Source organism: Manis javanica, chromosome 3 (assembly GCF_040802235.1).
Source record: "Manis javanica isolate MJ-LG chromosome 3, MJ_LKY, whole genome shotgun sequence".
In the NCBI taxonomy this organism is placed as follows: Eukaryota; Metazoa; Chordata; class Mammalia; order Pholidota; family Manidae; genus Manis; species Manis javanica.
The window spans coordinates 41982623-42040913 of record NC_133158.1 but is presented as its reverse complement, the minus strand read 5'-3'; the positions used below and the strand labels follow the sequence as shown (position 1 = coordinate 42040913).

Here is a 58291-nt window from a genome sequence, read left to right as displayed (position 1 = left end):
CTGTGGGTTTGTTCTTGTGCCAGTACCAAATTGTCTTGATTACTGCGGCTTTGTAGTAGAACTTGAAGTCAGGGAGCATAATTCCCCCTGCTTTATTCTTCCTTCTCAGGATTGCTTTGGCTATTCGGGGTGTTCTGTGTTTCCATATGAATTTTAGAACTATTTGTTCCAGTTCGTTGAAGAATGTTATCAGTATTTTGATAGGGATTGCATTGAATCTTTAGATCGCTTTAGGCAAAATGGCCATTTTGACAATATTAATTCTTCCTACCCAAGAGCATGGGATGAATTTCCATTTATTAGTGTCCTCTTTAATTTCTCTTAAGAGTGTCTTGTAATTTTCAGGGTATAGGTCTTTCACTTCCTTGGTTAGGTTTATTCCTAGGTATTTTATTCTTTTTGATGCAATTGTGAACAGAATTGTTTTCCTGATCTCTTTCTGCTAGTTCATCATTAGTGTATAGGAGTGCAACAGATTTCTGTGTGTTAATTTTGTATCCTGCAACTTTGCTGAATTTCAGTATTAGTTCTAGTAGTTTGGGAGTGGAATCTTTAGGGTTTTTTATGTACAATATGATGTCATCTGCAAATAGTGACAGTTTGAGTTCTTCCTTACCAATCTGGATGTCTTTTATTTCTTCGTTTTGTCTAATTGCTGTGGCTAGGACCTCCAGTACTGTGTTGAATAAAAGTAGGTAGAATGGGCATCCTTGTCTTGTTCCAGATCTTAGAGGAAAAGCTTTCAGCTTCTCGCTGTTAAGTATGATGTTGGCTGTGGGTTTGTCATAAATGGCCTTTTTATGTTGAGGTACTTGCCCTGTGTACCCATTTTGTTGAGGGTTTTTAATCATGAATGTATACTGAATTTTGTCAAATGCTTTTTCAGCATCTATGGAGATGATCATGTGGTTTTTGTCCTTATTTTGTTGATGCGGTGGATGATGTTGATGGATTTTCAAATGTTGTACCATCCTTGCATCCCTGAGATGAATTCCACTTGATCATGGTGTATGATCCTCTTAATGTGTTTTTGAATTTGGTTTGCTAATATTTTGTTGAGTATTTTTTCATCTATGTTCATCAGGGATATCGGTATGAAGTTTTCTTTTTTTGTGGTGTCTTTGCCTGGTTTTGGTATTAGAGTGATGCCAGCTTCATAGAGTGAGTCACAGTGGGGTTTTCATATGTATTTTTTATTAGGTTGAAATAGTTTCCTTCTATAACAAGCTCATTGAGTGTTTTAGCATGAAAGTATGTTGAATTTTGTCAAATGCTTTTTCTTCATTAATTGACATAATCATATGGAGTTTTTTCCTTCATTCTGTTAATATGATAGATTACAGTAATCAATTTTCATACTTTGAACCATCTCCCATTCAAGAAATAAATCCTACTTGGTCACATTGTATAATCCTTTTAGTATATGCTGCTGAATTCAGTGTGCTAGTATTCAGTTGAGAATTTTTGCATCTGTTTCCATAAGGGATATTGGTCTGTAGTTTTCTTGTACTGTCTCTGTCTGGCTTTTGTACCAGGGTAATGCTGGCCTCACATAATTAGTTAGGAAGTGTTCCTTCCTCTTCAATTGTAAAAGCTTGAGAAGGATTAACATTAGTTCTTCTTTATGAATGATATTAGTACTTTTTAAATGTTTGGTAAACTTCACCAGGAAAGCCATCAGGTCCAGGGCTTTTAGTTACTTATTCAGTCTCCTTACTAGTTATAGGTCTATTCAGATTTTCTACATCTCTATGATTTAGTCTTAGTAGGTTTTGTGTTCCTGGAATTTGACCATTTCATCTAAGCTATCCAATTTGTTGGTGCATAATTGTCCTCAGTAGTATCTTATAAATCCTGTTTACTTCTGCAGAATCAGTAGTAAAGTCCCCACTTTCATTTCTGATTTTAGTAATTTGAGTCTTCTCTCTTCTTCTTGGTCTACCCAGCTAAATGTTTGCCAATTTTGTTGATCTTTTTTTAAGAATCAACTTGTGGTGTTAGTTTTCTCCACTGTTTTTTCCTAGTCTCTATTTCATTTACATCTGCTCTCATCTTTATTATTTTCTTCCTCGTGTAGCTTTGTGTTTAGCTCATTCTCCTTTTTCTAGTTCCTAAGTTGGAAAGTTAGATTGTTGATTTGAGATCTTTCTTGTTTTTCAATGTAAGCATTTATAGCTATAAATTCCCCCCTTAGCACTGCTTTCATTTCATCCTGTATGGCATGTTTTTGTTTTCATTCATCTCTAATTATTTTCTAATTTTCATTGTATTCCTCCTTGAGCCATTGATTCTTTAAGAGTGTATTGTGAATATTTACAGTTTTATGAATTTTCCAGTTTTCCTTGTGTTGTTAAGTTCTAATTTTATCCCATTGTAGTCAGAGAAGACTCCTTGGAGGATATCTACATTTTTATATCTATCAAGATTTAATTTGTGGCCTAAGATATGGTCTATCAGGGAAAATGGTCCTGTGTGCACTTGAGAAAGTGTATGCTGTGTATCTTGGGTGGAAGCACTGTATCCGTCAATTGGCTCTAGTTTGTTGGACTGTTGTGTTGTTGACATCTTTCCTTACTTATCCACTGTCTGGTTGTTCTATCCATGATGCAAAGGTGGGTACTAAAGTCTCCAGGTATTGTAGAGGTATCTCTTTCTCCCTTTCAGTTCTGTCAGTTTTTGCTTCACATATTTTGATGGTGTATCATTAAGTGTGTAAATGCTTATAATTGTATTTTTGTGTTTGGCTGATTTTTTGTCATGAAATGTTTAAATGCCCTTCTCATTTTCTCTTGTGTATATTCTAAGCTATTTTCTTTGGGGTTGCCATGGGGATTACATTTAACAGCTTAAAGTCATAACACTCTAATTTGAATTTATACCAGCTTAACTTCAAGAACATACCACAACTCTGCTCATCTTCAGCTGTCACCATCACTGATGTCACAGTCACATCTTATACATTGTGAGCATTGCCGGTTCTTTCTTCTTCCAACTCATACCTGCTTTTGTATCCATCTAGTGAATTTGCCATTTCAGTTGCAATTTTAAGCTCCAGAATTTCTTTTGGGTTTGTATCTCTGTCTCTTTATTGATATTTCCATGTTGTTCACACATCACTTTTTTGTATTTTCTCCACATCTCCCTGTATTTCTTTGAGCATCTTTAATATGGTTGTTTTAAAGTCTTTGTCTAATAGATCTGCCATCAGATCTCTTTTCAGGAATGGTTTCTGTTGATTAATTTTTTTCCTTTGGGCCACAGTTTCTGTTTCTTTGTATGCCTCATGGTCTTTTGGTTGAATACCGGACATTTGACTCTAACAATGTCATGACTGAAAATCAGATTCTCCCACCTTTCCTGGGGTTTGCTGAGTTTGTTAATTTCTTTACTGGTCTTGAGCTTTTGATCACCGTGGACCATCTATGCACTGAGGATCAGCCTAAGGCACAAACTTAATATCTTATGTCTTTTCTAGCCTTTCCTTGAACATCCTTCCCCATATATGTAGTTGTTCCTGAATGTCCTAGTCTTGAATGTCTGGCTCCTGAAATGGGAAAAATATCAGAAAAGATAGAGGGGAGAAGAAAGGGTTCAAGCCCTTTAAATCCCCTGGAGCCACTGCAACTGGAGGAGGGGCTGCGGCAAAGGTGGGGGGGCAACAAAGGCTGCCGTCTCCCCTCCGCACCTGATAAAACCAGTCAGCAACCAGAGCACAGGTTCCCAGTATTTGGAGGACACAGTCCATTGTGCCCACCCTGGCTCAAGCTGCCCCAGGAACAGGCGCCCAGCAGCCCGCCAGGTGGCTGGGGTGGGGGTCAGATAAGTGCTGCTGTGCAAAGAGCTGGAAGTGACCAGAATTAACCACAGCTCACCCTCCGGGCCTCCCCGGGAAGTCGCAAGCCTCCGGTAGGCTCCAGAGCTCCCACATGGTGATACCAGGCAGAGCCGGCGAGTGCCTGTGGTGTCCCAGCGGGGAGACGCAGTCCCAGTGCTTCCTCCCGTTCCATCCCCCCAGAAGCCTCCCACATAATCCTGAGCATCTCTCACAAGAGGGCGACTGCACAATGCTCAGACATCAGACAAAGAAAACAGGGTCTTATCTCAAGAGGGCAGCAATCTGGCACACGGGAAAGGCAGAACTTTGGAGGCGGGCACAGCAGTCCAAGCCCCGTCTCTGCCCCTGCTGTCACCATGGGCAGGTCACTGAGCCTCAGGGCCCTGCCCAGGTGGTGTGGTGACAAGGGCTCTTGTGGGAAGTCAGCAAGATGGCCTGAAAACACCTGCCACGACCAGCAGGCCAGCAACACTCAGGAAATAGCACTTTTCTTCCATCTCCATGGAAACAGCCTTCAAAGTCCTCCCCCAAATCTGACAACCTTAGAGGAAAAGCCATTTCTAAATCCAAAGAGTTACGCTCACAACTGGGAGGCTCCTGTGGTGAGAACCAGGCTGTGGAGGGACAGGGGTGCCTGCACCTGGCAGAGGGACAAGCCAATCTGCCTGGCAGGAAGCAAGGCTGATGAGCTAAACAGGAGTTCCAAAACCTGAAACTCTAACTCCAGATCTCTCATTCATTGATTCACTCATTCCCTCACGTTAAGCCAGAACACTTACACTCAGAGAGACGTGCATAGCACCTTCGAGCATGCCACACAAGAAGAGTCGCAGCAGGACACAGGCAGTGACCCAAAGCTGGAAACCACACAGACTGTGAGGCAAGGCCTGTTCACGAGACTGTGGCTGAGCCTTGCCGTGATGCAAGAGGAAAAGCCAGACCCAAAAAAGAATATTCTACATGATTACATGTGGATCAGGTTCAAAAGGAGGCAAAAATAATATATGGTGTCAGAAATTAGGGTTATGGTTCCCAGGAGAGGAGAGAGCAAGCACCAGAAGCCTCCCGGGAGAGGGGCTTCTATGCACCGCTGGGGTCCCACTGCCCGTTTGGGAGCACACCACAGCAACAGTCAGGGCACTGTGGGGCACCCACACAAATGGCATGTGCTGCATTCTTGCAACCTGTGCACACAGATAGTCTCCCCAAGAGACTGGGAAACTTACATTTCAGGTTAAAGAATCAAAACAGGAAGAGCAGATGAGCAGGATCTGACCAACGCAGACTGTTCTGAATGAGAAGCCAGGAGCCTGAGCTTGGCACTTCCCGACAGACACCTGCTGAGGCGTCGAGAGCGAGCCCGGTGCCCGCAGCCTCAGCAGGGCCTGGGGGGTCTGAAGGTGCCCGGCTGGCTCTGCAGCTGGAGGGGGCCTGCAGTCAGCCCACGCCAGTGTGAGAAGTACCAACGACTCGGGCTGCAAGTCACACAGGCAGCAGGTGCCAGCCGGGCTTCGAGGAACACACTCCCCCATTTCAGGCAGCTGCTGAGTTAAAGTAAACGACACTCTGAGCTCTGGATCACTGCCCTCCCCCACCCCTTCGAAGGTTACCAGGCTTCACCTGGGCACCCCCACCAGCCCTGCTCCCCAGCCTGCATGCTCAGTAAAAGGTCAGATAACAAGGCAAGGGGAGGATGGAGGATGGTGTCCAAAAGGGGTCAGCCGCTGGGTGTTCAGGGCACCTGTGACCATTTGCTATCATCGTCCTTCCGTTCTCTCATAGGAGATTAAGAGCTGGCTTAGAAGAAGTGTAGTGACCATAGTTTGCTTTCCTGATCAGCCCATATCCTCAGAGCCCAGTATTATTTCCTCAGTGATGTAATATACTGTTCTATGTAATAATCCTACATGGAGCAAGAACCACAGTGTATGTATTTATTCTGTACCTAATAAGCAAGCATTTATTAAGGGCTTAGTATGTGCCAAGCACAGCTCTAAGCAAGACACAGATGAATACGTGTCAATTCTGTGTCATTTGCACAGTGCTAGGAAGTGGGCCTGCTAATGTCCTCACATACAGATGAGACGGGGCAGAGGTGAACTGTGGACTTGCTCACGGTCACACTAAGTCATCTAGCCTCTGTTCTGGAATGAAGGTGGCTCCCCCAAAGTCCTATGCTGAGGCCTAACCCTGAGGTGACAGTGTTAGGAGACAGGGCCTTTGGGAGGGGATGAGGTTATGTTATGAGTGGGGAGTCTCACACGGGGACCTTATGAACCAGACTGCAAAGATCCCCTCCTCCTGCCCCACATGAGGACCCACAGCAGGAGGCACCATCTGTGCCCCAGCGAAGGGAGCCTGGGATCTGCCGGCACCAGGATCTTGGCTTTGCAGATGCCAGAACTGAGAGAAATGAATGGTGTTTATAAGCCCCCAGTCTGCTGTCGGAACAGACTGAGACACCTTCCCACACCTCTATATTTTCTCATTTTCCCACAATGAATATGCATGTCTAATCAAGTCTCACTTCAAAATAGCCATTTAAAGAGCGCAGAGAGAACACCCTGTTGGCAAGGATGTGCAGTGAATGGGACCGTCATGCATAGTAGTGGCACCCCGCTGGGAAACAGGCAGTTTCTAATAAAATTACAGATACACTGATGGCCCAGCAATCCTACCCCTCAGCACTTACCCAAAACACACGAAAGCGTGTATCCACAAAAAGGCCTGTACAGAAATGCCCACAGCAGTTTTTCAAAATAGCCAAAAACTGAAGGCGAACCAAATGTCCATGAAAAGTCATGCTAGCATAGTCACACACAGCAATGAACACGTCCCAGGAGTTGTGCACGGCTAGCGCAGATGCACCTCAAACGCAGTGTCACATGCAGAGCCAAAGAAGCCAGCCAGACACAGGAGACAGCCAACCTGATTCAGCCCACACGAAGTTCTGGAAGAGGCGAACTACCCCACGGCAAGAGAAACCTAAGGGTTGCCGCCAGGGGCCCCAGGATGGAGGGCAGTCAAATTTTTTTATGTAGTGTCCCCTTGTCATATAAATACAATTTAGTTTGAAAATATATTACAAAATTCATGGGCATTGTGGTTCCTGGAGGGGAAGACCTGGAGCAACCACAGCAGACAGGCTTCTGGTCCTCTCTCCTCCTCGCTGTCAAATGTGCTGACCCTGCTGATTTCCCTCCTCCCACCGCAAGACAGCTGGCAGTGCCATGATGGCTCACGGTGTGGTGGTTCCCGTTTGCGTGGAAACAATCTAGATCTTCGCACCTCTGGGTCCCCAAGGCCCCTTACTGTGTGTTGCCCCATCACCACTTGGGTGCTGTGCACCCATCAGGCTGCCGTGAATGCTGGCTTCCAGGTAACCGACCCCTGGTTGATGGGGCCTGGAAATGCTAACGTAAGCAACAACCCATTTGTTGGTCCTGCAGACTTACTGCTGAGAATGCCCTGGAGTCGTCTTCTAGCCCTGTCCCCTCTTGGGCTCCTCACTGCAACCCCTGCCTTCCCAGAGCTCTGTGCAGCCTGGCCAGGGACAGGGAGGGAGGGGTAGGAGGGGCAGGAGGGGCCCGGGAGGGGCCAATTCCCGCAGTGGGAGCCGACCACACCACCTTGATCAGAGGCAAGAAACCACAGAGGTCCTTGGTGCGGATCAAGGGTCTCAAAGCCCTTAGTAGAGATCCATGCAGCCCCTCCCCGGCCCCTGACAAGCAGCGTGGACCCTGCAAGGGGAGGGGTGACCATCTTGGAGACAGCCATGGGCACTCAGGACAAAGGACGCCCGCCACCACCCCACGTCCTCTGGGTGCTTTCCTTGAGGAATGGAACAGCAGTTAAAGTGTGGAAGGGCGAGCAGAAGCTAGGTGCACACACGTTATGAAAGAGACACTATGAGAGAGAGGTACAGAGGATCAGAGAGTGCCCTGGAAGGGAAAGATGGGGCAGCCATTCCCAGGCACCAGTGGGACTTAGGAAATTCTGAGGAAGGCATTCAAAGTGTGGGGCCAGCCCCCGCAGAGGGTGTATTCCCTAAACCCGTCCACCTGGAAGGCTTGGGATCCTGCAGCCCGGTTCGGCGTGGTGCATGGCACTGAGCACCAGGAGCCTGTGGGAGCCGGGGACAAGCACCCCCCTCTGGTGCTGGATGATGGTCTGTCAGTGCCCACCAATGGCACCTGTGCACAAACCCGTCCCCCCAGAATGCCTACATGAGGGTGGACAAGCAGCCGTGGGTCCCCTCCTGCTCTGCCCTCTCCTAGCCTGTCGGCCGCTCCCCGCCCCCCCACTGCCCGTTCATTCCCGCAAACACACAAAGGGGCCACTATCTCCCGCACTGAAAGTGCTCCCACTGACGTCCTCTCTTTGCCCCAGGACCTGTGCTAGGCACCCCCACTGCCCCAAGACGCCAGGTGCCCTGTCTCCTCCACACTGAGCCTGCCCTTGCTTGGTGGTGGTGACACGTGTCTCGTACAGGTTTGTCTGGCATCATTTCCTGGGGTCCCCATGTGGGTGGGATGGCAATGTGGGGTGCCCCTGCAGTGGCTCCCATAGCTTTCAGCAGGCCCCCCATCTTGTCCAAGCACGTATTCCCTGTTCCCACAAGATGCTCCAGGCTCAGCTTGTTTTGTCAACCTGTTAAGTGAGAAATAGCATTTGACATTTTAATTTGCATTTCTCTGGTTTGAAGTTTTTCATGCTTGAAAGTCTCTTTTATTTTTTTGTGTGAATTATTTGTTCACATCTTTTCCCTGCTTTTCCACCTGATTTTTGGCCCTTTGTCTCTCATTTCCTTAAGAGCATTTTAAGTCCTGGCTATCACAAAGCGATAGACGAAGAGACAGCTCTTTGTGGGAAATGCTAATATTTTCCTCCAGTTTGTCAGTTTTTACTGTTTATGGCCTTTCTGTCATGCAAACAGTTTTTGTTTGTATGTAGTCAAATTTATCAATCATTTTATTGCCTCTGGATTTGAGTCATAGGAAGACTTTCTCTAACAAGTCAGCAAGGAACCCACAGGCACATTCTTCTGGTACTTGTGTGGTTTTACTTTTTACTTTCTAATCTATTTAGATTTCATTCTTATGTAGAGTGAAATATGGATCTAATTTTATTTCTTTCCAAATGGCAACCTAGTTGTCCCCACACCTTTTTTTTTTTTTTAATTCCTCTCTATCCAGGGCTTTGAGACTCCACCTAGTCATACACGAGGCTTCCACCTGTACTGGTGGGGACCCTGGACTCCCTCTTCTGTTCCCCTGGCCTGTACGCTACGGGCTTCTGCCATAGTGTTGGTACTAGGGGCTCAGCGCCGTGTGTTAATGCTAGTAGGGTTAGCCCCCCTTGTAGTATTTCTGTTGTCCTGGCTATTTTTGTATGTTTGATTTTCCATATGAACTTCAGTGTCAACTTGCCTAACTCCATAAAGTAGCTAGTATTTTTATCGGGATTACTTTAGATTTATGTAGTCAGGGAGAACTGACATATCTATAAAGTTGAGTCACCTACCCAAGAGCAGAGATGGGTTGCCACTTGTTCAAGTTTGCCTTAGTGTCATTCAAGACTGTTCTAAATTTTTCATTATAAAGGTCTGCACATCCCTTAATTTTATTCCCAATCAAGCTTCTTTGTTGATATCGTAAAGGGAATTCTTCTGCTTTCTTTTATTGTTTATATATGAAGGCTGCTGACTTATTTAATGTTAACTTTGCATCCAGCTACTTTCATGTACAGTGTGTGATCACTGGTGCTCCTTGGGTTTTTCGAACACTCCGCCAAGAGGTTGTCTAACAAGAGTTCACCACTGACACACCTCCTGGTCCTCTTGAGCAGCTGCCGCCACTGAAACCCCCAGCATGGGGTGAGAGACCAGAGGGGGCAGTGGCCAGTCTTACCTTGGCTTGGATCTTAGCAGAAATCCCTCTAGCATCTCAGAATGTGAGCCCGGCTTTAGGTCTACGGCATGCGTTCATGTAAGAATAGATCCCTCAGGTGCGGCATGACAATGTGAATGTAAACCCCACTGAACTGTACACTTACAATGGCTCACATGGCAGGTTGTATGTGTACTTTACCACAGATTTTTAAAAATAGCCCTCAACTCCTACTTTATTGAGTGTTTTTATCATGGGTATTGAATTTTGTAAAAGATGGGTATCTATGTATATAACTGAATTTCTCCTCAGATGTGCTATTATACTAAGAGATGTTCTAATATTGAACACACTTTACATCTTTAGAATAAGTCCCATTCAGTCATGGTGTATTGTTTTCACAATGTGGCGCTGGATTCCAGCTGCTGTAACAGTAATTTTGCACTGATACTCATGAGTGATATTGGGGTACAGTTTTTTCCCTTTACGCTGCCTTCTTCTGGCTCAATTATCCACCTGTGTACTCGCCTCAGAGAAGGAATCAGCAAGCACCCTTTCCTTACATGCACTAGAACTGCCTGGCCTTTGAAGTTTGGTAGAAAACCCCTGTGCACTTCTGGGTCTGGGATTTTTCTGAGGTGGTTCCTTAGGAACATTCCCTATCAGGTATGTGGCCCTACTTTTAACACCTGGTTATCCCCGTTTACCACACACAGTGAACAACAGCTTTCAGCCGGCGCCTGACGAACAGTCTCTTGCTTCCTCTCCTCTGTGGTAGTGGCTTTACGAATCTTTTGAATACTTAATTTTGTTAAGGTTCAAAGCTAGTTTCACAGCCAGGGCTCCCCGCACAGTCACAGGGACTGTGGCTGCACAGGGCCTTGGAGCCAGACCAGGCCCAGCAAGTCTAACTGGGCACGGGGCCAGCACGCAGGGACCCTGGGATCTCTGCTCCTGGTGTCAGGTTCAGAAAGCTGGGGAACTGAGGCAAATAACCACCTGATCTTAGATCAAGAACAGTGCCTGCTTTGTTTTTGAAAAAAGCCACTTGTGCCAAAAAGTATGAAGCAGCACATTTGCAATGGTCCTAAAACCACTTCATTTCCTTTCATTAGACTATTTTGTAGAAGAATGGGTGCTCTGAGCTGGCCGCTCACGACAGACGTGTCACATCCCTCTGATGTCTCCAGCCAGTGGTCTGTGCGCCACAACCTCAAGAACGCTGACCCGGTGCCAGGCCCCTGGCACCGCTGGATCACGGGCTCTTACCCCATCATCATCCCTGCTCTTCCTGGCCACGCAAGGACACGTGGATGACGCTCCTGCCCACCCTCACGCGCAGGGGCCACTCACAGGCTCTTCTGCCTCCAGGCACCTTCCCTCTGCCATCAAGTCAGCAAAAAAACCAAAGAGCCATGAAAACAGCTTTATTACTTCAGTTCTTTGGATTCTTTGTCATGGAATTGGAAACAGCAAACAATACCAGATGTAGGGCCTGCGATTTTCTGCTTCACAAACTGGCAAATCCCACAGTCAATCCTGCAGCACCACTGTGTTTTCAGTCCACAGGCTAAAGGCCGGGGTCCAGGAGGGAAGGCCACTGGGAGCTTCAGACACGGATCTTGGGCTTTCCCCACATGCACTTAGCTTCCGCCTCCCATCACCACACCGAGGCAGGGGTGCCTGTGCGTCCTCAGCCCCACCCAAACAGACGAGTTAAAGGTACATGGAGTGGAGACCTTTCCGATGCCCAGAGATCATAAACAAAAAGATGGATAGATCTGACTACAAAAAAATCCATACTGAAAAGAAAGTAACATTCAAAAAGCCCAAAGTAAAACTGGGAAAAAATCTGCAATTCATAACAGATGACAGGCTAGAAAGATCAGTCTCTGCTTCCCCCAAAACAGAGGGGTGACCGGGCAACGATTACTCACAGACAGTTCAGATGCCCTTCCTCCCCGCTCCCAGGCTGTGTGAATGCCAGTGCAGCAAAGACCTCTGCCTCCGACCCACAAAGGCGGCTCAGCCTGGAGCAGCCCTCCCACCACAAGGGAAAGCTGGCAGCACAGGTCAGCATCCCCAAAAAGGGACACACATCCTCAAGGACTTGCCCAGCCGTGACCCCGACTGCAGCACAGGTGGGTGTGGCCAGCTCCTGAGCTGAGAGGAGACTGAGCAAGCTTCAGGCAGGGACCCCGAGAGGGGAGGGCCCCGGAGTCTCAGTCATCAACCTCCACGTGTGGGTGAAACCCGACACCAGAGCGTGGCACCTCCAGACCAGGAACCACTCGTGCCCTCTCCAGCCAGCATAGAGACTTGGCTGAATGAATGGCTGCTGCCCAGGACGCCCGTAAGGAGGGCTGCACCTTGGGCGTGTGGCTACACAGATGATAAATCAGTCCACAGAAACAGACCCAGAAGTGACAAAGATGATGGAATTAGCAAAAAGGAAACAACTTTTTCAAATATGTTCCATTTGTTCAAAGATATTTTTTAATGAGTATGATTAGAAGAGAATGGGAAGACACTTTCTCAAAGCAAAACTGAACTGATATAGGTGAAAATTACAGTATCTGATGTGGGAAGTACCCAGCCTTGCATCAGCAGCAGCTTAGACACCACAGAAGCAAAGATGAGGGACTCGAAGATACAGAAACAGAATCTACCCAAAATGAAGCAAAAACAGGAAAAAGCCTGAAGAAGAGGAGCAGAGCGTCCACATCAAACCAGCAGAAGAACATGTCACGGCCAAAGGCAGGGAGGGAGGAGGGAAGAAAAACTTTGAAGAAGTAATAGCTGGAAATTTCCAAATTTGATCTAAGAGGGCCAACAAGCCCTAAGGGGGACACACACACACACACCCTCAAAGAATATCATAATCAAGTTACAGAAAACCAATGAAGAAGGGGAAAAAAAGCAGCCAGGAAAATATAACACATTTTCTTTTTCAGCAGAAATAAAAGAATGTGTATCAGTCAAGAGATAGAAACCACACAGTCTGAAGAGAAAAAAGTCTAACATAAAGAATTATTAAAGAGCAACAGAGGACTATCACCAAGGTGTAAACAGACTCCAGAGCAGAGGAAAGGTGAGGTCAGGGGCAGCCGCCCTCTCCAGGACAGGGGCAGAGGGTCCCAGAGCAGCAGACCTGGAGGGGCGCTGGCTCTCTGGGCCTCAGCGAAAACCACAGATCCCAGCAGGGCTGGGGCCTGGACCTCGTTTGAAGGTGTGCACCTGTGACGTGCACGCTGTGATGCTCACCGGGCTCCCGGAGGGCCTGGGCTGGCGAGCAGAGAGCCTCCTGCCACAGACCACAGGACTCCCGGCAGCCACTTGTTGGCTGCCCCCGTCCTCTGCTTCACCTGTGCTCAGCATTCCACTGCCTGGTGGGGGCTCAGTGGCAGCCACGCACCACAGGAGCCTGGACAGAGAACACTCTGGAACCCAGACAGCAGCCCCACCCCCCTGCTGGCTCCCTGGCTCTTTCTGCTGACCAAGCTTGACACCGTGTCAGTCGGCAAAGGAGAGATATATGGAGGGTCCTACTTCAGGGTCGTAAAGCCCAACAAAGATTGATGTAGAGACATGTCGGGAGCCAGCACAGAAGACAGACTGTTGGCAAAGCTACACAGGCCAGGAGACAAAGCAAGAACGCCTCTAAAGAAATGAAATTTTTCTGTCACCCAAGAACCATATCTAGTGAAAATATCTTTCAACAATAAAGGCCACAAAAGCAGTTCAATGGAGGAGAAAAAGCCTTTCCAACGAGTGGGGTTAGGCCAGATGGGTGTCCACAGACAAAAAGGACAGATCCTCACACCTTATAAAAGACTAGCTCATAATGGATCATGGACTTCAATGCAACACTGTGAGACGTTTAGAAAAATCAGAGAAGAAAATCTTTAGGATCTAAAGCTAGGTGAAGAGCTCTTAGACTTGACACCAAAAGTGCCATTCAAAGGAAAAGCTGACAAATGGATCCTGTTGCCATTAAAAACATTTGCTTTGCAGAAGACCCTGTATTAGAGGGTGAGAGACAAATCACAAATGGGCAGAAATTCCGGAGTCCATGCACATGGCAAAGAACCCAGATAAAGAACTCTCAAAATTCAACAGGAAAAACAGTCCAATTACAAACAACCAAAGACACGAACAGACACTCCAGTGGAGGGGACATACATACAGGTGACCAACGAGCACATGGCAAGATGCTCAACATCACCGGCCACCAGGGAAGTGAAAGTCTAAACTATAATGAGGTAACACCACACACCCAGCAGACAGCTGAAATTAATCAACAGTGACAACACCAAATGCTGGTGAGGATGCTGAGAATGTGGGTCAACCATATATTGCTAGAGGGAACACAAGCAGTGCGGCCACTTGGTGAAAATGTGGCCCTTTCTTAGAAAACTACACATGTGCTGAGCTCACACACCTCAACAAACAAAAAGCAAATAATCCAATTAAAAAATGGGCAGAGGATCTGAACAGACACTTCTCCAAAGAAGAAATCCAGATGGCCAACAGGCACATGAAAAGATGCTCCACATCGCTAATCATCAGAGAAATGCAAATTAAAACCACAATGAGATATCATCTCACACCAGTAAGGACCGCCATCATCGAAAAGACAAACAACAACAAATGTTGGCGAGGTTGTGGAAAAAGGGGAACCCTCCTACACTGCTGGTGTGAATGCAAACTAGTTCAACCATTGTGGAAAGCAGTATGGAGGTTCCTCAGAATGCTCAGAATAGAAATACCATTTGACCCAGGAATTCCACTCCTAGGAATTTACCCTAAGAATGCAGCACTCCAGTTCGAAAAAGACAGATGCACCCCTTTATCGCTGCACTATTTACAATAGCCAAGATATGGAAGCAACCTAAATGTCCATCAGTAGACGAATGGATAAAGAAGATGTGGTATATATAAACAGTGGAGTATTATTCAGCCATAAGAAAAAAACAGATCCTACCATTTGCAACAACATGGATGGAGCTAGAGGGTATTATGCTCAGTGAAATAAGCCAGGTGGAGAAGGACAAGTACCAAATGATTTCACTCATATGTGGAGTATAAGAACAAAGGAAAACTGAAGGAACAAAACAGTAGCAGAATCACAGAACCCAAGAATGGACTAATAGTTACCAAAGGGAAAGGGACTGGGGACAATGGGTGGGAAGGGAGGGATAAGGGCGGGGGAAAAAGAAAGAGGGCATTACGATTAGCATGTATAGTGCGTGAGGTGCATGGGGAGGGCTGTGCAACACAGAGAAGACAAGTAGTGACTTTACAGCATCTTACTACGCAGATGGACAGTGACTGTGAAGGGGTGTGGGGGGGGACTTGATGAAGGGGGGAACCTAGTAAACATAATGTTCTTTCTGTAATTGTAGATTACTACTAAAATAAAATAAAATAAAATAATAAAATAAAATAGAAAGTCTAAAGAAATAATTTGGGATATATGATGAGGCTTAGTTCCAAGACTCACCTTTGCAAGTGCTATTTATAATGCAAAAGAAGTTGAAAACAACCCCTATGTCCAACAATAGGAGATCAGTTAAATAAATTCTGGAACTTACATAAAAATAAAATAAAATAAAATAAAATTACACATGTGCTTTCTATAAGTCCTCAGTTGCACTCTTGGGGCTTTATCCCTGTGAAATGAAAATTTATGTTCAAAAGAAACCTATACTCAGATATTTACTGCAGCTTTACGGATTACAGCCAAAACCTGGAAGCAACTCAGATGCACACACCACAGGCGCCAGGGCAACAAACTGCAGAGCAGCTGTGGCGGTGGAACACTAGTCTGCCCTGAAAAGGACAAACTCTTGATAAAGCCAACAACTTGCACAGATCAGAGGACTGTGCTGGCGAAGCCAGCTTCCAAAGCTTACATACTGTCTGGTCCCACATAGGTCGCTTTCTGAAATGAGAAAATGACAGAGACAGAGGACATGGTGGTTGCCAGAGGTTGGGCAGGGGAGGAGGGAGGCCGAGGGGGCACTGTGGCTGCAGGGGGGCAGCACGAAGGACCCCCTATGGTGGGAACATCTGTCCTGTACCTTGACCATGGTGGTCACACGAATCCATACACGTGAAAACACAGCACAGAACCGGAGTCACACACCAGTGAGTACACAAGGACATAGCTCCTACCTGTTAGTTTCCTGGCTGTAACATTGTACTGGGTGAAGAAATACGGGACTTCTTGGTATTATTCTAACAACCATGTGTTAATGCACAATAATCTCAAAAGGGTTTTTAAAGTCAAGATGAAATACTTTTAGGGGGGAAAAAAACCCTGAGGGGATCATGACCAGGTGGCCTGCAGCACAAGGAGGGTTAAAGTTCAGAAGAAAAATGGTATGTACTACACACAAATTTGGATCTACACAAAGGCTTGAACAGGACTGGAAATGGTAATGTGTGGGAAAACACAAATGTTTTTCTCAATTTTAATCTCTTTAGAAGCCACAGGATTCTAAAACACTGCTGTCCACCAGAACTTCCTGGAGCAACAGAAATATTCTCCATCTGTGCAGCCCAATATGCTAGACACTGGCCACATTTGGCTGTTAAGCACTGGAAATTTGGGTAATGTGACTGAGAAACTGAATTTTAAATTTTTGTAATTCTTTCAACTTAAACAGGTGCAAGTGAATAGCACCTGCCGCATGGAACAGGGTGGGTATAAAGCAAAAGTGATTACCATGTACTGTAGGTTTGAAACATAAATAGAACTAAATGTGTGACTGCCCAAGACCACCCCAGGTTCGGGGACTTGCTGGGACTCAAGGGGCCATCACACTGTCCTACCCATGGCTGGGAGTCACTACAGCGCAAGGACACACTGACAGGCAGCACAGGGAAAAGGTGCCAGAGCCGGAGCCGGGGCACAGGCCTGGCTTTGGAGCCATCCCCCACAGACACAGGACGCGCTTAGTTCCAGCACCGAGCGCTGACAAGTGTGGCGTGTTGCAGCCAGAGCAGCTCATCAGACAGGCGCCCAGGGTTCTCCCCGCGAGCTAATCACGTGGACCTCTACCTGGCACGGACGAGAACGCGACGCCCAGAAGGAGGGCAGTGGCTGCACAAGCCACACTGCACGTGCGGTTTCAGCACTGGGGCCACCTCCATGCGGTGGCATTTCTGTCGGTCTAGGCAGCTGCCTGCCAGTTCAGCGGCCAGATGGGCCACTCTAGCCAGCAGGCCCTTCTAAGGCTGGCAGCCTCAGGCTCCCCTCACACCAGCACAACTCCAACAGCATGAACAAAGGAACAGAAGGGCACAAAGGAGGGGGATAGAGGGCAGGTCAGCTCGTGCGCGGTACGGGAGGCCTGTGACATCAAAGGCAGTGATGAGTTAAAGTCGTGAAATCAAAAAAAAGAAAAAAGACACTATTGAATAAGTAGAATATTAAAAACCTATCAATTCACCCAAAGCAAGTTGGGAAAGAGGGGAGAAGGATTAAGTATCATGGGACAAAGTGAGAACGGATGACAAGGTGACAGCTGAGCCACAGGACGGAGGGCGACACTACACGCAAGCGGCCCTGACACACCAGTGTGAGTACCATTTGTCTCGTGTGGCTGCGGAGCACAAAACGCAGAGAATCGAATTAGAGAAGTGCGAGGGTCTAATTTACACGCCAGATTCCTAAACTCAGGATTAAAAACAGAATGCAAAACGGTTCAAGAATAACTTTTATATGGACTTTCTGCTGAAATACTCTTTGCAGTATTGGGTTAAATGAACTACATTCTCAAAATTAATTCACGTTTTAAAAACTTCAAACTGACTACTGGAAATTGTTGAATTACATTATGTGGCTCAGGTTCTATTTCTATTGAAATCCAAAATCTGGGGGATAAAAAAGATGCCTTGTCTACAACAACCCACTTTAAATATAAATATAGATATGTTAAAGGGATGAAAAAAATGCCATGCTGGCACTAATCAAAAGGAAGTTGGAGGGGCTAATTAACATCAGATAATCTATTTCAAACCAAAGGAAAAAGAGACAGTTCATGATGAAGAGGTCCCTCACCAAGACCGCACTTCCAAATCCACAAATCAAAGAAAGCCCAAGAGAAATAAATTAGAAAGAAAAGCTCATGTCAACACATCTGGGATTTGGGTCACGGTGATGCAGGGCCATCCACCACGCTGTTTGCTCGGGAAAGCAGCTCTTCCAAGACAGCTTCCCCTGGCAGGGAGTCGAGCTGGGGAGTCAAGGCTGGCTGTTGGCAGGAGGCCTCAGTTCCTTGCCACACTGACCTCTTTGCAGGCTGGCTGAGGGCCTTCATGACCTTGTGGCTGGCAGACCCCAGAGTCGGTGACCCAAGTTTTTTTAAAGCTGACTTTGCCAAGAACAAGTTTAACTCTGAACACTAGGTGGGCAGCTTCAGTGTCTCCCACACAGAGGCTGGAAACTCCAAGTTTGTGCCTTTGCAGTTAAACACTGTAACAACCTAAATGCTGAGTATTGAGAATGCACAGAATTTTTGGTTCTGCTGAATTAACAAGGATAGGCAGTATGTTGTAAACACAAGACAACCAGCAAGTCCAGTCCACCCAACAGGAACCTTTACATTATGTTCCAAACGGGGCCAGAATGTTCATCACAGCTGAAATTTGTAAACTATTCATATGCCATTGGACAGATTGGATACACTGGTATTTTCACAGGGGACCACTGTGTAGCAATGGGAATGAACAATCTATAATCACAGGCAACAATGTAGATGAATCTCACCAAAGAAGTTGAAGGAAAGGAACCAGAAACAACAGAGAGCAAACAAATGTGCTGGGGGCTCGGCCCTTGGGGGTCAGTCGGCTTGGCCTTGTGGGGACAGGGTGTATGGCCGCATGGAGCCCTCAGCTGCTGGCAGTGTCCTGCTTCTGGGGGATGCTCCCACCTTCAGTTGGTGAACCTCCCATCGGGGCAGTCCCAGCTCTACACCACTGGAACCAGAACGAACAAGGAAGTGCTCAGTCAAGAAATACGATGACCAGTTTTAAGATAATAGATGAGCTGGAACAAAGCCCAAGGACCTCCCCCAAAGTAAGTCATATAGAACTAAACAAGAATGAAAAATTAGAGATAAATAACACTGAAGAGCTGTGTGGTGAGGCTCCAGCAGTGGGGTCAGCAGACAGAACTGGACAGAGAAGGTGGGGAGTCAGGCCGGCAGGGGGCCGGGCTTCTCACCGAGGCGGTGTCGGAAGGCAACGGGGCGTGCTGCCATTCCAGCTGAGGCATGACGCCCTTTAAATACAGCAGGTGGGGTGCCACAGGTCTGAGGCCCAATCAACCAACTGAGAAAGAAGGTCCCCCCAGAATATGGCTCACGTTCACCTGGGATTGCTAAGGGCCTTTAATGGAGGAACTAATTCTAGAAACCTGGACAAGGTCTTAGGACCGAAGAGGAAGCCATTCAGCCCTGAGGAGTGGGGAGGGGTGCAGCCACTCAGGAAGGATGCTGGGGAAGAAAGGGGTGCTGTACGCCCTCACCTCCCCCACACCTGCTGCTGGGACTCCCACCGGCCAAAGCCAAGGTCAGTGTGTCCTCAGGAGTTAGGGGAGCAGACGCACCAGTGGAGCACGAGCCCTTCCACCACACCGGCACAGCCGTGGTATCAGGACGGTTAGACACGGGGAGGTGAATCCAAGGGAGGAGAGACCAGCACAGCCCCGGGAGGAGGCATGGGGAATGCCAGCCACCATCAGCCCCTCAGTGCACTCGGTCTGTCATATGTGCTGGAAGCCTCGGGAAGAGTGAAAAGCTACCACTTGAAAGACAGGCAGTCGGTCACCACGGTCCCTCCTGACACTGCTCTGCCCCAACAGCTGGCTCAACACCACTGTACTCGGACAAGTCTGAGTCTCCCACTCGGGGGCAGGAGGACCCACCCGCCTTACACACGCTCAGCTCCGCCCCTGCCAGCCGGGGCTTCTCCGTGGAGGACCCTGACCGACACCCACCCCAGGAGCACAATGAATGTGCGGTGACAAAGGTCAACATGAACACAGAGTAACAGGGTTTTGTTGTTTTCCAAAGAAATGTAGCCAGTTCATTTTAAAACCACACAGGACAGGCCACCTTTCTGAGATGCGCCAGAAAATGACTACTTTAGTCCTGCAGGCCCTGCGGCCCAGTGGCAGCCACCCCACTGTCTGTAGCAGAGAGCAGACACCAGGCCTCAACGAACAGGATTGAAATTGCATGTGGTTTTCACATGCAGTACTATTTTTTTCCAACCATTTAAAAATATGAAAACCATTCTTAGCCCATAGGCCAGAGGGGCAGTGGGCAGGATCTGATCTGCAGACGAGTCTGCTGACCCTTCTTAAGCCAAGACACCAACAAGCTTCTCCAAAATCTGAGAATTTCACAGCAGATTATTGGCAACACTCCCTGTGCCCAGGGCAACGCTAATGAGGTCAGGCTCCTCACGCGCCGAACGCACAAGCACGAGGACTCTGGCCAGGCATTGTTTCCATCCCAGGCACACCCCCTCTGCTCTTGAACTATGTCTGCCCAGCCCCACGCCTGGCCCGGGCTGTGGTCCTGACCAGCCTGCAAACAGCACTGTTTTCAGATCAATTTAAGGCAACTGGGGAAAATCTGAAGCATTTTGGCTTTTTATACACAAATCATCTGGTTTCTAAGCACCCCATGGAATCCATCAAGGTCAACACGGACACGCTCAGTTTTCCTGATCTGAGAGCAATCATGGGAAGCGGGAAGGGCAGGACTGAGCAACCAGCAGACATCCCTCGGAGCCTAACCATCAAAACGTTTCTTAAACCAAAAAGTAAATAAATCGTCCAGGCATAAACTACAACTCATCAAAAACGGTTTTGCTCAATATATTTTGTAGTTAGCTCCACATGTTGCTGAACATTTCCAGAAGCTGCCGAAGTTCTTTATTGATCAGTGATTAGAATTCATCTGGCACCCCTACACTCTGCAGCATGTGCAAGGAGTTCAAATCAAAATAATACATGTACACAATGTCTTCAGTCATTTCTGTGAGGAAGGCCCAGGCTCCTACGTTCCCAAGCACCCTGAACAAGTCCACTGCTCGGCCAGCGCCGTCCAACCGAGCACTCTGCTGCCGCTGCGCTTCCAACGGGCGCCATCTGCCACGCGGGGATGGAGCTCAGGGCAGCAACTCTGCTCTTCAATTAGGGATGCCTAGCGTTCCACTTAGGTTTCCATAGCCCACGTGGTGAGTGGCCACCATGTTGGAGAGCACGGTGTACCATCCAGGGGATGACAGACAAAATAACAAATGTTCTTGCTGCTGTGATAACGTCTTTTCATAGGTTTCCCCTCAAGGAAGATGCAGCTGGCACGGGTGGCCCAGCGGAGCAGTACCTACATAACCCACAGCTGGCACAGCACTGCCTGAAGTACAAAGATGAGGCCTTCGGGCACCGAGCTACACACCTGAGCAGCTCTAGTCAGCGCTGCCCGGTGTCCCTCAGCAAGGGTGCTCAGACGCCAGGCAGGACAGGCTCTGCCCGGTGACAGGAAGTTCCAGAGCCCAAGATACCAACATAATCTGGCCACCTGGCTGGCCGCTGGGCTGGTGGGGACCTAACAGGGGGAGCCAGGGACGAGCGGGCTGGGAGAGCCACCACCGCACTAGGACGAGCCCCTCAAGGGCGCCCCCTCCTTCTTCACCCTCTTGGTCCGTGTGTTGGGCCCGGGCGGTGGGCTCTTCCGGCGCTGCTGCGTCAGCCGCTGCTCCTTCCTCTGCAGGTAGGGGGTCATGTTGTCAAAGCTGGCCTTGTACAGACCACTGAAGCCATCGTCTGTGCCAGCACAGCCTGTATGGGAGAGACAAAAACAGGTGCCAGTGGGCAAGTGACTGGGACCCTGCCTCCAGTGGTGGGACACAGTGGGCCTGCAATGCAAGGCCCTCCGGCAGCAGGGAACTAACTCGGTGGCCACCTGGTGTGTGCAGTGGACCTGTGGTGCCTTCTCCAAAATGTCCCCTGCTAGGCCCGCCTCCTGGCAGCCACGCCAACTGGGCCTGGGACTCACTTCCAACCAACACACACGTCGGCTGTCATGGGAAGATGAGGTTCCGAGGCCACAGCTCGTTCCCTGTGGGCACTTGCTCCCTTGTGCACTCGAGCTGGTGAAGCCCCGGCCAGGCTGTGCACTTCCCAACGGAGAGGCCCTCGTGCAAGGCACAGGCCAGCATCCAGCATCAGCCAGTCAGGCAGAGAGGTCCTGTCACCAGCCTGTGGTGACCTGCGTCCTGCCAACAACTTCTGTGTGGGAAGCAGACCCTGCCTTGCTGACCCTGAGAACTGCAGCCTGGGAGAAGCTGAGCTGCAGGACCTGCAGAAGCAGTGGGTGTCGTTTTAACCCACCAAGGCCGAGACAGCTTGCTAGGCAGCAAGGTAACTGGTACAGGCCACTGCAAGCATCACAGGCTGGAGAGCACGATGAGCCACAGACCAGCCCCACCGAGACCACGTCACCCTGGCAGTCAAGTGCATGCCGTGGCCCCTGCATGACCCCCACCTGCCCCGCACCCTGCGTGACCTCCTAGCTCCTCTGTGACTTTCACCCTTCTGTCAGCTCACCTTCCTCCCCTGTGCTCCCTGCTGCAGCGCTTCCCCCACATCCACACTGAAAGGCTGCTTTACCACAGGACCTCGTAGGAGAACCAAGCACGGCTCGGGCCTGGCCCAGCATGAGGTGATCTGCAGCAGGACATGCTGACTCCAGGGGCTGGGCGAGGACAGCAGGTGCCAGGCCCAGGCCAGACGCATCAGTGCTGCTTCCCCTGAACTCCACAGGGAGCCCTTCCACTTAGACAGCGCTGCCGGGCAAATGCAAACAGTGCCGAGAGCACATGGCCCTGCCGCTGCCCCTCCTCCAGCCCCAGAGGGAGGAGGCCACTCTGGGACACAGGCCCCACAAGTCACCAGGAGCAGTTCCCACTGCTGCCAGCGAGAACGGAACTGATTCACATCTGACTAGAGCTCCACAGAACCGACTTCCACTGGAGGGAAGTTTGTCTTTACAAGATGTCTTGTGGGCAACAACTTCTTTATTCCAACGAAGGCACCTGAATTCCAATGCTGTTCATAAATTGCCCTCAGACACTGTCACTTCAAGTCTCTGCCCAAGAGAAGTGTGACATAAGGACCAGAAGCTGTGTAAGTAAGGACTGCCGCCTTCTACCGATCCCAATGGGGCAGCCCCCTGGTTCGAACACCCTGTCGGGACTGTCGGAGCAGCTGCACTCGGCACTCACCGCCGCCTCCCACTAGGCAAGACTGTGCCTCTCCGCCCTCTTCGCTGAATGCATCTCCACAAGGACAGCCACCCTGCTTACCACTGGCCCCAACCCCTCCCCCAGCCGGGTGCTCCCACCGGGACCTGCCCTGAAGACCCTCAGCCTCTGTTGACTGCCCTCAAGTCTGACCTCAGAACTGCTCACACCTGTGGAGTCAACACCAACAGCCGGGGACTGTGAGCCAGGCCAGCACTCCGGCTGCGAGCCCCACCAGGTACCACCCTCTCCCACCCCAGGGACTTGCTACGACAGCCCAGAGGTGGGCGGCAGGACACTGCTGCACTGTCCCCCACACACAGGTAACTCATCCCTAGCTTCCCTGCCTGGGTGGGGGTCACCTCCTGGCCCCCAAGCAGCTGCCTGCCTTCTAGATGGGGACACGTGCCCCGCCCAGCCCAGATCCTCACTCACAAAACGCCTCCCGAATGTGGATGACATTCCGTGCCCTGCTCCTGTCCACAGCCAGCTTGGACACCCTCCGGGAAAGCCAGCCACGCTCGCGCTCTCACCCTCCAGCATGGCCCAGTGCCCACGGAGCTCGGTGGAGACTCTCTTCACAGCAGAGCTTTCCCCGACACACTGAGAAGACAGGGGGCCCTTATCAGAGAGGCGGGACTGCATCACGGGCAGAGCGGCCAGGTGTGGGCAGGGCCGCTGGCTGAGGGAGAGGCTCGCTGCCCGCCAAGCACATGGAGAGGCCAGGGAAGCTGGCAGTCCCGACATCTCATCATGGAGAAGCCCGTGATGCCAGGGCTGCCAGCATTTTACGAGCTGGCTCCCCACAACTAACCTCACCTACAGAGCTGGCAGACCCCACAAGCATCCTGTTCACTGCTACCTGGTAATAATACCTGAAGGGTTCAGGGCATCGCTAAGGCACTCAGGCACATGAGCGTCTGTGAGCCCTTGTAAAGGGCTTGGTGCGCTTCGCCGAGCCTCCCCACAGCAGTCCTGCTGGACGCGGGGCAGCCCTTTGCAGATGGGAAGTCAACCCACAGGAGGCCCACGGCACACAGCCTCCCCGTCACCGGGTGCTCTCAAGTCCGGTAGGACCACGGCCCCAAGCGCAGGCCTGCAGACTAGGGACACACCAAGCCACACCAATGGCGGCTTCTCTGCTGAAAAGATGTGACCAACATGCTGACAGGGAGCACCTGGTGGCGGTAATTCTGTGTCCCCACCAAAAACCACTGCAAACAGGACACCAACAAGCTGGCTAGGCCCCCAGCCCCTTCATGTCTCCCTCCAGCCACTGCCCGCCAGGACACAGCCCCTGGCACCAGGACCTGGTCAAGCTGGAAGGGTCACAGCTGTCACCCAACCCACCCAGGTGCAGAGGCAGCAAGAGCCCAGCTGGTCTCACCTGCCACTGGCCGTCCACAGGTCTGCAGAGCACCAAGGGGGCTTCTCGGCAGTCTTGCAGGACCCATAGCCCCTGGCCTTCCTCGAAAGCAACGTCCCACACTCTGTGCTGGAAAGACAGCTGCTGTGTGTACACCAGCTGCCGTGTGGGGGCATCAAGCCGGAAGATGCAGACCACAGGAACACTTCCCAAGAAGAGAGAGAGGAAAATCACCACGACCCCTATGCTGGGCACAAAGCAGCTAAGCACCCAGCCCCGGGCCTGCCCTGCAGACACAGCCTCACCAACAGCTTGGCTGCAGCCCCACAAGACAGCCTGAAGCACCTCCCTGAGCCACTTCTAAGTCAAAGAGCCACAGAACCCGTGAGCTAATGCAAGTTCAAGTCACTAACATCTGGGGTAACTTGTTACACAGCAACAGAGAACACAGGACAAAAGGGAACAGCAGAGAGAACAGAGCCATTCCACGACATGACGTTTCTAAGAGCACGTGATCCAATACCAGAATTTTAACTATACGGAGCAAAAACCAGCTCCCAGTGGGCTCTCAGAGGGTGCTGTTGTGACCATCTCCCCCATGGGGCTGACTGAGGGGGGTTCTCCCACTTTTATCTCTTATGAGCGAGGCTACCATGCACAGACCAGTCAGAGGCCCTGCCACCCTCTGTGTTAGTGGATGAAAAGTAAATGCCATGGTAACGAGGAACCCACACCCTCACATGGCAGCAACCCCCACAGAGAGACTCGGGAGCTGTACCAATCAACCGCGGGCTAAGGAGGCAGCCTGTGGGGCCAGGGACCAGGCGTTCATTCCCTTGCTTACGCGCCTGCAGGACCAGAATCAGCAGTCACCGCATAAGCTCACCAGTCACACAGAAGTGCCACGCAGTTCTCCTGGCTCCAGTAAGCGATCCTGGACGCAGCAAACCTCTGAAAGGAAGGCAGCAACTTACGCACATGAGCCTGTCAGGGACCCCACGTGGCTATTCTGTCCTGAGAGCTAACACGCAGTCAGAGAAGGACAGAGGCAGCACTGGGGCCTTCTAGAGATCAGTGAGGGGGAAAGAAGACGATGGCTGACTCCATTTCACATGTAGCTCCAACACGCCAGGGCAGAGGGCTGAAGGGCATCCTGATCATCAAGAAACCCACCTGCAGGCCACTCTGCAGGCCTGCACAATTCTAACAGACCACCCCTCCCCACCAGGCCCGGGCCGGCCTCTGGGAAGCTGGTGGGGGCATCCACATGTGACTGACCAGGACCCCAGCCACACAGGGCACCAGCCCAGGCACATCGGAGCCAGGTGCCCATTAGCAGAGAAGCCCAGGCACCCCAAAGGCAGCTCACACCTTCACACCTGTCAATCTCTTCCACAACTCAAGGCCCAGGTGACCTGGCCTGGGGACACAGTGTGTCACTGGGGGTGGGGGTCTAGGACGGACAAAGGGAGAGAAGGCTGGCTGGGCACTTGGCCCCCACCCTGCTGAGAAACCCTAGGCACTTGCTCAAGCACCACTACTTTTTCTGTTTCCCAGCAGGCATAGAGGTCATTCTGGAAATTGCTGTTCAAAGGCAAACATGGAAAGATAAAATTATTTCCCACTTACATGATTAGGCACCTTCCGAATTTAAAGCATGATTTCTCCCAAGCTAAAATAAGTCCTCACTGAGAGCAAAGATGATTCCCACAGGGTCCAAGCAAACCTGAGACAAAGTGAGACATTACCTGGTTGCCCCACGGCTCCACAGGCCCCTGCAGGCTGGTCAGGTGACAGCAGTGCAACTCCCGGCCATGTGGGAACTCCCAGAGCCTGAGGGTGCGGTCCTGCAGGGACAGGAAGGGACAGGGCAGTGAGCATGCCAGGGCCACAGACCCAGGGGAGCTGGGCTCCAATGCATGCTTTGCCCAGCTGGGGGCTGCAGTTAAGGACTGAATAGAATCATACAAATCCTTAAGAAAACATGGGCAGTCCCCTCACGGCCAAAGGGGCAGAAGACACAAGACAACCTGTTACCCGCAGGATGTCAAAGGCTATACATGCTGTACATAAGCACACACACAAGGGACACACATGGACTACAAGCTTGCGACCCCCCCACTTCCCTCTTAGAAAATGGATGAAAAGGGGACGTCTGTTTGTTGCCTGTGAGGGTGGCAACTGGTCAGCCTTTTAGGAAACTGACAGGTATACCAACAGCCTTAGTGCTCCAAGATAAACAAAGGCAAAAGGGGGGCCTATCAACAAGTACTCCCTAGAGCGCTCATTAAAACAGGAAAACAGAAATGACCACACATCTCAGGGGCATGACTAGCCAGCACGTGTCGGAGCCTCGGGTGCCCCAGCACCAACCCGGAAGCCCTCCGTGCAGTACAGCCCCATGGCTGAGGACCAGAGGCCCGCACCCTCGTGACCCTGCAGGCCACAAGCTAATGAGAGCACCCAGGTGGGACCTATGGGGATTTTGAAATGACCAGAAGAAACATACAAACAGTGGAGAGTAAATTCCCTCAGTCAGTTCTAGCAAGTACCTTGGGGTGCTGGTATGTGGGTATAAACATCTTGCCGTCAAGATGGCGGATAAACATGGAGAGAAACACATCCACAGGTGTCCCCCTTGAATCCCCTAGTGGCAGGAGAACTTGTAAAAGCACAACTCTCCAGGATAAAGACAAGCTACAAGGAGAAGATGACAATCAGGAGAGGCTGTCCAGGAATAGATGACGGGAAGGGCCAGCTGCAGGGAGAAGCCGGTGATGCACCAGCCGTACCAGTGAGTGCAGTAGGTTCAGCAGGGCAGCAACAAGGGGCATATGTCGGAGCAATGTGAGTCCCCAGCCCTACCCACACTCAGAGCAGGGGGTTCCTTCTGCCAGCCTCCAAACCCAAGGCCAGCAGAAACCAGAAGTTCACTGTCTGGGGACAGAGAAGGAGAAGAATGGTCTCTGGGACTCCAGATACCTGCTGGGGAGCAACACTGGGCCCTCCCCCCAGGAAACGGTGAAGACTGGGGAGAATCAGCACCCAGGATAGAGTGGGGTCCCACAAAAACAGACGGGAGCCCAAACCCAATGCCCAGACTCACAGACCACCCTCCAAGGTGCTGCCGGCGCCCTGTCCCCATTAGTGCACAGACAGGGACAGACATCCCAGGGGAACCTCCAAGATGGAAAGCAAAAACACAAACAGGGCAGAAAAGAGCCTAAGGGCCCATGCCCAGCACGTGGTGGGACCAGGACCCTCGAAAAGGGGCCACAGAGAGGACGAGAGAGCACTGAACACTAAACAGCAGAAACCGAAGCTCATGCAAAAGGTCGAAAAGTGAAGTCGCAGGGAATCTCCACAAAGGAGAACAAGAGCAGGAAGAAGAGAAACAGAAGGAATCAGAGTCAGACAACACGGGCCAACGTCCAGGAACATGAGCACCAGGAAGGGGCGCAGGCGATCGCCACAAGCTCCCGGGACCGATGGTCTGAAAGTTTGGGAAGGAAGGAGCCACCAGTCCACAGCTTCTCAGAGCCCCCACCTGTCTCCCTCCATCTGCAGAGCACAGACGTGAGAAGGCCCCCAAACATCCAGAGAGAAGGGGGACAGACCCCCCTACAAAGGAGCCAAACTCAGAATGGCCCAGACTGCTCAAGTGAAAAAGTGAGGAGAGATAGAGAGCTGGGGGATCAAAGATGGTGGCGAGTGAGGTGAGACAGAGGCTTCCTCCTAAAACCACATATAATACAAATATATGATTAATACAACGAACCCTGAAAGAGCAACAGAAAAGAGGACTGGGCCAGACTGCGTACACCTGGAGAGAAGAGCAGACCTCACGGAACAGGGTAACGTACCAAAGCTGTGGCCCGGTGGGACCCAAGCCCTTCCCCCACCCCAGCGCACCAGCAGGAGGAAGAGAAATGGAGCAGGGAGGGAGTGGAGGCCTGGGACTGCTGAATACCCAACTCCAGAGCTCTGCTCTGGGAGCACAAACCTACATTTCACGGTGCTTCCATGATACTCTCGAGATTAGGGGCTTGGAAAGCTAAGACAGGCAGAATTACTGGAGAGACTGAGATTCCAGCTACTTGTGGAAAGCAGGGATCCATATCCAGCTGCTCTGGGACAAAAGAAAGGCGGGCAGTCTGAGAGACTTCCTAACAAGGAAGCCCTTAGTAAGAGGGCCGCTAAAGGGCCAAGGATTGCACAGAGCTTACTGCTCAGGAGAAAGGACAGGTAGACAAAATTGTCCAGGTGCACTCTGCCCAGCAGGCTGGGAGCTTTCGCGATCTTCAGGTGCTCCAGCTCCCTGGCTGGCTACACAGCTCCAAGGACCCCCTCCGTGATACACAGCCTACTGCACCTTTCTCCCAGCCAGCCCCACCTGGTTCACAAACCGGCAAACCCTACCCTGGCATTAGGCCAGCCAGAGGTAAGATCTGTCTACAGCAAGTACAAACACAAAGCACAGAGGCTTATATCTGTGTGCTCGGCCCACTGGCTCAGGCAGTGGAGACAGGCACAGCAGCCAGGAAGAAGGAAACAGCTCTTTCCTCCCCCCAGGCACCAACACCGCTCCCCTGCGATCCCCAACATTGCTTCAGGGGCTGAGCAGCTCCAGAGAGTAGAGCTTCTGGGCACTAGAGGGCACCATATACAAATATGAAACACCAAAGAAAACTGGTTCACAGTAAAATTATTAATACAACTCCTGAGAAAGATTTAAATGACATCAACCTCATGAATCTTCCTGAAAGGGAGTTCAAAATAAAAGTTACTAACATGCTCGTGGAGGTACAGAAAGATATTCTGGAACTCAGGAATGAATTCCAGTTGGAGATCCAATCATTAAAGATCACAATGGAGGGCATTAAAAGCAGATTGGATATGGTGGAGGAGAGATAAATGAAATAGGAACTAGAGAAGAGGAATACAAAGAAGCTGAGGCACAGAGAGAAAGAAGAATCGCTAAGAATGAAAGAATATTGAGAGAACTGTGTGACCAATCAAAACAGAACACTATTCGCATTATAGGGGTGCCAGAAGAAGAGAGAAAGGGATAGAAAGTGTCTGAGGTAGTTGCTGAAAACTTGCCCCAAGGGACCCAAGGAAGACAACACCAAGACATATAGTAATTAAAATGGCAAAGATCAAGGATACATATGTGAAACAAATACTAACAGAATTAAAGGAGGAAACAGACTTTTAAAAGCAGCCAGAGAGAGAAATAAGATCATATACAAAGGAAAGCCCATCAGGCTAACACCAGACTTCTCAGCAGAAACCTTACAGGCCAGAAGGGAGCAGTATGATGTATTTAACGCCATGAAGCAGAAGGGCCTGGAACCAAGATTACTTTATCCAGCAAGATTATCATTTAAATTTTAAGGACGGATTAAACAATTTCCAGATAAGCAAAAGCTCAGAGAATTAATTTACCTCCTACAAACCATCTCTACGGTGTATTTTGGAGGGACTGCTATAGACGGAAGTGTTCCTAAGGTTTAATAGCTGTCACCAGAGGTAATGAAACCACAGTAAAGAGAGTAGAACAGCTAATTACTAAGCAAATGGAAAATTTAATTAACTATTCCCAAGTCAATCAATGGATACACAAAGAGTACAGAATATGATACCTAATATATAAAGAATGGAGGAGGAAGAAAAAGGAGGAGAAAAAGAAAAGAACCTTTAGACTGTGTTTGTAATAGCATATTAAGTGAGTTAAGTTAGACTTAGATAATATGGAAGTTAACCTTGAACCTTTGAAAACCACGAATCTAAAGCCTGCAATGGCAATAAGTACATACCTATCAATAATCACCCTAAATGTAAATGGACAGAATGCACCAATCAAAAGACACAGAGTCACTGAATGGATAAAAAAACAAGACCCATCTATATGCAGCCTACAAGAGACTCACTTTAAACCCATATACGTACACAGACTAAAAGTGAAGGGATGGAAAAAGATATTTCATGCAACTAAGAGAGAAAAAAGCAGGTACTGCAGTACTAGTATCAGACAAAATAGACTTCAAAACAAAGTAAGTCACAAGAGACAAAGAAGGACATTACATAATGATAAAGGGGTCAATCCAACAAGAAGATATAACCATTATAAATATCTGTGGTCCACCACAGGAGCACCTTATATGTGAAACAAATACTAACAGAATTAAAGGAGGAAATAGAATGCAATGCATTCATTCTAGGAGACTTCAACACTCCACTCACTATGAAGGACAGATCAACCAGACAGAAAATAAGGAGACAGACACACTGAACAACACACTAGAACAGATGGACCTAACAGACATCTACAGAACTCTACACCCAAAGGCAGCAGAATACACATTCTTCTCAAGTGCACATGGAACATTTTCAAGAATATATCATATACTAAGCCACAAAAAGAGCCTCAATAAATTTAAAAAGACTGAAATTGAACCAACCAGTTGCTCAGACCACAGAGGAATGAAACTAGAAATAAACTACACAAAGAAAATGAAAAATCCCACAAACACATGGAGGTTTCACAACACACTCCTAAATAACCAATGGATCAATGACCAAATAAGAACAGAGATCAAGCAATAAATGGAGACAAATGACAACAATAATTCAACACTGCAAAATCTGTGGGATGCACCCAAAGGCCGTGCTAAGAGGAAAGTAATTGCAATACAGGCCTACCTCAGGAAAGAAGAACAATCCCACATGAGCAGTCTAAACTCACAATTAATGAAACTAGAAAAAGAAGAACAAATGAGGCCCAAAGTCAGTAGAAGGAGGGACATAATAAAGATTAGAGCAGAAATAAATAAAATCGAAAAGAATAAAACAATAGAAAAAGAATCAATGAAAGGAAGAGCTGGTTCTTTGAGAAAATAAACAAAATAGATAAACCCCTAGCCAGACTTACCAAGAAAAAAGGAGAGTCTACACACATAAACAGAATCAGAAATGAGAAAGGAAAAATCACTAAGGACACCACAGAAATACAAAGAATTATTAAAGAATACTATGAAAAAGTATATGCTAACAAACTGGATAACCTAGAAGAAATGGACAACTTTCTAGAAAAATACAACCTACCAAGGCTGACCAAGGAACAAACAGATAATCTGAACAGACCAATTACGAGCAACAAAATTGAACTGGTAATCAAAAACCTACCCAAGAACAAAAGTCCTGGACCAGATGGCTTCACCGCTGAATTTTATCAAACATTTAGTGAAGACCTAATACCCATCCTCCATAAAGTTTTCCAAAGAGTAGAAGAGGGAATACTTCCAAACTCATGCTATGAGCCCAGCATCACTCTAATACCAAAAATCAGGCTAAGACACCAAAAAAAAGAAAATTACAGACCAATATTGCTGATGAACACAGATGCAAAAATACTCAACAAAATATTAGCAAACCAAATTCAAAAACACATCAAAAAGATCATTCATCATGATCAAGTAGGATTTATTCCAGGGATGCAAGGATGGTACAACATTCGAAAATTCATCAACATCATCCACCACATGAACAAAAAGGACAAAAACCACTTGATCATCTCCATAGATGTTTAAAAAGCATTTGACAAAATTCAACATCCATTCATGATAAAAACTCTCAACAAAATGGGTATAGAGGGCAAATACCTCAACATTATAAAGGCCATAAACCCACAGCTAACATCATACTGAACAGTGAGAGGCTGAAAGCTTTTCCTTTAAGATCAGGAACAAGACAAGGATGCCCACTTTCCCCACTTCTTTTCAAAATAGTACTGGAGGTCCTAGCCACGGCAATCAGACAAAACAAAGAAATAAAAGGCATCCAGATTGGCAAGGAAGAAGTTAAACTGTCCCTGTTTGCAGACTACATGATATTGTACATAAAAAAACCCTAAAGAATCCACTCCAAAACTACTTGATCTAGTATCTGAATTCGGCAGAGTTGCAGGATACAAAATTAATACACAGAAATCTGTGGCTTTCCTATACACTAACAATGAATTAGCAGAGAGAGAGATATCAGGAAAACAATTCCATTCAGTTACATCAAAAAGAGTAAAATACCTAGGAATAAACCTAACCATGGAAATAAAAGACCTATACTCTGAAAACTACAAGACAGTCATGAGAGAAATTTAAAAAGACACCAACAAATGGAAACACATCCTGTGCTCATGGATAGGAAGAATTAATATTGTCAAAATGGCAATCCTGCCTAAAGCAATCTAAAGATTCAATGCAATCCCTATCAAAATACCTACAGCATTCTTCAATGAACTAGAGAAAATAGTTCTAAAATTCATATGGAACCATAAAAGACCCCGAATAGCCAAAACAATCCTGAGAAGGAAGAATAAAGCTGGGGAAATTACACTCCCTGACTTCAAGCTCTACTACAAAGCCACAGTAATCAAGACAATTTGGTATTGGCACAAGAACAGACCCATAGACCAATGGAAGAGAGTAGAGAGACCTGATATAAACCCAAGCATATATGGTCAATTAAAATATGATAAAGGAGCCATGGACATACAATGGGGAAATGACAGCCTCTTCAACAGCTGGTGTTGGCAAAACTGGACAGCTACATGCAAGAGAGTGAAACTGGATTATTGTCTAACCCCATACACAAAAGTAAATTCAAAATGGATCAATGACCAAATTTAAGTCATGAAACCATAAAACTTTTAGAAGACAACATAAGCAAACATCTCCTGAATATAAGCATGAGCAACTTCTTCTTGAATACATCTCCTAGAGAAAGGGAAACAAAAGCAAAAATGAACTCATGGGGCTACATCAAACTAAAAAGTTCCTGTACGGCAAGATACCATCCACAGAACAAAAAGGCATCCTACAGTATGGGAAAATATATTTGTAAATAACACATCCAACAAGGGGTTTACATCCAAAATATATAAAGAACTTAGATGCCTCAACACCCAAAAAGCAAATAACCTGGTTAACAAATGGGCAGAGGATATGAAGAGACAGTTCTCCAAAGAAGAAATTCAGATGGCCAACAGGCACATGAAAAGATGCTGCACATCACTGATCATCAGGGAAATGCAAATTAAAACCACAATGAGATATCACCTCACACCAGTAAGGAAGGCCAGCATCAAAAAGACTAAGAACAAATGCTGGTGAGGATGTGGAGAAAGGGGAAACCTCCTTCGCCGCTGGTGGGAATGTAAGCTAGTTCAACCATTGTGGAAACTAACATGGAGGTTCCTCAAAAAACTAAAACAACAGAAAACAGATCCTACCATTCGCAACAACATGGATGGAGCTAGAGGGTATTATGCTCAGTGAAATAAGCGAGGTGGAGAAAGACAAGTACCAAATGATTTCACTCATCTGTGGAGTATAAGAACAAAGAAAAACTGAAGGAACAAAACAGCAGCAGAATCACAGAACCCAAGAATGGACTAACAGTTACCAAAGGGAAAGGGACTGGGGAGGGTGGGTGGGAAGGGAGAGATAAGGGTGGGGAAAAAGAAAGGGGGCCTTACAATTAGCATGTATAATGTGGGGGGGTGGCATGGGGAGGGCTATGCAACACAGAGAAGACAAGTAGTGATTCTACAGCATCTTATTACACTGATGGACAGTGACTGTAATGGGGATTGTGAGGGGGACCTGGTGAAGGGGGGAGCCTAGTAAACATAAGGTTCTGCATGTAATTGTAGATTAATGATAACAAAATTTAAAAAAATAAAACAGAAATACCATTTGACCCAGGAATCCCACTCCTTGGGATTTACCCAAAGGATACAACTTATCAGTTTCAAAAAGACATACACACCCCTATGTTTATTGCAGCACTTTTTACAATAGCCAAGATATGGAAGCAACCTAAGTGTCCATCAGTAGATGAATGGATAAAGAAGAGGTGGTACATATACACAATGGAATACTATTCAGCCATAAGAAAGAAACAAATCCTACCATTTGCAACAACATGGATGGAGCTGGAGGATATTATGCTCAGTGAAATAAGCCAGGCAGAGAAAGACAAGTACCAAATGATTTCCCTCATCTGTGGAGTATAAGAACAAAGAAAAACTGAAGGAACAAAATAGCAGCAGACTCAGAGACCTCAAGAATGAACTAGTGGTTACCAAAGGGCAGGGGTGCAGGAGGGCAGGTGGGGAAGGAGGGAGAAGGGGATTGAGGGGTATTATGTTTAGTACACATGGTGTAGGGGGTCACAGGGAAAACAGTGCAGCACAGAGAAGGCAAATAGTGAATCTGTGGCATCCTACTACACTGATGGACAGTGACTCCATTGGGGTATGGGTGGGGGCTAGACATTATGGGTAAATGTAGTAATCACATTTTTTTTCATGTGAAACCTTCATAAGAGTGTATATCAATAATACCTTAATAAAAAAGAAAAAAGAAAAAGTCAGGAGAAAATCAAGCAAATTAAACCCTATTAGAGAAAATTTTGGAGCAATGCCTTCTCATATCCAGGGAAACAATTATACCCTGGAAGTCCACACCCACAGATCCATCAGGGTTATTTCCAGAAAGGCAGGCTCGTAACGCCCTCCCTGCACCTTCCAGAAGCTGCTGCTGGAGGTGCCCACCGAAGGAAAGCAACTGATCAGGGGTAGGGGGGCGACAGAGACAGAGGGGAGGAGGAGAGGGACAGCTGCAGGAGGTAAGGCACCCACCAGGAGAACGACGGGACAAAGGGCAACAAGCCATAACTGCCCACAGAGGACAGGAGGCGGCATGGAAAACTGCTGCCCTTTGGCTTCCCAACCACTAATGGTATCTGGGAACGGACTGAGAGGACAGAGCAGGGCCCCAGCTGCCAGGGGTAAGTGGTGGGGGGATGACACCCTGTTTCTTCCTTATAAGCTTAATGCGGGATCTGATTTTCTAAGGACGTGCTTTTAACACAAACACTGCCCTTTACAATGTGCAGGGGCACCCAGCACCAAACCCAGGTTGGGGGCCCACAAGGAGGCAGGGGACAGAGACAGCAGGGCTGCACAGGGACACCATCTCACTGGCCCCACAGCACCTCATTAAAAAGGATCAGAAGCAAAATGCTGTATTTGACAAAGCTGAGTGGAAGATGTCAGGTGCTGGTTTACTTTTCTGAAAGTCAAGTAAAGGTACCCTAGTATCTTTCATAATGAAAAGCCTAGAAGGTGTGCATACAGCAAAGTTCAGAAAAACTGGCTCTCCAGGAACTCCAGCCACATTCATCTTCCTCTGCTTGCTTTTGTATGAGTATACATGGCTTTGAAGAGAAGGACGAGAAAACAGAAAATTAAAAATCAATGAGAAAACAAATGTGGTGAAGCAATGAAGAGCAGATGCCCAGTAAGTGCTGCTCCACCAGGGAGCCCTCCCAGCAGCCACCAGGCCACCATCACACAAAAAGCTAAAAGGCAGGAAAAAGTGTGGGCTGAGCTTCTGGGAGCGGGGAGGGGCCAGACCTTCGCGTGGGCACTTACTGCTTCATCATCCTTTAAAGGAGTGTTCCTTAGAGCAGTGCCCCTGATCACGGAATTCTTAAGGCCGCAAGCCCCCACTCGCAGGACACAGAAGTCTTACTCATCAAAGTCCCAGCAAAGCCTGGTGCCATGACCCTGCTGCACACCTGGGGGCCCCAGGGGATGGGGTGAGGAGGTGAGCACCACAGTAGTGGTGACAGAAGCCAGGTCCCTCTAGGACTCAGAAAGGGTCTGTCAACTGTTCTGAGATCACACTGCGTTAGAGGTAAGGACAGCCCTCAGTGCAGACTCCTTGCACGCCTGTTCTAGTGCCCCCCCCAACACACACACAGCCCTGAACACATAGCAGGCTGCTCTAAAACTCAGAAAACAAGCGCCACCTAGTGGATGAACACAGGGAAACCAAGGACCAGCCTGCGCCTAGGGCACCGTCCCAGGCAGGCTCCGGCCCCTCAGTGCTGGCAGGCACGCAGAGCTGCACACAGCTGCCTGAATGAAGTCCTTACCCCGGAGGAGGAAAGGAGCAGCTCGGCGTGGTCAGGCACCACCAGGATGCGGCTCACGAACCTGCAGTATGAAGAGAAGCAGAGGGTGAGCCAGAGGTTGGGGCACTGTTGTGACATCCACATGGCTCGCCTGTAGCCTTGGGGAAAAGCCTTCTTCCCGAGATGTCTACCCGAGAGGAGTGACAGGTGTGACCGAGAGGCAGTGAGGAAGCTAAGGGAGCCTGCTGCACCGTTCTTGGGGCCCCAGCAACACAACCTCCCAGCACGGGCAGGCCCAGGCCACCCTGGGAACTGCCTGGCTCACGGCACTCCAACCACTGCCCAGACGCCTTCTGTGGATCCCTGGTGATGGGCCACAGGGCGAGACTAGAGGACAGAGCAGATACAGAGGAAGAGCAGCCACAGCGACCAGCAGTCAGAGCAGACCCACCATCCCTCAGCCTCAGCAGCCAGCACCCTCCAAAGCCCACCTCAGCCTGTCAGTCATAACCAGCTCTGGCCTCTACGACAGGACAGCTTCCCAGCTCCCAGGCCATCACCACTGTGTGGCTCCCAGGGACCCCTGAGAGGGGGGGCCCAGCACGGCCCCACCGCAGCAGCCTCAGACTCCTGGCATCACCTGGCCTGGCCCGGTCCTGGCCATAGCGGGCCCCTCACCAGGGCTGCCTTCCAGGAGGTACTAGATTCCAATCTCAGGAACCCAGTAAGGAGACACACACCTTGCAGGAAATACACACAGTGTCACCAGGACAGCACAGTGCAGCCAGGACAGAGGGCAAGTCACCTCATCATCTCAACAGCAATGGGGCAAAAACCACAGGTGCAGTTTTAGACAAGTTTCTTAAAATCCAGTGGGTATTCATTACTCACTCAGAATGTCTGCTGAGCACCTATACCTGCCAGGTGCTGTGCTGAGGGCTAGAGACAGGATAAACACAACCCACAGAGACCCTCCGCCCAGGACGTGCAGGCCCCAAGGAGACCTACGTGTCAGCGAAGTCGCAGGGGAATGCTGTCTGACAGAAACACAGCCAGACAGAAACACCTGTGGACGTGAGCCAAAGAAGTTCTTTTAAATTTGCGAGTGTCCAGGTTAAGAAGCAGACCCAGGTAAAGCTCATTTTAATACTATGCTTTCACTTAACTCACCACATCCGAAACACGACCATTTAACCTGCAATCACCTCACTCAGACCGCATGGCTGTGGCTTCTGCCCTGGATGGTGCAGGCTCAGAGGAAAAGCACAGTGTGGGAGGACAAGGGCAGGGTTTCCTCAGTGGGGTGGGAGCGCTGGCAGCTTCCTGAGCAGGCAGGTAGCCTCAAGCAGGAAGCTGGGAAGGGAGGGAAGACATGTACATCAGCAGAAAGAGCAGGTGCAAAGGCCCCGGGGCAGCAGGAGAAGCGAAGACCTTGGTGACACAGTGGAGAGGAGGCCAGCAGGCTGGCAGGTCTTAAGAACTCCAGACACAACTGGAGAACTGAACAAAAACCAAAATAAACCGTCAGGAGGAACAAGCTGAGCAGCCATCTACCTCCTTAAAGGTCCATCTTTACATTTCACCAAAACCAAGCAAATGGGCGCAATCTTGGAGCTGAATTAAGGCCCTCCAATGTCTTCCGCTGCTGCAAAGGACGTAGTTTAAACATTTCTTTCTGCCAAGTAAACTCAGTGCCTTTCCTCTGCACACGGGACTAGCCTTCTTCTGCCTGAGAAGCGCAGTATCCTTCAGAATGACTCCCTGGCACAATGTCAAACCAGACTCACCTACCGGGAGACAACTCACAAGGTAAGTGACAGCCGCCAGCAGGGAGGCCACTCAAATTTCTCAAGTACATTCCTCATCCCCAACACACCCACCTACTGACCGGCAACCACCACAGGGCACTGCCAGGTGCAGACACAGAGAGCAGCTCCCAGAACAAGCCTCGCCTGGGGTCCGGCACAGAAATGCCAGTGCGGGTGGCAGACGGGAAGCGGCAGGCTGCAAGTGAGCCTCCTGCCGCATCTCACCCCGGCTCTGCGCGGCAGGGACACCAGCAAGGAAACCCACCCCAAAACACAGGCGCAGGGAAGGAGACACTGAAGTCCTGTGGCCAGCTGAGTGCTGCTGGTAAGGCAGCTCCCGCATCCCGTGCGGCACGGCGACCAGCAGGCGCCGCCAGCTCCAAGGTGAACAGCCCCCCTCTGGGTCATGAAGCCACGCTACTTCTGCGGGCACGGCGTGGAGACTCACTCGGTGTGCCCCAGGCAGAAGGACTCGATGCTGTGCGGTGCCGCGGCCCAGCTGACCCGGATCTTCTCATCCCTGTCAGCAGTGAGGATGTAGCGGTCATCGGGACTCACAGCCTGCACGCCAGGGGAGAGAAAGGGCAGGCCCACTGGTCAGGACAGCAGACCTGGCTGCCCTGCTCCTGCCTTCCCAGCCCTGGTCACCTGCCTTCCCGTGTCCCCGTGTCCAGTCAGTCGCCGAGTCCTGGTGGGTTCTCCCTCATGACCCCTCCCCCGCTGTTCCCGTGTATCCCCAAGGGTCCCACCCCAGCCCCCACACCCAGCCCTCACTGGCCCCTTAGGGGCCCCGGGTGGGACAGCTCCAGACTCAGGTTAGAAGGACACAGAGACAATGTCCGTACAGTACAGGGGATGCGCTCAGACCTCACAACTGCACCCGCCCTTCCCACAGCCCTCCACCTGTCACCCCGATCCAGCTGCCCCTCACGTCTGGAACCACCCCACTTCTGCGTGTTGTCTGCTCCACCTTCCTCAACTCAGTGTCTGTAGCCCCCCTGCTCACAAACCTGCAGAGCTGTCCCTGCTCCAAGAGAACCCAACCCCTGACCTGGTCAGACCCTCCGCCTCTGCACCCCAAGCCTGGCTGCAGCAGAGTTAATGAAGCTCGCGGCCCACATACCACATCTAACAACATCGACAGGTGCCCAAGTTCCAGCCGGCCGCATCCGTGTGGCTCCAGCACCGAAAAGGAATAAACATCCCCCGACTTGTCAGCCACCAAAACCTTGTCCTCAGAGGCTGTGAATGTCAGGGCCGTGCACCTCCTCAACACGGGCCTGGAAAGCCAGAGATGCCCACGGTTGGCCCCCACCAGTCAGCCCAGGACCCTCCGACAAACCCGCGAGCCACATGTAGCACTGACACAGCAGCTGCTTGCCGTGTCTCCTTCTCCTGTTACCACAGGGCCAGAAAACAAAGTGAGCAAGAGGCAGAAACAGAGCCAATGCCTTAGACAAACTTCACCCTCATAATCTGAGGGGTGGAGAGCTCGGTGTCTAACATGATATTCCCTCAACTTTGCTGTGTCTGAAGACTGTCATGGACGTCGGGGAAACTGCTCCTGGACCCCAGCCCCTCTGTGGTGCACTTAGGGAAAGACAATGGTCAGACCTGCTCTGGGCCACTGTCAAAACCACAGGCACGCCCACTCAGAGGAGCCCACTGCCCTCGGAGCTTCTCACCCGGGAGCCCCGCAGCCATGCGCCAGCCCCACCACCCTTGCTCCGCAACACCAGACCTGGAGCCCCAGGCACGCTGCTCATGCACCAGGCCCTGGAAGATGGGACAGGACACATCACAAAAGCAGCACTGGCCGGCCTACCCCCACTAGGGGGTTACAAAGAAAACCACAGGCCTGACATGGTGTCACTTCAGCTAGGCCAAGTCACCAAACTGGGGCTACATACCTAACTTGATTAGTTGCAACCTGCCATCAGTCAGGGATCTTCTGGTCAGCATCAGTAAAATAATCTATCCGTCAAGGACATAAAATGAGCGAGAACGTCTGCCCCTCCCCTTCCTTCTCTCCAGTGCCAAGAGGTACTGGCCTCCAGTGGTTCTGAGCAGTGCCTCTCTTATGGGCGGAACACACTCCTTTGGGGTCCTGTCTCTCTTGTCTGCCTGCAGAACACGAAACCTCACAGGGCTCCAGACCCCCAAGCTCCCTCTGTTAGAAGCTATGTCTCTCAGGCTCCTCCTAAGTTTGGCTCAAATAAAACTGCCTTCACTGCATGGTGACTTGAGGGATCTCTTCGTGGACGGGCAATACTGGGGAGGCTGGACACTGTCAGGGGGCATAAACTGCCCGGGGTCTGTGTTCCAGCTCAGGCTGTGTTAAAGTCAGCACGCTCACAAAACTCAAATCCTGGATCCGCAAAACCTGTCACTTTCAAGCTGGTTCAATAACAGTGTCAGTAGTTGAGAAACAAAGCCACAGGTCACACCTCATTTGTACTATGTTAAAAAAAAAAGCAGCCCCAAACAGCCCCACCAAGATTTGATATCCCACCTAATGCAGTCGGCCTTTCCCAGGAGTATAATCTTCCGCCAATCTGTCTGGAATTTCCTATCAGCCCTTACAGAGGTGACCTGCATGCTAAGACCCCTGCCTTCCTCCAGGGGAGGAGACCAGGCCTGGGACAACACCTTTTCTTTCCCTAATCATGTCTCCCCCCATCCTCCTCCCTATGAAAACCTCCCATTTTGAACAACAACTCAGAGCATCTCTCTGCTTGCTAGATGGGACGCTGCCTGGTTCATGAGTCACTTCATAAAGCCAGTTAGACCAGTGCTGATACGGGCCACATGGCGACATCTACGCATCCAGGGATTGGGGTCTATGCTACTTCCTCCTGTTATCATTTCCCATTTCGTCCCTAGCAAAACAATCTCCACAAAGTAAGGTATCTGCACTTTTTATCCTGTATTAGACACAAGTTGTACCACTGCTTTCCACTCAAATGTTACATTTACCTACATCACCTGCATTCCCAGCTCTTTGCAAAGAGCAGCAGTCCCTGCTCTCCTGTCGCCGAGGGGGTGAAGTGGACCCTCTCTCCCAGGGAGAGCTTGTCCACGCAGGCAGCATGCAGCCACCCCACGCCAGCCTGAGGTGGAAACTGAAGCCTAGAGAAATAAGGTCCCCAACACACAGATCTTCTCAGTAGCACAGGAACAAAAGGACAGAAAATGCAGGAGGAAAAGCCTTGGCTGAGCTCCTGGGCGCCCCACCAGGCCTCGGGCAGCAGAAAGGAGATTGAGAGTGAGGTTGAGAGTGAGCAGGAAGCCGGACAAGGGTCAGGCCCGTGTAAGGTCTAGTGAGCCTGTGAAGAAGGCCAGTTTATTCTTTAACTTAATCTACAAACTGTCCTTCCTCTTCTTCCTGCCCCTTCAACAATTAGGTAACTTTGTAACTAGGATGAAAGACAGACCTCAAAGTGTAAATAAACCTGTGTGGATAAAGAATGCCAGGATCCTCAACACTGTCACCTAAATAAACCTATTCTGAAGACAGAACTTCAAAGGAATTACTAATAGCCTGTATGCATCATGCCTTAAGCTGACCCCTCCCCAAAAGGCCCTATAAAACTCCAGACCCTAAAGCCTGAAGTGCACCTGCTCCGAGGTCACCCGCACTCCATCATGTACTGCCTGCTATCAGATACACCTTGCTGCATAAGCCAACTGCTCTCCTCTCTAAACTCTTTCTCAGGATTAAAGCAAGAACTCCGTGACCTCCACCTCGGGTGGAATGTCTTTGTCACTGTAAGTCTGGGGAGAAGAAATCCCGGGGCAAAATGCCTCTAAAAACCAAAATCAGTCAAAGGGAGAAATAGAGTTTAAAATCCATTTATTGCTCACAAACTGCAGTCCAGGGCCATCTTTTTCCTCTTTACTGCTCCAGAGAAAACCACCCTCCCCTCACCTCCCAGGTCCGTAAGCCCTAGGTTGCCCAGGTAATCACCCACTGATACGGAGATGAACTTCTCTCCACCCCTGAGGAATGATGCAAATGCTCTAAAGCCATACTTCTTTCCACCACTGAATGCCTACTGATATGCAGATGTGCTAAAGCCAGGCGAGATATTCTAGAAATGTTACAATTTTACCCACAGTCACTTTGCTACTTCGTTCAGCTTTCTAGTCTTAACACAATCCTTTTTCTCTGTTTTATTTCAGACAAGCATGGAAATGAAGTTCTCAAAACATAATCTCATTATATCCAGTGCCCCACAGCTCCCCCAAATCCTGGGGTACTAGGGATATAACTCACACACCATGCAGATTCAACCAGACACTGGACACCAGGTGACCCAGGCTAAATGTAGGAGCTAGCGAGGGATCTGCCCCACACCGAATTCAGTGGGTGTCCCTTCCCTCCCTCTGCTCTTCTCTGTGCTCTGCCACCTGCACAGCTGCTGCCCTTCGCTGTCATGCTTGCTTTAATGAACTCCTTTCTTGCGGGCACTTGTTCGACCTGACTGAATTCTTTCCTGTCTAGGTGGAGGAGTCACCCAACGTGCAGGGAGAGACCTCCCTAGATGTGGCTGCCCAGCAACCATATGATAAATATGGAGAAAACAATGACAAGATAATTGGCTCCCCAGCAAGATTAATCTGAATTCTGAGTCCTCCGCATTAAACTGAAGTCCCGCACTGTGCCAGCAATGCAGCTGGGTGTTCCCTGGGCTGATGACGCGCAGAGCACAGCCACCCAGGCAGGTCCTCCGGGAGTAACCAGCTTGGGTTCAAGTGGGCTCACCCACCTGAGAAAGCAAGCCCCTCCCCACCTCCAAGCCAACACAGAATGGCACTCCCCCTCTCGTGCCTTTGTCTCTTGGCAGCTGGGGGCTTCCAGCTGCTCAGGTTATTTCATCATGGCAAGATGCCAGGATGCAGCTCAGCTGTAGTTTGGGAGTTAGGGTCTGAGTGAGTCAGGCTGTGGATGGTGAGGGGCAGGTCATGGGGCAGGACAGCAGGTGGGCTGGCCACCATTACCCTGGGGATGGAGGCAGTGGCCTCACCATTCTTTGGCTCTTGGGGGGTCTCCTCTTACCCTTCCCTCTTGGAGTCACTGGGTTCACAGCCTAGCACTCGTGTCCTCACGCCCCCCCAGGGCTGGCCTAGCCCCCAACCTCTGCCAGTGAGCAGATTCTGGTTGAGCAACTAGGCCTTGAAACACCCCTACCCCCAACACTGAACTGTGGGGCTGCAATGGTCTCACTGGCCTAAATGCACCATATATGTTTTTTTCTTTTTGAGGTCACACCACCTCCCACTGACAGACCACAATGAAGAGAGAACCAGACACACCCACATGTATGTTTTAACACCCACTCAGGCCATGCACTCAGGGGGTCTCACCCTCAATTCCCTATTTGACAATTGACAGCCACAGGGACCCACTTGAGTCAGGAGAATTCGAGCTTCCTCCCTTCAGACTTGCCTGCTGCCAGACCCCTTCTAGAACCACAGCCACTCAGAAGTTTTCCACAGAGGAACAGACTCCACTACAGGACCCAGGGGAGTGCCAGCAGGCCATGTGGACGTGCCATTCCCAGGCTGGAAGCAAAGCCCAAGCTATGAGCTGAGTGCACGGTTCCACCTGCCAGCAGCTCAGGACTCCACCTGCAAAACGAGTGTAGGCTCGCTGCTGACTCACCAGGGCCCCTGCCACCCGACACCGCTCCCATGCACCCCCAGATGCCACCGTTCAGATGGGGTGGCCTCTCTTGGTACAGCCCTAACAGTGGACACACCTGGGCAGCGAAGACTTCTGCTCTGGCCTCACACCCTGGGAGGTCATCTCTAGGAGTACCTTCATGTACCTGGATTCTGGGCCCCACCAGACGGTCTAACATGAGTCACGATGGGGACTCCTGGGGGCTCCTGGGGGCTGAGGACTGATGAGCAGTCAAGCTCACACCTGACCAGGACCCCAAGAGTCTGCACATTGAGGCTCAGGAAAGCCTCCCTGGCTGGGAGACCCACTGCATGCCACCACCAGACACTGGCAGACACTGCGCCCTGAGTCCACGTGGAGAGGACACCCAGATGCCCAGCCCCCTGGCCGACTTCAACCTGCACCCCTTCACCGGAACCTATGGTCACCGTGAGCACAGTGGCTTTCAGGGAGTTCTGGGTCCTTCTCCTCAACAGCAACCCTGATGCTGGTCTTGGGGCCCCTAAACTTGCAGCTGGTGACAAAGGTGAGGGTTGTCCCTCAACATCAGCCCAACTCCCAGTTCCAGAGGCAGAAGCGGACAGCAAGGAAACTGGACAGGGGGCCACCGTGTAAGGACACAGCATGTCCCTGTGGAAGCGGGCTACAAAGCGGCAGGCACTACAGCTGCTGCATGTGCGGACGAGCCCAGGGGGGTGAGCACCGGGGTCCACTCGCAAGGGCTACGTCTGGATGACCCAATTCGGGGTGATTGTTGTTCCCACTTTGTACTTCCTCTGCAGTTTCCGGTTTTTCGTGTGAACGAAAAAATTAAAGGAGAAAATTAGGGAGAATAACCATGGCAGGTAAACTTCTGCACTCCGGGGGGCCAGACTAAGAACCTGCCCTGGGCTTCCCTGACAACCTACCATCCCTCAGAAGGGGTACCGGCAAGCTCCCACCAAGAGCCCTATCTACACTGTTTCCCACCTGCCAGCACATAAACCACACACGCCCTGGTTGTGGACCGCGGGTCTTTGAGAAGCTGGCCAGCTGAGCAGGTACGTTGGGAACTGCTGATCTAAACCCGGAGCCCCAAGGGGCCCTCACCTCCCACACGTGCTGCTGAGGCTGCAGAACAAACAGGAGAAGCCTCCTTTCTCCAACACAGGACCCAGCCGGAAAGGAGCCCCACCCAGCAGGAGAGCAGAGGCAGGAGGCGGCTCACGAGTCCGTAAAAATGAAGAGCTGCTCCCCCTTAAGGACACGTGCCCCAGAGGCTATGACCCCACCACACTCGGCAGCTGTACGGCCTGACGCAGCCTGTGCGATCCAGCTGGGAGGAAGAGGACCCCTGATGCTCTGGGAGGTAGAGACAGAAGCCCCTGGGAAAGCAATCTGGTATTATCCACCTAAATGACAAAAGCACATATTTTTGACCCAGTGATTCATTTCTGGAATGTCTTCAGATACATGTGATTTATTACATCTGTGGATAATTCACTCAAGTGCTTTCAAATAGAAAAAAAACGTAAAACACAAGCAAAAAGGTCCATCAACGGGGATGGTAGGACAGCTACTGTCCAGCCACCACACAGTCGGGCCGAGACACGGCCTCCTGCCTCTCCTCTTCTGTCTCCACCTGCCGGCTATGCCTCCAGGAGCTACATGGCCTCCACCACCACCCAGGTCTCCTGACCCGGGTCCTCTGGTCATCACCAAACCCCTCCCAGACGCAGGGGTCAGCTACGGATCATGATGTCCCTGGAGAGCAATCTGAGTGCCAACCACACTGCGCTGCAGCCTGCAACCAGCTGTGGGGAACCACTGGGAGCTGTCAATGTTGCAGACCCTCAGCCCCAGTGGCTCCTGGGCACATGCACAGTTTAGTGCAGCCAGACAGCCTTTACTTTAGCAAAAGAATTACTGCCAAATTCCCTTAGATCATTTGATTTTCATTTTGGGGAGTGAAACCCCCTTTAAGAAACTGATAAGCTACAGAAGGTCCACAGATAAGCCCAGCAGTGTCAGGACAGTGAAATTAACTCCCATTATGGGCCTAACTATGTCCCCCAAAATTCATGTGCTGGAATCCAAAACCCCTATTCCTCCAAATGTGGCTGTATTTGGAGAGCCTTGACTGGGGTAACTAAGCTTAAATGAGGCTGTCAGGATGGGCCCTAATCTGATAAGATGGGTACCCTTGTAAGAAGAAATCTGGGCGCACAGAGGGACAACCACATGAAGAGGCTGCAAAAGGACGGCCGTCCACACGCTAAGAAGCCAACCCTGGTATTGGGCTTCCCGCCTCCAGACTGATCAACGAGCACCTGTGGTTTGAGGTGTGGTATTCTCTGCAGTGGTATTCCCAGCAGGCTCCTCTGTCATCACACACTGGCTTGTCTCCCTCCCCTGCCTCATCCCCGAGGCTGTGGAGGCAACTCCAGACCTGTGGCTCCCTGTGGGAGAAACTTGGTCCGTGACCTCCAGGCTCTCCTGTAGTATTTACCCTGAATCCTGGAACACCTCCACAGTCTAAATGACTTGTTACGGCTCAGGCTGTTTTGGCAAAAGGATGCTGCCCACCAAGCCTTTCCACCTATGGATACTGTGAACTCACAGTCAGCTGGAACAAACAGCTCACCAGCTGCAACACACCTACAACACATGCCTTTACGCAGACTGTCTGCCGTGGGAGGGAATGGGGTCACACTTCACCCTACAGCCTTTAATTTTTTGTTTTAGGTTTTTAAATCATGGGCATCTATTGCCTCTATGATATACAAAAACACACACAAAATAAAAGTATAGTAATGTGACAGGACTTTACTTCAAACACAACTGAAATCAAGGGCAGTGTGAGCTTTCCTTGTTTTGCTACCACCTGGAAATTGCCTTTTTACTCTTCATGAAATAAAAATCTAAGAACTATTGCTGTCCCAATATGGGGGTGAAGCAGCTACAAAAGGGAATTCCTTAACCTTGGGTGCTTAGCAGTCCAAATTATCAAAGGTCAGTTACACCACGCAGCCTCAGAAGGCAAGAGCAAGAGGACAGGGCTGACTCTGCTCCACACGGGTGTTTCTGTGAATATCAAGGATAATCAATAATCCCAGCCTTCCCAGCTACAGACAACATGCACAGGAGGTGCACAGTAGGAGACCGCAGAGCCAACACAAATTTACGTCTGCCAGGCACACGCCTCCTCGTCCTGGCACTTCCTCTCCTCAGAATGTGGCAGCGGTGAAGCGAGGGGGCCCTTGGGAAGCCAGGGCTCACAACCCTGCAGTGCTCTGCCCCTTAGGAAGTGACCCACAGACACTCAGAAGAACAATAAATAAGGTCGATGAAGGTTTCAGGACCCTTCTGCCTGTGACATCTATGTTCCAGCCAAGTTCCGTCATCCTCCCCCAGCAGCACTGAGCTCCCACCCATGCTTCAGACACTGAAAAGTGCACGAACTTACAACCTGCCTAGCAACACTGCAGCACAGATGCTTTAACTTACACTGAACCCCGACCCTCTCAGAGTGTGTGCCGATGCTCTTTATTTCTGCCACCACGAGGCTGGAGGCCCACTGGAAAGCAGGAAGGTATCGCAGATAGGGGCACCGCCTCTGGAGCCAGAGTGCCCAGGTTCAGGGCCCAGCTCTGCCATCTGGGCTGCCTGACTGGAATCAGCTTCCAGACTCCTGGCCAAGGAAGGTGAAAACAACACCCCCACCCCACCAAGGGTTGCTCCAAGGATTAAATCAGTTAATGCACATGAAGCGCTGAAAACAGTGCCTGGCACAGAAGCAGTGCTGTTAGTTGCTTATTACTATTGTTACTGTCACTACTATCATTTGCATGCAAGTATAAGCAGTGCATTTGACATCATAATTACTCAACATTAGCATTTCATACCTGACACTCAGACATTGCCACGGTTTTGTACGGAAAAGAATCAGACGCTTACTGTCATCCGTTAAGGCAAAATAGCTGCCAGACTTGGAGAAGGCGGATGCCAGAATCGTGTCACTCCCCTTATCCATGGGCTGTCCATGCTCCCTGAGAGAGAGAGAGGGGACAGTGGTCAGAGCAAGGCTGAGTTCCTCCAGCAACACCTGTGCATTTACAATGCAAGGAGGGAGAAAACGGTCTGAGGTTCATGTAGCCAAATCACGCAGGTATATTAAGGGGACACAGAAAGGTTGAAAACAGCTCTAATTTTTAAGGAGTAAATCTAATTAAACAGAAAATTCTCTCAGCATACATGCAAAGCTGAGCTGGAAGGACCCTCAGAGATCACCTGGCCCACTCCCTCATGGACATGAACTAATCCAAGGCTAGAGGCAAAAATGAAATTGTACTAAAAAAAATTAACTGAGCCACAAAGCCAGTTCTACTAAAGAAAGCCTGCACACAAAATCATCACAGTCTGCACTTACTTTTCAATCAGCCAGAGTTAATCCTGTACACCTGCCTTCAGTCCAGTTAGAGTTACGCTGCATTATTTCAAGGTACTAATAAAATAGTTAATTACTGACAAATTAAGTACTGAGAAAAGTCCCAATATTTTATTGCCCAATTTGAAAGTCACACGTTTCTTTCTGGGGTGGAACCTGCTTTACCCACACAGCAGGGTAAGTGGAAATGAAGAATTCAGCAAGGAAGACCATCCACTTTTAGCTACCTGGTACCATGATGCAAACCATGAGTCAGGCCCTGAAGACGCCTCCCCATCACCTCACCCTTTGTTTTCTTGTGACTTCTTTTCTGCAGTTCTGCAATCATATGTGAAGAGGCTGTCATCCTCACTAAAGAAAAATAACAAGGATTTTTAAAGGGGTACTTAGCGAATAAAATTTTTTTCCCAGACACAAATACTTGCATACTCATTAATTAAAGATCTTATCACAAGAAATTGTCTAGGTACAATATTTCAGGGCACACCTAAAGAGCTTTATCTGCTTAATCTCCTATTTAGATCTGCTATATACAATGAGACAGTACTATGCCAAATAATCAGTTAAGTAAAATAAGAAGAAAACTCAACAGAAAGTAATGAACTAGTCTTTCATGCCCTAGAAAATCAACACAAAATGGTCATATTAGAAGTTATGTTCTGATACTGTCTCCAGTGGTTTTTCTGCACCCAAATTTAAACTGTCACAATTAATAAATGTAAAAAAAGAGGTCCCCATGGCTGACAAGTACTTACCAACACAGGAGCCCCATCTTCCCTGTCGGACCTCAAATTACCTGGGTTTATCCCACCCTCCGTCCTCACCCAGTTCTCACCTCACCTCCAGTGCCTGGCAAAGAGAAGGCAACTTGTACAAATTTACAGCCTTTTAAGTTCTCACACTCAAACTCTTCTCACGTGGAACACAGTTGTGTATAAAAGTAAGTCCTACATAAAATATCTAGGAATAAACCTAACCAAGGAAGTGAAAGTCCTATACCCTGAAATCTACAAGACACTCTTAAGAGAAATTAGGAAGAATTAATATTGTCAAAATGGCCTGCCTAAAGCAATCTAAAGATTCACTGCAATCCGTACCAAAATACTGACAGCATTTTTCAACGAACTGGAACAAACAGTGCTAAAATTAATATGGAAACACAGAAGACCCCAAATAGCCAAAGCAATCCTGAAAAGGAACAATAATGCAGGGGGGATCTCGCTTCCCAACTTCAAGCTCTACTACAAAGCCACAGTAATCAAGACAATTTGGTACTGGCAAAAGAACAAACCCACAGACCAGGGGAACAGAACAGAGAGTCCAGATATTAACCCAAGCACATATGGTCAATTAATATACAATAAAGGAGCCATGGACATACAATGGGGAAATGACAGCCTCTTCACCAAGCTGGTGTTGGCAAAAATGGACAGCTACATATAAGAGAATGAAATTGAATTACTGTCTAACCCCACACACAAAAGTAAACCCAAAATGGATCAAAGACCTGAATCTAAGTCATGAAACCATAAAACTCTCAGAAAAAAACATAGACAAAACCCTCTTGAAATAAACATGAGCAACTTCTTCATGGACATATCTCCCCAGGCAAGGGAAACAAAAGCAAAAATGAACAAGTAGAACTATATCAAACTAAAAAGCTTCTGTACAGCAAAGGACACCATCAATAGAACAAAAAGGCACCCTACAGTATGGGAGAATATATTCATAAATGACAGATCCAATAAAGGGTTGACATCCAAAATATATAGAGCTCATGCACCTCAACAAACAAAAAGCAAATAATCCAATTAAAAAATGGGCAGAGGAAGCTGAGCAGACACTTCTCCAAAGAAGAAATTCAGATGGCCAACAGACACATGAAAAGATGCTCCACATCACTAATTATCAGGGAAATGCAAATTAAAACCACAATGAGATATCACCTCACACCAGTCAGGATGGCCAACATCCAAAAGACAAACAACAAAAATGCTGGCAAGGATGTGGAGAAAGCGGAACCCTCCTACACTGCTGGTGGGAATGCAAATTAGTTCAACCATGTGGAAAGCAGTATGGAGGTTCCTCAAAAAACTCAAAATAGAAATACCATTTGACCCAGGAATTCCACTCCAAGGAATTTACCCTAAGAATGCAGGAACCTAGTTGGAAAAAGACATATGCACCCCTATGTTTATCACAGCACTATTTACAATAGCCAAGAAATGGAAGCAACCTAAGTGTCCATCAGTAGATGAATGCATAAAGAAGAGGTGGTACATATACACAATGGAGTATTATTCAGCCATAAGAAGAAAACAAATCCTACCATTTGCCACAACATGGATGGAACTAAGGGTATTATGCTCAGTGAAATAGGCCAGGCAGAGAAAGACCAAATGATTTCACTCACCTGTGGAGTATAAGAACAAAGAAAAAACTGAAGGAACAAAACAGCAGCAGACTCATAGAACCCAGGAATGGACTAACAGTTACCAAAGGGAAAGGGACTGGGGAGGAGGGGTAGAAAGGGAGGGATAAGGGGAATAAGGGGCATTGCGATTAGCACACATAATGTAGTGGGGGTGGGCGGTGGGCACGGGGAAGACTGTACAGCACAAAAACAAGTAGTGACTCTATAGCACCTTACTATGCTGATGGACAGTGACTATAATGAGGTATGTGGTGGGGGCTTGATAATGGGGGGACTCTACTAACCACAATGTTGCTCATGTAATTGTATATTAATGATACCAAAAAAAACTCCTGCAAGTCAGAAACTTCACCGGCCACTGAATTTCTTTAAAAGGCATAGACGGATGCAAGCAGGTGGGGTCTAATATATCCATATCTCACTGTGGCACACGTTAGATACCTCAAGTCTCTAAAACAAAATAATAGAGGATACACAACAGGTTTGTGAGTAAACTTTTTGTGAAATCTGAATTTAACACGGAACTGGGCTTCTGAAAGCAAATGTTTTAACAAAGCGCACAGTGAGTATATGTACATTTGATAGATAAGACGTTAGTTTCAAGTGTGAATCAAACTACCCTAGGATAGGAAAACAAGGGCAGAAACAAACCACTAATACCCATGAGGCTCTGGGTCAAAACTGTTCAATCAACGCACATTTACTGATTTAAAACTCCCAGGCGTTGTGTAAGCTCTAGGGAACAATAAGGAAGGAGCGTGAAATCAGGGAAACAGAGCCGTGGGAAGGGCCATCGGAAGCGCGCGGCGGGCGCACGTGCACCCTCGAGCCCGGAAGAGCAAAAGGAGCGGAGTTGACGGATGGGGGGTCAAGGATGAGGGAGCAGGACCACCGCAGAGAGCGCGCCCGGGCTCGGGCATCTGAACGTGCTCCCCCAGAGCAAACTCCTCTCACCAAGGAGGCGGGGGCCGCCCTCCTCCCCAGCCTCAGGGCGGGTGTGGCCAGTGTCCACGAGACCCCTCGCCCCCCGCAGAGTTCTCAAGTGTCCGTCGCTGACCAGGCCGTCCACGTCGGGTCCTGGACAGGCGGCGAGGGGCGCGCTGAGGGCGAACCCTGGGAGTAGGGCACGGAGAGCAGGCACGCGGTTGGGCTCCCCGTGGTCGCCCCAGAGGGGCGCAGCCCCGGCGGCGCGGGGGAAACGGCTCCCCAGACCCCGCCGCGTCCCGCAGCTGGGCTCTCTGCTCCAGGACCAGACCTCTCACCTGCTCGCAGTAGACGTGGCCAGGAACCGGCTGCCGCCCCTCACTACCAGCGTCTGGCCACACAGAGCCAGCCCCACAGAACTCCCCATGGGCCCACCCGCCGCCCACGTGCGCCCTCCAGCCCTCTTTCTGCGGGCGCCGGGCAGTGACGTCACACGCAGGCGCTGCGAGGGGGCGCGAGATGACCTCGGCGGGAGCAGCGCGCTTGGGCATGCGTAGAAGGCTATTTCTCCGTTGTCCTTCGGGCGGGTTTCCGGCTCTGCGGCCCTGGGCCTGCAGCGCACCTACTGTGCCCGAAAGGCACGCACCCTACGCTGATAGCGTTCGCTCGCTCAGGGTTCGCCTTTTCCATTGGGGGGAGCGGGGCCTGTGTCCTCCCCGGCGGGTGCCCCTCTTTCGGTCAGGGCGTTGGACGGGCAGCGCGCTGGGCCGAGGCCGAGGCGCGGAAGAGGTCCCAGCCGACCTCCGCCAAGATGAGCCGCGGCGCCCTGCAGGCTGCTTTTCAATCCACAATAACGGCTTTTCCAGGGTTGTTTGTACCTGCAGGGGCGTCGCCAATCCCCAGTTCTCAAGATTGTTTCTCAGGATTTGCCGACCCCGTGGTTCGCAGTGTTCATCTAGTAACTGAAACATTTCCTTGTCTCTCCACCTCCACGGCCTCCGCACAACCCAAACCACCAGAGCCCCCTTCTGCTGGTCTCCACAGTTGCCCCTGACCCCCAGAGATGCCGTTTCCACACTGGAGCCAGAGGTCCTTGAAGAATACATCGGACCCTTCCCCCTGCTTAAAGCCTACTGGCAGCTTCTCGCTGCTCTCACGACAAAGACCGAATCTCAATGCATGAAACTACAAAACTGGCTTGGCTGACTGCAGGCCCCCTTCATTCTCTGTGGCAGTGGCTGCCTTCCAGTTCACTGACTCAGTGCTCTAACCGTAGGGCCTTAGCACATGCTATTCTTTCCTCCAGAAATGTTCTCCCCACCACCCCGTCTATTTACTGTACTTGGTTAATTCCACCCACCCAGTTTCATTTCAGCGGAGTTATCAATCAGAGAAGCCTTCTCTGCCTTTCCATTATTTGCATTCACAGCGCAGTGACTAATACCGTCTCCAGACTGCAAATACCATGAAGGCAGGGGCTGACGCCTAATTTTGCAGGTTCCTGTTGTTAAGCAGGAAAATAGATATGAGCGGGGTGGAAAGAGAAAAGCCAGAAAGTGCACTAAAAAGACCCAAAACTAATCAATTAAAGCTCAAAAAGCCAGGAGCAACTTGGCCTGGAATGTTTGAATATTCCCCAGATAAAGGAGGGTACCTCAGCATAGGCCATGTCTTTATTGTATTAATCATGCAGGCCCAGCCGTAAACAACATAGTAAAAGGCAGGAAGGATTCCATCTTAAATATTGTATTTTAATACCCAGGAAGTTAAAAATGTAAGATTCTTAACTTACACTTTAGCAAACAGACAAGAACTCAGCCCACTTTGGGAGCTGGGCACGCAGTCTGATATGCTCCCAGACTAAGACCCCGGTATCCCAGGGAGAAATCAGACCAGGAACTTCCTTGTGTTAAGCTAATTCTAAGTATTCAAAGACCACTTAATAGGTCTGCACCCCCAGGCCTTAGTCACATTCCTAAAGAAACCTTAAAAGGGGGAAACCCCAGCCTTTTGGGGCATGCCTCTCCCTGAGGCCGCCCAAACGTTTTTAAGTGTGTAATGTTTTAACTTTAAACTCTCTTTTCAGTCTTCCAGGGGGTGGTCCTCTCTGAGGTCGCCCACACTTTCTAAGTGTGTATCCTTTTAAACTTTCTCTAACCTTTCAGTGCACCTCTGCTTGCTGAGGTGGCTTGTACTTCTCTCTTTAAGTAACCTTAAATAAAACTTTTACTCTCCTTCACTACTGTGTCTCTGCCCTTCAGTTCTTTGTCATGGCGGGGACAAGGACCGAGGAAATACCCAACACTTCACCAACACTGTTACCCCAGCTTGCATCTGGTAACCGAGAAAACAGTGCTCAATCGGTATTGCTAAATGAATGAATGGAGCAACTAAATGACTGCCTTAAAGGAGCAGCTATTTGTACCTGACAGTGAAGGAATGACAGGCATGGGAAACTAGGAGGATAATGACCCTGTTAAGCGGGAAAATAGATATGAGCAGGGTGGAAAGAGAAAAACACCAGAAAGTCCCCTAAAAAGACCCAAAACTAATCAATCAAAGTTCAGAAAACCAGGAGCAACTTGGCCTGGAATGTTTGATATTCCCCAGATAAAGAAGGGTACCTCAACATAGCCCATGTCTTTATTGTGTTAATCATGCAGGCCCAGTTTACTTTTTTACCTTTACCTATATGCTGTTTTTATTCTCCATCTGACCCTAATTAAGTAGTTTGTAACCTAGGCAGCTAATTTAGCATGCAGGCCCAGTCATAAACAACATAGTGAAAAGCAGGAAGGATTTCATCTTAAGGACTGTATTTTAATATCCACGAAGTTAAAAATGTAAGATTCTTAACTTACACTTTAGCAAACAGACCATAACTCAGCCCACTTTGGGGGCTAGGCAGGCAGTCTGATAGGCTCCAAGACCTAGACGCCGGTATCCCAGGGAGAAATCAGAGCAGGAAGTTCCTTGTGTTAAGTCAATCCTAAATATTCAAAGACCACTTAACCAGTCTGCACCCCCAGCCCTTAGTCACATTCCTAAAGAATCCTTAAAAGGGGAAACCCTCAACCTTTTGGGGCATGCCTCTCCCTGAGGTTGCCTGCACTTTTTAAGTACATAAACTTCTACTTGAAACTCTCTTTTCAGCCTTTCAAGGGGCACACTTCTCAGGTCACCTGCACTTTCTAAGTGTGTAACCTTTTAATGTTAAACTTTCTCTCTCCAGACCTTTCAGGGCACCTCTCCTTGCTGAGGTGGCCTGTACTTTTCTCTCTTTAACTTTAAATAAAACTTTTACTCTCCTTCACTACTGTGTCTCTGCCATTCAGCTCTTTGTCGCAGTGGGGTCAAGGATCGAGGAAAATACACAACGCTCCCCCAACAATCCTAACCCTACTTCCTGTAGGAATCCAGGATATATTTACGCCCAAATGCAAAGGTTGATGCTGCTCGCAAAGCAGAACACTGGGGGAGAGATGGACTTCCTTAAAGGGGGTGAGGTAAAAGCAGCTTTCATAGAAGCAGAAGATGGAGGAAAGTTTGTGTGTCGCTGGATGAAAGCACACTGGGATTTGGGGAGGGGTGGCGGCTGAAGAATCGCAAGGGAGTTATCAGTGGGTTCTTGTCACAGTAACAACACTAGAAGCTGGAGACATAAGTGGTTCTGAAAATGAATCTGCTGTAAATATCATTTCTATGCAGCTAACCTCCCTGACACAGTGGAAGTCCATACTCATGGTGACACAGGGACCATGAGCTTAGACAAAAAAGGATGAGGGCCTCTAGACAAAGCAACGTAAGATATTTACAGTCAGAGCAATGTAACTACAGGCAAGGAAATCCCCCTATCAAATGTAAGCTCTAGAAGAGAGGATTAAAGATGGCAGCATGAGGGGTGAGACAGAGGTTTCCTCCTAAAACCGCATATAATATGAAAATATAATTAATACAACTAATCCTGAAAGAGCAACAGGAAAGAGGACTGCATCAGACTGCACACACCTAGAGAAAAGAGCAGACCTCACGGAACAGGGTAACGTACCAAAGCTGTGGCCCAGTGGGACCCAAGCCCTTCCTCCACCTCACCGCACCAGTGGGAGGAAGAGAAATGGAGCAGGGAGGGAGTGGAGGCCTGGGACTGCTGAATACCTAACTCCAGAGATCTGCTCTGGGAACACAAACCTACATTTCATGGTGCTTCCACGATACTCTTGAGAATAGGGGCTTGGAAAGCTAAGACAGGCAGAATTCCTTGAGAGACTAAGATTCCAGCTACTTGTGGAAAGCAGGGATCCATATCTGGCTGCTCTGGAACAAAAGAAAGGCAGGCAGTCTGAGAGACTTCCAAACAAGGAAGTCCTTAGCAAGAGGGCTGCTAAAGGGGCAAGGATTGCAGAGCTTACTGCTCAGGAGAAAGGACAGGTAGACAAAATTGTCTGGGTGCACTCTGCCCAGCAGGTTGGGAGCTTTCAAGATTTCCAGGTGCACTAGCTCCCTGGCTGGGTACACAGCTCCAAGGACCCTCTCCATGATAAGCAGCCTACTGTGCCTTTCTCCAGCCAACCCCATGTGGATCGCAAACTGGCAAACTATACCCTGGCGTTAGGCCAGCCAGAGGGAAGATGTGTCTACAGCAACTACAAACTATAAGTTACATACATGCTTATAACTGTGTGCTCAGCCCACTGGTTCAGGCAGTGGACGCAGGCACAGCAGCCGGTAGGCACGAAACAGCTCTTTCCTCCCCCCAGACACAAATACTGCTCCCCTGCCACCACCAACATTGCTTCAGGGACTGAGCAGCTCCAGAGAGTAGAGCTTCTGGACACTAGAGGGGGCCATATACAAATATGAAATGCCAAAGGAACCTGGTTGAGAGTAAAATTAATATAACCCCTGAGAAAGATGACATGGACCTCATGACTCTTCCTGAAAGGGATTTCAAAATAAAAATCATTAACATGCTAATGGAGGTATGGAAAGATATTCAAGAACTCAGGAATTATTTCGGGGCAGAGATCCAATCTTTGAAGAGCACAATGGAGGATATTAAAAGCAGATTGCATATGGTGGAGGAGATGATAAATGAAATAGAAACTAGAGAAGAGGAATACAGAGAAGGTGAGGCACAGAGAGAATAAAGAATCTCTAAGAATGAAATAATATTGAGAAAACTGTGTGACCAATCCAAATGGAAAAATATTCACATTATAAGGGTACCAGAAAAAAGGAGAGAGAAAGGGATAGAAAATGTCTTTGAGGAGGTAATTGCTGAAAATTTCCCTAATCTGGGAAAGGAGATGGTCTCCTAGGCCATGGAGATGCACAGATCTCCCAACACAAGGGACCCAAGGAGGACAACACCAAGAATATAGTAATTAAAATGGCAAAGATCAAGGATAAGGACAGACTATTAAAAGCAGCCAGAGAAAGAAATAAGATCACATACAAAGGAAAGCCCATAAGGCTATCATCAGATTTCTCAGCAGAAGCCTCACAGGCCAGAAGGGAGCGGTATGATGTATTTAATGCAGCAAAACAGAAGGGCCTGGAACCAAGATTACTTTATCCAGCAAGATTATCATTTAAATTTTAAGGATGGATTAAACAATTTCCAGATAAGCAAAAGCTGAGAGAACTTACCTTCCACAAACCATCTCTACAGTGTATTTTGGAGGGACTGCTATAGATGGAAGTGTTCCTAAGGTTTAAAAGCTGTCAACAGAGGTAATAAAATCACAGAAAACAAAGCTAATTACTAAGCAAATGCAAAGTTAAATTAACTATCCCCAAAGTCAATCAATGGATACACAAAGAGTACAGAATATGATACCTAATATATAAACAATGGAGGAGGAAGAAAAAGGAGGAGAAAAAGAAAAGAACCTTTAGATTGTGTTTGTAATCGCATACTGAGTTAAGTTAGACTCTTGGAGAGTAAGGAAGTTAACCTTGAACCTTTGGTAACCACGAATCTAAAGTCTGCTATGGCAAAATTACATACCTATCGATAATCACCCTAAGTGTAAATGGACTGAATGCACCAATCAAAAGACACAGAGTCACTGAATGGATAAAAAAAACAAGACCCATCTATATGCTGCCTACAGGAGACTCACTTTAAACACAAAGACCTACACAGACTAAAAGAGAAGTGATGGAAAAAGATATTTCATGCAACTAATTGTCGCGACCCTTCAGGGACCGAAGCAACACGCCCAAGGTCTTGATTCTTCTCTAGGCTTTATTGTCTAATCTCTCACGGTGGTTACAGCAGTTGTCGGGCAGCTCTCTCGCGGCAGTTACAGCAGTTGTCGGGGAACTCTCTCGCGGCGGCAGTTACAGCAGTTGTCGGGGAACTCCTCTCCCTCCCGGCGGGCTCCCTTATATTCAGTCACCCAACCAATCCGGGACAGTATCATGCGTGACCTTTAAGCGGATAGGTGTCACGCGCCACTCTAAGCGGGCAGCACGAGCTGTGCACGGGTACGGAAGTCTGCTGGGCCAATCCCCAACAGGGAAGAGGGGAAAGGGTGGTGAGCAGGAAGCAGGCGCCATCTTTAGGGTGTTGTCCAGCTAGAGTAGGGCTCAGCCTCGGCCATAGGCCGGGCCC

General features: G+C 49.1%; 1 protein-coding gene across 7 annotated transcripts; it reads right to left on the bottom strand.

The window, feature by feature from the left end:
• Window positions 1–20601: 20601 nt before the first annotated feature.
• WDR4 (WDR4 tRNA N7-guanosine methyltransferase non-catalytic subunit) lies at window positions 20602–52179 on the bottom strand. Of its 7 annotated transcripts, XR_012129105.1 has the most exons (12): window positions 52011–52179; window positions 48600–48665; window positions 47773–47916; window positions 39326–39482; window positions 38651–38763; window positions 36416–36476; window positions 26161–26259; window positions 25299–25363; window positions 24434–24617; window positions 23482–23649; window positions 22352–22892; window positions 21447–21583 (listed from the first exon to the last, which is right to left on the bottom strand). XR_012129105.1 is itself a non-coding variant. In XM_037014708.2 (11 exons), exons 1-11 carry the CDS (start codon window positions 52097–52099, stop codon window positions 21524–21526), a joined length of 1206 nt encoding a protein of 401 aa, XP_036870603.1. In that variant the 5' UTR covers window positions 52100–52178; the 3' UTR covers window positions 20602–21523. The 7 variants fall into 7 exon arrangements, 6 of the variants coding, with proteins under 6 accessions (XP_036870603.1, XP_036870602.1, XP_036870605.1 ...); XM_037014708.2 differs by lacking the exon at window positions 22352–22892 and having other exon boundaries at window positions 20602–21583; window positions 52011–52178; XM_037014707.2 differs by lacking the exon at window positions 22352–22892 and having other exon boundaries at window positions 20602–21583; window positions 23580–23649; window positions 52011–52178.
• Window positions 52180–58291: the final 6112 nt, after the last annotated feature.

What these genes read in the sequence shown, in the direction of transcription:
- WDR4 (XM_037014707.2), bottom strand. Translation starts at nt 52,099, where the DNA reads ATGGGGAGTTCTGTGGGGCTGGCTCTGTGTGGCCAGACGCTGGTAGTG. An exon ending in TGTCGATGTTGTTAGATGTG is followed by an intron (nt 38,764 to 39,325) that starts GTATGTGGGCCG and finishes CCTGGCGTGCAG; the next exon opens with GCTGTGAGTCCCGATGACCG. An exon ending in CTGTGGACGGCCAGTGGCAG is followed by an intron (nt 23,650 to 24,433) that starts GTGAGACCAGCT and finishes CTGTCTTCTCAG; the next exon opens with TGTGTCGGGGAAAGCTCTGC.